Source organism: Diadema antillarum, unplaced genomic scaffold (genome assembly GCF_040938485.1).
Source record: "Diadema antillarum isolate AM-2024a unplaced genomic scaffold, OU_Dant_1.0 seq00000126_RagTag, whole genome shotgun sequence".
Lineage (NCBI taxonomy): Eukaryota > Metazoa > Echinodermata > Echinoidea > Diadematoida > Diadematidae > Diadema > Diadema antillarum.
The window spans coordinates 573,353-645,441 of NW_027271205.1; the positions used below are offsets into that span (position 1 = coordinate 573,353).

Here is a 72,089-nt window from a genome sequence, read left to right on the forward strand (position 1 = left end):
CCAGGATAACTGATGATTAAAAAAAGAATGGTAAAAAGAGAGTAATACTGTGTAGTGCTTGAGTTACAAAAGGTATTTACATGTGGAACTACCATGTTTACACTGAAGAACCAGAATTACTTTGGAGGTGGGAGAGTGTTTGATTTCTTTTTAAACAATAAGAATATCATCTTGTTTGATCAAATCTCAAGATGTTTTACAGCATTTCTGATGCTGAACAACAAAATCATGATTTTGAAAGATTTTTAAAGGGGGGGGGGATATGTCAAGTGTATTGCAAATTGGCACTAAATCACTTATACTAGTATTGCTGTTGAGGAAAATTTGAGGAACTCCAAGTAAGTTCCTTTGTACATGTGTGTGCTTTTGATGGCATTACCTCCACTTGTTTGAAGAATTTTTGTGTTCTGTTACTATGATTTTCCTGATGCTGTCTTTGTGTTCAATAGCCCACTAAAGACCGACTCATGCGCAGATGAAATCGAAAAAACACAAAGCAAAGTTGATCCAGCGCTCCTCCATGTAGAAAATGTGATTGGCACACCAAGTGCGGTGTTTGAAAAGGACATCACTAGTATTCGGGCTACACTGTACTTAACTGTTACTGGAGCAACCAACACTTCTGAACTGGTTTGCATGGGCGATCACATTCAACACTTGTTTTCCGTGATTGATTTGCGCATGTGTCGGTCGGACATTGTGCTGGCTTTACATGGTGAAGGTTAACTCTTATCAGTATTGTATGCTGTTGACATCTATCTCGAAGTTTCCAGTGGAAGAGAGCTTTTAAACACAGCTTTATTTGAAGAACACATTTATTTGAGAGATCCAATAAAATTCTGAAAACGTGAATCTGTTGTCCACATGTATTCATTTTGCTGTTGCACAACTTTATGGAGAATGCATGGTTAGTACACAATGCTGATGTGAAAGCAATTAAGTTAACTACATAGGTGTGCTACACAGACTGATTGATTTTGACACACCTGAAATAAAGTAAGGTAAAGTAGGAACAAAAGGTTTTTACATTTTTTCTGAGCCAGATTCATATGAAAACACAGAATTTGCATGTTCAATCTACACACACAAATACGAAAAGCATGTTGAAGTGCATTTCTTTGTACACTGTATCTCCATGATTCAAAGTTGAAATCACATAAAATATCAGTCTTTTGACGCATTACTTGTATACATGAGGTTAAGTGGACGTATCAATCCTAAAACAATAAACCAGCAACAAGACACTATGTTTTCCTTAATGCCAAAGAAACTTTAACAGGTCTAGGGGTCACTGTATCTTCAATTTGCTCTATTTTTGGTTTTAAATGTTCACGCACTCACTCCCATAACATGTATGAAAGCAATTTGAATCGTCAATTCTTTTAGGTTATCATTTCCTTTATACATGTACCTCTAGAGGTATGAGGAAGGATCTGTGCATGATCTAAAATACACAGCACATAATATACAGGGCACTCCTGTTACAACGAACACTGTCAAAATGAAATTCTCTTTACACACTATACTGTTTGGTTAACACAAAGTTTTGATACATGTATAATGAAACAAAAATGCCGGTCCCGAGGGCTTCGTTGTAAGGGGAGTACACTGTATAACACATTACAATTTCAAGTAAACCCTTTTGAAACATGACTGGGACCACAAAATGTTTTTTGTTCCAACAAATCCTCATTAAAATAAACAGCCAACTGTCACATAACTACAATGCACTTCCGTTATAACCAAAGCATTTAAAATTAAAATCTTGTTACAACAAAGTGATAATACAGATCCAAAAATTATCATCTGGATCTATATAAAAGTGACTCCCGTCACAGCAAAGTCCTTGAGACCATTAGTTTTTAATTATTGCACCAAAATATTGTCATATCCGAACAAGTAAAATATAAGAGGTATCTGGATAATGATTTTTGGTCCCTGAATTTCACTTTGTTGTATCCACAATTTTGTTATAACTGTGTTATTTATAATGGGAGTGCACTGAATCTTTAGATAAGGTTTGCCAGAAATTAACGAAAGAAAACTGCCGGTCCCAAGGACTTCGTCATAATGGGAGTTGCCAGTATACACAGCTAGGATTACAGACTGTTGGAACATTATGATGCTGCACTTAAAGGTGAGGAAAATGTTTAGTTAGCATACGTTTGTTTCCAACAAAGGGTATACTGAATTTTAACTTCGTAAATGTGCATTTGTAAACTTAGCATTTTTAACCAGTCATTCCCTTCACTATGAATACACATGCATTCCATTCATTTGTGGGTTGTCAACACATGTTTGGGTGGGCATTGCGTACAAGGTGTACCACTGGCTGTGAATTCCTGCAGTGTGTATTTGGAAAGTCTATCAATCCCCCATCCATCAGCCAATCTTGCGTAATGAAAACAAACAAGGGAAAGAAAATAAAGACTGTTTTTGTTTTTATCATTAAAATCTTCTCACACTAACATAATCTTGTTTAAAATGAACTCGCTATATGGATTGAGTTGTAAGAGTTGTGCCACGGTGTACAAGGGAAGGAAAATGAAGACTGTTTTGTTTTAATACTAAAATCTTCTCACACTAAGTAACATAATCTTCTTTAAATCAACTTGCTCTGGAGTGAGTTGTATGACAAGCGCTAAAAAATATGTGCCAGGAAAATCTCATTCTACATGTAATGGGCTTTGCATGTATAAATGGGCATGCAGGGCTGCCAAATTCTTCGGGTTAAAAACACAACAAAATAATACATAGAACCAACAATAACCCCACAACCTGACATTCTGAGGTCAAAAAACATAAAACTGAAGCCAAGGCATTTCTGTTTAATATGGGAAAATCCACACAATTCTCTTCCATATGCTTTACAAATTTTAGGAGAAAACAGCGAACACAAAGAAAATAGGGAAAACATACTGGCTGGTAGCTCTGGTAAATATGACAGAATATGCATAGGCCTTTTCCGAGTTTAATCAATTACCTGTACTGCAGTACTAACAGTTTGAATAAAAATATGTTGATACCACACATAGTTTTCAACTTGCCCTTTTACAGCTGTAGTGTGCATTTTCACACAAATTTAAAGCCAAACTCATTTATATTTTCCTTAAAATTTCAATGACATCTTTCATGATATTCATGATATTCCTTCAGGCACTGACATAAATAAGGAAGAGGAAGGGGAAAAAATTACCTGTTCTACAACACATGTGAGTAGGATAAGAATACGGTACAAGAAATGTTCTTTATGCAACGTCCCATAGGTCGCTTGCTCATCACATGACATGCATTTAAAGGAACCATTGCATATTGCCACTGTCAGCTGTGCAATTTTGTTTGAGCAAAAATGGATATCACATGGCTGGTGTCACAGTTTTCCATCTATTCCTGTGCTAATCTCTTGGATCGACCCATGGTTTTTGTTCCATTGCACGGCTCTGATTGTCACAATAAACAAACCTTTGCTGCACGCATACAGCAGTTACAAGCGCGCATTCTGTCACGCATTTTACTGTTGACAACTTTAATTGATGGTTTCACATATGCAACTAACTGTGACTGTGCTACTCATTTGCCTTTCATGAAAAAGCAGAAATGTTTGCCATTTCTGGGCTAAATTCAAGAATCTGTGTGGACCACATCTGTTGACGTTGGAGTTGTTGTTTAAAGCAAATTGTACATGGTCTTTATTCATGCAATGGAACAAGATTTCGTACTCGATGAATGATGAGGCGCACTTTTCAACTTGGCAACTCGGTGTCACCTCATTAAAGAGAACACTTCTATCCTCCACCTCGTGTGAAATCTTGTACCATCGCACTCGTAACCATTCACTATTTGTATAATATTTGAGCCACTAAATGGGAAGTAAACTGAAGGCCACCCATAGAGGGCGGTACTCATGATTGCTCATGTGTGTATGATGCTGCAATCCCCTTGCGCCCCTCTGTAGCCTTCGTCACAGGCGTTTCTCCAACCTTCTGCTCCAGTCCTTGCCATGACCTGCCAGCCAGAAACTCACCTGTTGGACAAGAAAAGGAAAAACAGCAACCATAAACCAAAAGCAAGTCAAATCTACAGTGGACTCTCATTATAATAATCTCCTAGAGATTGCTGACACTTCATATTGAAATTTTGCTGAACCAGGGCATTAAAAACAATTAAATACAAAGAATATTGTGAACTCCAGGGTAAGAAAAACTGGTTGTTATATTAGCATTCTTTATAACAAATGACCAGTGTATCTGAAGGAATATCATGCTAGGGGATAAAGCTAAATCTTGTTGCTAGGAGTAGCGTGTTTCAGCTACAGGAATGAAATTAACCTCAAGAATGACTACCAACAGGTTTCCAGTGAACGCACATGGCATTCTCACTAAGTCCAAGCACTGGACAGCGAGTGAGGTTCACTTTGTTGTACCTGAAGCATCCAATTCATCCTTACATATATATTTGAGCTGAATGAAAAGTCAATAAGACAAGCACAATACTGTATGGAACACTTTTCTCATACATCGCAGTCCCATCACAGCCAGCTAGTTTGCTCACTAGTTTTACTATGAGAGTGTCCACATTTATTGACACTATTGAGCCAGGCATCAGCAAAATACCTTTCAGTTTCACTGGTAAATTTGTGCAGGGCTATGAGTCAGTAAATTTCCACTTTTTTTTTTTTTTTTTTTTTTTTTTTTACATTTCCATGAATAGTAAAATAGGTTTCAATTTTAGGTTCAAATTTAGGTCTATACGAGAAAGATATACAATCTCAAGGCTTCACTTGCTTTCACAAAAAAGAAGAAGAAATTAATAGTAAATGCATCAACAAATCATATGAGATCATGACCTCACACCTACAAACAAACCTTTTCCTTGGAAAAAAAATGAAATCAGAGAGATAACTAGATTCCTTTTCATGAAAATTTTTCATGAAACCTGTGCCATTCCGTTGGTGTGATTTCAATCAATAAACCTTTTTGTGCCAGGGACTTTGGACAATGTGCACAATGCTATGGGATCTCTGTGCCAGTTGGCGCACTAACAGCACTGTAATGGTTAGTGACATTCAACTTGAACATGTGGAATTTCACTCTCATTGCCAATATGAAAGCATTTATACAAGTCTACCTGTACATTGTATCTTTGAACTTGGCGATAACGTCACATAATAGTGTCCAGATAATAAAGATTGGATCATCGTAATTAAATTTGCACACGAAAGTAGCTGACTGAATGAATGCATAATTGCTAGTTGTTACTCAAACACAGGATATCACAATTAAAAAGACAGCAGACTTAAACCTACTTGCATTCCTGTGTACATTGGACACGGTAAGAGTCTCATTTCTCTTCACGAGGGCGCCAGACTCTATGCTTCCATCGTCTTCATTTATTCTTGTGGAGCGGAGGTTGCCTGTGATGAGGGAGACGTCGGTCCTCTCAGACTGAGCTGGGGATGAGGTTGGTACCTCAACATATTTACGGGCACCTAGGGGAGAAAACATCACTCATGCTTGAAAAGTTTGATAAATTTCATATGCTGCCATCATTTTTCGACTTGACCTGACTACATTTGGAATTTTACAACAGCTGCCATGCCAAAACAACAAAACAAAAATAAAGAAAATACAAAGGACTCCATAAATCTCAACTTAAAAAAAAGAAAAGAAATGTAAACATTCCCTGGCCCTAGTACAGGAAAAATCACACTTGTATCTTACAACGGGTATTGTTTTCCATGTCTTCTGGAGAGGCTTTGTTGAGTGTTCTTTTGATGTCCTAGAAAAACAAACTTTTGCAAAATTCTCTGTATTGTTCTGCAAAACAATACTAGACACTTGGGTTCACAAAATGGAAAAGAAGTAAGCTTCAAAATCACTTTAAAACCAGGGAAATAAAATGGCCATGAAACACTCGGATGAGTCATATATGTGTGTTATGCTTCAGTGCCATCTACCAAACTTAAAGAGGGGTTACTCTACTTCATTGACAAAGGGTCTCTTACTTGACTTATAAATTCTTGTTTGCATTGATAGACTACTTCCTTTGTGCCTCTGTTTGTTAACAGATACAGATTTTTTTTTCTGCTGAGAACAAAAAGGACATCCAACAAAAACTCTTTTACAGTGTTTCACTTATGACTTCACAGGGAGAAGGTTTAACTTCCTCACTACTGTAAAAGTGGAAATTTTTACGGTGTGGAAATATTCATGCATTTTGCGCAACTGGGAACTAGTGTGAAAATAAATCCAAGCAAATATTTTTGCTCATCATAAGTACCAAATATCAATGTCACGATTTCACTGAATTGAAAACATGTGAAATTCATCTAACCAGACTGAGTGTAAAAAAATTCCTAACTCGAAAATATTCATTTTTACAGGCAACCTTGCTCAAGTCGACCTCACATAAGTCGAATAATCGCCAAAGTCAAAGTCTTTATATTCTACTAATCCCTATTTATCTCTCACAAGTCAATTTTTCTATAAGTTGAAGCTATTTCTTCAGTCCAAATATATTCAACTTAAGCAAGGTTGACTGTATTTTCCAACCACGAACCTGGAAGGATCTTTTGGAAGTCTGTGATGTATTCCCCTGTCCACTCCCTGGCCTCATTGCACGCGATCTCCATCTCATAGGGCGTGACAACGGGGCGGTAGAACTCCTTGGAGTCGACGAGCGTGTTCTCCGGGCAGGCCACCATGACGTAGATGTCGACCTCCGGGAAGTTCGCCAGCTTAGCCACGTTCAGCTTCCCCACTGCAAACACATAGCTTTTCTTCCCTGCGTGTCGCAGCACGCCCTTGAGATGCGACACCACGTCCAGGTGCCGCGCCACACCCAGCGTCCCTGCCACGATGCCCACCACATTCGCGTCCTTGGCTCTCTCGATGAGGTAGTAGCGCCGCATGAGGGCGCGGCTCACGTTCAGCTCCTCCCGCCTCGCGACGGAGGTCGAGGGGTCATACGTGTAGAAGGGGCACTTGTTCAGCGTCATCATGAGATTTGTCAGCGTCCGGCCCTCTCCGCCGATATACAGCACAGAGTAATCCTCTACAGTGGTTCCTGCTTCAAGACTAAACGTCCTCCCAAATAGAGACTCTGATGCAATTTCTTGATTGTTCCTGCTCTCTTCAGCTGCTTCTTCACTTGTCTGTGCATTATCACCAGAGCCGACATCACCACTACTTTTGTTTGGGAGATTTGATAGAGCTGCTTCATGGGAATCACCGCTTACTTGCTCTTTCTTCTCCTCACTCCTGCCCTTACTACAACAGCTGCCTGATTTACAATCGCAGTCTAATTCTGGTATTCTGTCACTTGACAAGCTATCAAGCTTCCTTGATGGCACATTTTCTGTTGCGTTGATCCTAGAAAACACTATGTGTGAATAATCCTCTCGAAGTTGGCTCTGTAATGTGGCTGGCAAAAAAACAACAAACAAGCATAAGAAAGCAGTTTACCATCGGCAAAAATAACAGAGGTAACATCACTGATTCCTCTTTTTAGAGGAATACTTTAAAGGGATGGTACAGTATTGGTGGAGATGAGAATTGGGCTTTTAACTTTTTGCGAGATACCAAGAAAACACTTATGATATAGTACAGAGCATACCATTTTAAGAGGAATTCAAAGTTTACTTGATGAAAATCTGGTTTAGACTGACTGAAACATCCAAAAACAAAGTAAAACAAAATCATCGTAATAAAGTGTGGGTCCCACACTTTATTAGAATCGCTCTTTTTTGGATATCTCAGCCATTTCAAAACCAATTTTCATCAAATAAACATTGAATTCCTCATAGAATCACATGCTCTATCATATTTCATAAGAAGTTTCTCATTATCTCACCAAATAACGTTAGAAACCTGAAATTAGGTCTCAACCAAAACTGTACGATCCCTTTCGTTGTGAAGATTTGGAGTTTTCTACAGTTACATGCCTACTAATTTACTCACCTTTTTTACATTCTCATTGCAACAACTTTCCATAATAACAGGGATTTATGTGCTCCTGTGCATGAACGCTTTAAATACAACAAGGCACTGTCTGACTTAAAATGTTTAGCATTTAAACATTATCACATATGATCAGGGGAATAATATTCATCTGTCTGCAGTGGACTTGTGAACTTCTCGTTAACATTTTTCCATGAAAGACTTGTCAAACACCTCTCAATAAGGGAACACCTAAACAGTTTCCACATGTTAAGATTTGTTTATAAATAGGTATGATAATAAGAGTTATGTTTAGTCATATGGCTTTGAGTACTTGACACCATATCAGTTGCCTGGTCACTGAAAACAAACATGTGATTACAGATCACTCCCTCCAGTCCCACGGCAGCAGGATTCCCCTGAAAGATATCATTTTCTGGTGCACACATACAAAATCCAACCACAAAATCTCATACCTTTCCTCAGTAGAAACACATTAGGTAATGGCTGATGCCAGGTAAAGCAAGAAGATTCTTCGTCAACCTTTTTAGGTGGTCGATGCGAGGTAATGTGATGGACGATTTTCAGGAGAAAGAGAGCAGGTATCGAAATTCATAGTGTCCTGGAATTCTTGAATTTTCACTGAGAGACTGGGAGCATTATTCAATTGATCATCACAAACATCTGATCAGTGACCTCATAATACGTGACTACCCCACTCATCGCATTCTGCAAGCTCCCTTGCTTTACTCCATTATCACTGCATATTTTATTGCTCAGAAGAAACATTTCAAATAGTAGGGAAATACGAGATGATGTGGAGGGTGATGAAATCTTTGAAGGCTTCCGTGGCGGTAGAACGTTGGGTAGTAGAAGGCTTAACGGTGCACCACGGTAGAAGGCTTGATGGTGCACCACACATACCCTAGAAAGAATACGTGGTGCAATTTGGAGGGTGACAAAAATTTGCTGCGATGCGAGGTAATACGATGTGTTGTGTAGAAACTCACTAATTTAAATCACATCCATCAAATCAAATCACCCCAAACTTCCTGTTCTGTCTTACTTTGCTCAATTTAAAAAGAGAAGCTCACCAAGTTCATGGGCGTATATCACATCACAAAAGACCAGGATCCGTTGGCTTCCACTCGGCAAGATGGTGCCGAGTTTTTTTCGGCAGTCTACAGCATAGAGTCGGCCACGTCCAAAGATGTACAGGACGGGCAAGCGTTCGGTGACGCTGAGGCAAGCTCGACCAAAGTGGATGATTGCATTGGCACCAACATGCTCTGCTGCAACTTCATCCACACAGCAACTGAGGAGTAAAGGTGAGAATCAAGAAAGGCCCAGACCATTTTCAGCTGCAGTGAATTGCCAAACAAGCTATTGTAACATTTTGGAACAATCAAATAAAATGTTGCCATTGTTAGCATAGCAGAAGAAAACAATAAGTCTAAGAAATCACACATTCATAACTTCAAAGGGAGCTCACATTTTGGAATTTGGACTGATTCTTTTCAACTAAGCTTTATCTTGTTGCATATTCATTATCCCATTAAAGCACAGAGCACAAAGAAAATTAATCTGCATACACTTAATCAAAAATGGACAGTTGCAATGATATTACACAGCAGATACAGGCAAGGCTGTGTGATCATTACCATGAGAACAAAAATTGTCAAAAAAAGAGAAGAACTAACACAGTGAATTCATATCACAATGGCATGGCCTGTTTGGAAACACTGAAAAGTTTCTTCAATATATTTGGTATCTCATTTAATATCAGTAGGAAAAAGACAAAACAAAAAAGGAATGGGACCTGCAAAATTACCTCTTTATATTAGGCACTATCTCCCATATCTGAAATCATTATAACAAGTTTTCACTGTATTAAGATCCTCCTCCTATTCCTCTTTTATCATCATCATCATTGTCATCATCATTATCACTGTCATCCATCTCACCTTCATCATCATCATCATCTTTATCATCATCATTTTCATCCTCCTCCTCCTCATTATCATCATCATCATCATGGTCATCATCAATATCATTGTCATCTATCTCACCTTCCATAGGAAGTGTCTCCAAGGATGAAGACGAGGGATGATGTCAATGCCTGGAGGCGCTCTGCAACAGCTGCTGCATCCCCCAGAAGACTGTCTGGGAACTGTAGGGCAACCTGGATAGTGTCATCAAGAAAAAAAAAGAAACAAAAAAGAAACAAAAAAAGAAACAAAGAAAAAAAAGAAAAAAGAGAGAAACATGTCAAAACCTTTTGGAAGTATGCCTAGGTTCAGACTGACCACCCTGCCACAATTGTGGGTTCCTACCACAGTAAACTTTCACTTGCAAAAATTATACTGATAAATGACAATTATGATGAGAGATACCATTTCACATACTGGATAATCACATCACAGTTGAAATGTATCTGTATATTGTGAAGTTCAATTGGACATATGTATTCTGCTGCTTTTAGTCACATCTGGGGATATACCAATACATCGTTTTCCTATATCAATAAATGTTATTCTACTGTTTATATTTGGGCTAAACATATTGTAATATTAATTTAGAAATTAAATGGAATTGAAACCAAGTGCATATAAACTCTAAGTTAGTAATATGATTGTGCCATGGTCTATATGATGACATAATATGGTATACAAAACATCCCCATTAATCAATCCTAACAGCATGACTCACACAGTAACAACTGCCTGAGCAAATATAACACAAGTAACTAGTGCGACTTATTACTCCAGTTAAAGGGGATGGCTAGTAACTGATCAGTGGGAATCAGTGGGAATGCTGGAGGGTGATTGTTCCAATCCTTGTGGGATTAATTTAAGAGTACATTTTATATCTATTGTTGTGTGAAAATTATTTGCTTCAGAATGGTCTCATATTAAAGTAATGTGCAGTTTTTATGTTTCCAGGTTAGCGTGTCTGGTCAGTGACGGGGCATTAATCTGCACATTACTTGAATATGAGACCGTTCTGAAGCAAATAATTTTCACACAACAGTAGATATATAATGTACTCTTAAATGAATCCCACAAGGATTGGAACAATCATCCCTCAGCATTCCCACTAATTCCCACTGATCAGTTACTAGCCATCCCCTTCAACACTGCACTGACATCATATGAGCTGATTTGCCAAGTACTTACCCTACAGGCTTTGTGAGTATAATGACATAAGGAACATCCATACTGTCACAATAAAAACCACATAAGCTGTGAATTAATTTGAACTTACTTTATTAAATCCATGCTTCTTGATGAAGTCAGCACAGCGTTGTATCTCGTAATAGTCATCTACATCAGCACAGGTACTTGCCTGGTCTCTAGCTACCACAGTGCGTTGAATGACTGATAGAGAATCACTGTAAAAGCTGGACACTGACATAGTTGCTGGGATGTGTCTGCACAAAGCAGAATAAATACGGTCAACAAGTTACGGGGTGTGTACAGTTCTGGTTGAGGTGAGGATTTAGCACTTCACGTTACTTGTGAGATATTCAGAAACCCCTCTATGAGATGTCAAAGAGCACGCAATTCTAAGGGGTATCAAAAGATTTTTGATGAAAATCGGTTTTGAAATGGCCGAGATATCCAAAAACAAGGTGAAACAAAGCTAGATCCTCATAAAAGGAGTGGCCTGTCGCCTATTATCACTTTTTTGGATATCTCGGCCATTTGAAAACCAATTTTCATTAAATAAACCTTGAATTCTTCTTATACTTACATTCTCTTTCATATTTCATAAGAGGTTTCTCATTATCTCACTGAGGAATGTTCAAAACATAAATCCCCACCTCAACCAGTAGCTGTACAGTCCCTTAAAGTTCAAATGCATTTCTCATTTACCTAGAGAAATGTTGATTTTCGCTCTAAAATTTACAAAAATGTGTGTGAAATAACACTGTAATATCATGATTAGTAAGGCAACGATAAAAATTCAATGTTAGCCAAAAAACTCACCCGAAGTACATGTACTACAATCTCAGAGCTTACCTGCTGGTGATTGCTATGTGATGTTTTTCATTCGATGTACAACAAGTACAATATAAAGGGCCATCAGTGTAGCCGAATACCTCGCACACAGCAGTAAATTGTGATTCAATACATGTGTGGACAAAATATGATCATCATGTAAAGAACCGCTTGACACACCCACTTCTGCACAGGGAGGACACTTTAGGAATTAAAGTCAGGTACAAGGCCTACATCAACTTTTACCATTTCATACTTTTGATCTCAAAATACTATGAAACAACTCAATTTCCTGGCAAATCTCATCAGTCAGACAAGTTTCTTTGCAGAGCTTTCCAATATATTGCAAGCAAAATCAAAACAATTTGTTCTCGCACCAGAATCATTAACGTTTGCTAAATATTGAATTCATGCATATATACTCCACACTTCATTTCCATCAATTTATTACTGGCTGTTTTTTCAACTGCAGAATTGCGAATGGTCTAGTAGGACTAGACAACTTGAAATGTAATGCAGGCACATCAAACGTTGCTGCTGTAAATGTCTTAGTGACAAGTACTGCAAAAGTGAAAATTTTTTGCATGAGATGTTTTTTGCGCTTGGTTGGGCAAGCTGAAATTTGCACGTTTTCAATTCTGCAGAATCAATGAATTCACTATACTCATACTACGGTCAACCTTGTCCAAGTTGAATCTATTGGGCTGAAGAAATCTAGGATTGGGTTTAAAAATGCCTCCTTGATCGCAGACAGTATGTAACAGCATAGGAGCTGTTTCACATGGAAGGGAAGTAACAAGTGGAATTCCTCAGGGAAGTGTCAATGACCCAATTGAATTCTCTTTGTCATCTTTATCAGTGAACTGTGCCACAGATGATATCTCAAAATTCCACAGATGAATTATATCTGCTGAAGGTACTATAAATGAAGAAACTGATTTAATTGAAAGCTTCAAGATGACTTGTTCAAACTACATCTTGAGCCAGATATTGGCAATTATCCTTCAACCATTAAAATGCACAGTAATGTAGATGTAACTTGGAAAGAAAAACCTTGGGCGGAGTTATCATCTGAATCCTAATGACATAATCAACTCTTTTTGAGGTAATTACAGGTAAATAACTTTAAAGAAACTTCCAACAGTAATTTGCAATTCTCTAACCAGGTCAATGGAGAACGTGTGCTGAGGCAAATCAACTTCTAGGATTAGTCAAGAGATCATCTAATCTGGATGACAGAGGCTTAATACAGTTGAGTTATATAAGTTGATCATTTGTTCTTCTCTGGAATAATGAAGTAGTGTTTGGCTCCCATAACTAAAAAATTACATCATCAAACTAGAAAAAGTACAAGCAAAAATGCTGATACTTTGTCTGCACTTCCCAATGTTGTCTTATTGGAGACACAAAGCAGACATGGTACCTGTAGACATTTAAGATCATTAAAGGACAAGTCCACCTTCATAAACATAAGGATTGAGAGAATGCAGCAATATTAGTAGAACACATCAGTGAAAGTTTGAGGAAAATCGGACAATCCGTTCAAAAGTTATGAATTTTTTAAGTATCTGCGCAGTCACTGCTGGATGGGAAGACTACTACAGTGTATGATGCCACATGCGTACAACGATATAAGGAAAATAAAAAGAGAATTTCACAAAACTTTACTTTTTGAATAAAGTGCACATTTCTTCAACTTGTTACTGACGTATGTTAAGGGTAATATTATTCCCCCTGGCTTCTGAAAGTTAGAAATCGAGTGTTCTTTTGTTATGCGAGAAAAATGGAAATATGTTGAATTTTCTTTATTCTTTCTTTATATCGTTGTACACATGTGACATCACAAGCCATAGTAGTCTTTCCATCCAGCTGCAACTGAGCAAAAACTTCAAAAATCCATAACTTTTGAACGGATTGTCCAATTTTCCTCAAGCTCTCACCGATGTGTTCTACTAATATTGCTGCATTCACTCAACCCACATGTCTATAAAGGTGAACTTGTCCTTTAATGGTTGAGATGACTAACATGGCCAATTTCTTCCAGCAATATACCGGCACCCATTTCAGGACAAGAGGTCACATAATTTACTAGAACTACATTGTACCGTATGTCCAAAAAAAAAATTACAACGGGGCCCTACGCAATGATATCTTTAAAAATATTGCATCAATCTAAATACAAATTCAGGGTATGAAACTATAACTCATTGTCCACATCTTACAGAAAACCCCATTCGATTTGCTTCAGTGGTCAAAGAGAAATGAGGAATTTTGTAGAGGATGTCGGGAATCTCTTTTGTCCAAGTTCTGTCTATTGTTCACACACAAAATCATCGAAGTGCTACACTTGGAAGAATCAGACTCATGACATGCTTTACTACAATCCCCATTTCTCTGTGACCGCTTAACCAAATCGAATGGGGATTTCTGCAAAATAGAGCTAAGATGTTATATTTTAAAACCTGAAGTAGCACTGAAAAAAAAATAATCATATTGGATGTTATCAATGTGAAAATCTGATTGTAATTTTTGTGGGACATACTGCAGTATGTCCCTCAAAAATTACAATCAAATTTTCGAATTGATAACATCCAAAATGATCGACCTGTCTAAGTGCTACTTCGGGGCCTTAAAATATATCATCTTAGTTCTATTTTGCAGAAAACCTCATTCAATTTGGTTAAGATGAATAATAGACAGAACTTGGACAAAAGAGATTCCCGACATCCTCTACAAAATTCCTAATTTCTCTTTGACCACTGAAGCAAATCGAATGGGGTTTTCTGTAAGATGTGGGCAATTAGTTATAGTTTCATACCTGAATTTGTATTTTAGATTGATTCACTATTTTTAAAGATATCATTGCGGGGGGTCCCATTGTAATTTTTTTTTTGGACATACTGTATATACAATATCTCAGAAAACTTCACACATACTCAAATTCAAATCTACACTAAAGATTTCTGCTAATCTATCTCATCAAGCAGACCAATCAAACTTAGTAGATAGTAGTTCTACTTAGTAAACTGCTGGAAGCCACCATCATCATACTTGTAGCAACAGCGTTTACTCCTTCAACTCAAACCTAGAGAAGTTTAAGCATGACTCAGACAGCTGACAGTATGTTTCCATGGCATAATCATGATATAGTCCCCAGCGCTGCGAGTCCGTACTAAATAAAACCCTACCCAACGGCACGCTATATCCTAACCCTAAACCTAGTAAACGGGTGTGCACGCGTACTGTGGTGGCGCAGCGGTGGGGACTATATCACGATCATATTACTGTAAAACGAGAAATGTTCGCGTGCATTTTAATTTCGCGAATTTCGCGAGCGCCAAGATTTGCGAATTTCGCGAGCGCGAAGATTCGCGAAATTAAAATGCACGCGAAAGTTCTTGCCTACACTATATGCATTGAATACCAGTTTCAGTTCGTAAAAATTTCATGCCGCAAAAAAGGCCGTCGGCTCCAATTCACGAAAAATTCATGCCGCGAATATATCATGTTTTACAGTATACCGTTTCCATAGTGCACTCACCTACGCGGCTTGACAGGCAAGTATGTCTGATTCCGCAAAAAACTTCTCATTTATAATAATGACATTTGCTGGGTCGGTTTTTCAAAAACTGACCCAGCAAATGTCATTAAAATTTGCTATAGCATAGGCCTAAATGAGAATTTTTTTTCACGGAATTAGACATACGGTCATAAATTTTACTTGTCGGTCAACTATGCGGCATGCAAATACAAGTAGTATAGACGATCTAGTAAATTACAATTAGACAATAGAGTCTAGCTCTAACGTTAGATCTAGTAGTAGTACGAGTAGTTCTATTGAGTTACTACTGACTGTACTTGGTACTTGGTACTTGTAAATTTATTTAAAATAGTAAACTTAACGTTCGTCGTTAGGCCTTTTTAACTTATTTTACAAATTAAATATTTTCAGCAATACAAAAAAAAAAAAAAAAACGAAGACTAGCAAGAAGAGGATGCACAGGGGCAGATACGTTTTTGTATACTTCACTCCCAACTTCAAGGTACATCAGTGTAAATAAAGAATCAAGTTAGGCATACGCCAAATTTCTCTCACAGAGAACCAGTCTTCTAAATACGTTACGTAGCGCCAGCGTAGCTAATTCACTGCATTCGCGCATGTGCGAATGACAATGTACAGTACACAATAACAAGTATTTAGGACTATTGGCTTCCTCACCGTCGAAGAAACCAGACGTTTACCTACTTGTAAATCACTGTTTTCCCTTTGATGACAGACAATGCAATCTTATTTCGTGGCAGTGCTATGGGGCCGTGCTATGATATCAGTAGCGAGTATGTCTCAGTAGCAATTCCATTGGTTTTCATCAGAGTTCATGGGAACTATGGTCCCTCTTCGATCTTCTGGATATGCACGACGTGACGTTATTTCTGCATCCGCAGCAGCGAGATCTCTGACTAGGTACATGTACGTAAAAACGACTGGATGCTAGCGACTATGTTCCCAACGATATCGATAGGGGATTCCCTCCCTGGCACTTTTCAACCCACACGGCCTACGGAGGAGATACTGTACTCTACTTGGATACGGTATAGAGGTGTATCCTATTACCGAACGATTTTTGTTTTATTGCTCCAAACGGGCAACATTATGCAATAATTCAGCCAAAAATATCCTTATAGATAATTGAAATGCTGATGACTTAAGCTGTAACGAAAATACTTGAAAAATAAACCAACTTCTAGAAAAAATCCGTATTTCAAATAACCCTTCCATTAAAGTTGTCTCTTTTTACCGACGCAAATCGTATTGTATTACCGAACGTGCGCCCTCTGTATGGGGAAAATTGTACATTGTATTTTCGGTCAATGTTTATCAACGCAGGACAACGAACATCGAAATTTTAGCAATTATTACGTAAATTTGAGGTAAATTGCATTTTGTTTTGTTTTTTGCTGCAGTTTAGCAATTTTCGGCACTGGCTTCCCCTGTGAGATAACAGTGCGTAATGCAATGAATGCGTATTCGAGTTGTTGTACGCGCTCCATTGACAAAGTACGCGTTCGGTAATAGGATACCGTTCGGTAATAGGATACCTGACTACTACAGCTATAGTATATTATTAGTACATGTAGTACAATGTACATTGTACGTTCTGGTATATGCATGCCTTTGACGCCGTGTCATTTCACGACTCGAATAACCCGAATAACGACTGTGTCTTCATGAGATATACATATTGCCTTTCTGTGTTCTCGAGGTTACACTGTGAAGTCATAGGAACTATCAGCAGTCTTGAAAGCAAGTATAATCAGAGTAATTAGTAGTAAATACTAAATAGGCCTTGATTGCATGTATTGAATGTGTGTACAGGCGTATTTAGACTTCGTTTAGTGTGTATGGTATTTAATATAAATGTACTCCTTTTTATTGTTGCAGCCTTTTCACTGCAAGATAGGCTGTAGGAATTGTAGCTTTGTGACTGAGAGCTCGTGTAATTTACCTGCGATTGTAATTTAACCGATGTGAGGCAACCAGTGTACGATAATCGAGTCTGATCGACTTATCCTCTTTGTTATAATCACAACACTACAGTAATCAATTGTCGAGGATCAAAAGGATCAGTCCTTGGTAAACATTTAGCTAATACAGGACACTGTTTAACATTGTGGTGTATCAATTCCAAGAAATTTTAAACGTAGCTGAGTTCCCTACTGAGCTGTATTTTAATGTTCAAATGAATAAAAAAAATCACTCCGTATATGCACAGGTTGTGAGAAGGTTTTCCTATATACTAGAGATCTATATATAATGAGGATATATCACCATTTATGTAATAATAATAATTATAAATAACGATGATGATAATGATAGTAATAATAAACCATTCAATCATCTAATGCATTGTTTTGATAAAATTACTGGATTATAAAAATGTGAAATATTGAGTGTGCATGGTAAATGTGCATGGTCACTTACAGATCTAGGGGTTCCAATTAAAGCATTTTATATCATTTGTTTTGATCCCTAATCTTATGACAGGTTCAAAGGTCATTTGCCAAGTTTACAGAGAGAATCAAGGATATATGTTAGACCATTATTATTACTTTTTAAAACTAGAAACATTCTTAAACATTGCCTTAATAAGTCAAGTATCATACTATTGATTTCTGCAAAATAAATATGTGATTCGCAAAAGGACAGACAAAATTTGCATAAACAGGTATACACAAGTCTACAGCGAAGTTTATTTATTGGCTCTGTGTGTGTGTGAGAGAGAGAAAGAGTATATGTGTGTGTGTGTGTTTATGTGCATATATCAATAAAACTCATGTATTTCATCCTGACAGTTTGATATGTTACTGAAGCACCGGACATGGGATAAGGCAGGGAGGCCCCTGGCTTATGAAGTTCACGCAATTTACCCATCTTCTTTAAAGGGGCCCTGAAATCCAAATGCATGTTGATTTGTGTTGATATTATGATACCCTCAATATCACTTTTGCAGTGAAACGAATATCTATAAACATTCCATGTATTTGTAACATTTTTTCTTCCATTTTTCTTTAGATTTCTTGGGAACGCCCACAAAAATCCTTCCAAACCAATATTCTTGAGATGACCTCATCTGTCAATCATTGCTAAAGTGTTACTGAGATGTTTAACAAAAGACCTTGGAATGCACCTTCCTCTCGACTCAGCATCACTTGCATCTTTCTGTGACATTAATGTGACTAACAAAAGACATGGCAAGGGAACATGCAAGTTATACTTGCGACTACTTGTAAATACTTGCCAGAGAATTACTGTTCATCGAATGTTGTCGTATTTTCATTTTCAAGTTATTCATCTTTTCAGACGAGGTAAAGATGTTTTGAATATTGAACATTACTTACGGTTATTTTTAACACGTAACAATATTAATGATGATGTCTGCCAATAATCTTAGGCTGTAATCACAACCCTCTTTATCGCTGGTCATTACAACTATAGGATACTGTATTTTTGTGATGACTTTATTCGTGAAAACCATACAAAAAGACGTATAGAAACTCAATAAAATGATTACACTGTCAAGGTCAATTGAAAGGTATATGGGTTATGATACTATCACGTGTCTAAATGATTGCGGCCAATGTAATATCTCTTATTGAAACACAATATCTCTACAATACCACAACTTTCTTAGCTATATTTCTTTTGCGATTTTATCGAGACTTTCATCGTCCTGGTTGATTTTATTGTGTTTTCTTGAGTCGACTTTATCCTTGTAAGCTTGATTAAGTGCCCTCGTGAAGCAATATGCGTCTGCAGGTATAAACCTCCGAATAAACAATTTTATTGCTGCTCTTTACAGAATGGGTGACAGGGATTTTGACGACATCCTGAAGGCAGTGGCCTCGGACGTACACGATGACTCGGCGATCGAAGACTTGGGAAAGGCCTTGGGATTCAGGCTCGGAGAAATCTCGACATTCCTTAAGACGAACATGCGATACGGAGAAGTCACGAACAGGGGCACGCTGCAGATGCTTCGAAAATGGCAGCAGAATGTGAGTAAAGCAGAAGAGAGGTCCCTATTGCAACAGAAACTGATCGCAGCCGGTCTCAGGAGAGTGGCAGACGATCATCTCCCTGGCGCAGGTAATTCCGAGATTTAAACAGAAAGGTTTACTTAAATAATTATCTTGTTATGTGTATGAGGACCTTGTAACGAATAATTCATTCCACTTATAAATACGTGTATATTGAATGCGTATCAATAGTCCTTGAATACAGATTGCAAACGTTGTTTAGCACTATAAAATATCGGGCAAGTCTCGGGGAAGCGTGATGGTGACCAGAAAAACCTTTCATCAAAAATGTCGGCATCTATAATGTAATTTTTATTTAAAACTGGTCCGTATTCAGTGGCGCACGAAAAACGTGCATGCATTGAGCAGGAGCTTATTTCTAATGTTAGCAATATACGTGTAATCACTTTTTCTTCTTTAAACAGTCTAAAAGCAGTCTAAAATTGGCTGGTAATTTTATGCATCTCAGGACTTTGATATCGATGCTCAGGTTTACAACCACGCATTATTTCAGGCCATCAATTAGTGCTGATGGTATGCTTTTTACTTGACACTTTTTCTTTTTCGACTTGAAAATACCTGTACAAGGATTGATATAACATACCATCCTCTCTTATTCCTATCTCAAATTGTTACACATTTCCGAGAAAGGCGTTTTGTCCCCCCCCCCCCAAAAAAAAAGACAAAATGACCGCGGATGAGAGGAAATGCATATATACTTTACCGATAATTGAAAATCATGTTTTCGCGAGAGTTTGATTACGTAGACATGAAGCAAGTATAAGAGAAAGTGCCTGACACGCCTCCTGATATCATAAATTGATGAGATTAAAGTGTTATCATAATTATACTTTAGGATTTGAAGAGGAAACTGTCGTTTATTCCTACTGCACCTGATAAGAACTATCGGATCGGAAATGCTTGCCATAAAGAAGACATCTTACGTATTTTTGACTGGGAATTGTATATAATTAAAATAATTATCTTGCTCGTGGTAATTTCATTGAATATTCTCCTTCTATCCACATGGAGCTAAGGAGTATCTGGCTTTATCAAAGTCTGTGATCACGAGAAGGAGCAATATCACTATTATGTTGTGACATATACCCCGATTGAACACAAAGTATATACTTACTGAAAAACAAAAATGTAAGTGAAAAATATTTAGTCGTGGAAACGTTCCAAAATTCTTGGCGAAACAAGGGAAAAGGTGTATTGCTCAACTGTGATTGTTGATTTAAAGGGAAGAATTTACTTTCTGGTATTTAATATCTTCTTTTTGTTCCATGAAATAGTGCACTCTGCAGCGGGCCAAACACAGTCACAGGCATCCCGGGCACCAGCCCAGGCGGCGACATCGCCTATGTGAGTCTTTTAATATTAAAGAAATGGAGGTTATTATGTCAATTTTGTTCGTAGAATTATATAGAGAGATACAGTTCGTGGAGGCGCCACGAGTATTTGAATAAACCCTTTCAATTTAAATTGATGCGAAGAATGCAATGCAATATTTCTGTATTTCATTTGAAAATGAAAGTTCAGCAAATATTTTTCATATGGTATGACAGTCTTTCCCTCTTGATATTATGAGGATAGACTTTTATAAAACAGTCAAGTTTGTTCATAAAATTATATAGAGAGATAGTTCGTGGAGGCGCTACGAGTATTTGAATAAGCCCTTTCAATTTAAATTGATGCGAAGAATGCTATGCAATATTTCTGTATTTAAATTGAAAATGAAAGTTCAGCATATATTTTTCATATGATATGACAGTCTTGTCCTTTTGATATTATGAGGATAGACTTTTATAAAATACTCTGGATGTCTTGAAGACCCATTGTATAATCATAGAAGAAAATCATTTATGATATGTATCTGCTCGAAGGTGTCGATCAGACGCCTTGACATGATGGTATTTGACCCCACACCCTGCATCTTCGTGAGTCGTCCATAACGGTGGTTATATCTGTGAAACACACATCGCACAATACAAAACTAGCCGCCCATCAGTTAAAGACGAATATGCTGTTAAAAACCTCCATCAACTCCATGTTATTGATTTGAAAAGAATAAACAAACCTTGTGTTGTCCCGCTCACTATGGAAGGTTCATCATGATAATAGTCATTGCCATTGTTACTAATAGTATAACCATACATTGTTATCACGTTTAACCATGTCATTACTTTAACTCACTGTTATTATTGCTGTCATTACTGTTGTCATTATTATTATTATTATTTTATTATTATTATTATCGTTATTATTATTATTATTATTATTATTATTATTATTATTATTATTGTCATTGTTACTGTTATCATAGCGTTACAGATAATCAGATCATCAAACTGTCGAATATCCTTCCCGGGGGAAATTACACCAGCTTAGCAGTAGCCCTTGACGTCAGTCTAGCCGAGTCTAGCAATATCAAGAGGCAACATTTACTGGACAATAGAGCAGCGACTATAGAAGTCTTGAGCGCTTGGAAAACCCGAACCGGAGGTCGCATCGACGAACTAGATCAGGCTTTGAGAGAAGCCCAGTGTGCCGGATTGATAGACCAGTACAAAAATTGAGTCCATTTTTAGAGTACGACAAGACAGCCATTAATCCTATCTCGCTGTTGGCAGACCCGGCACTATCTTCACTATTTGATTATAATCATACCCCTCTCAGGAACAGATTATGATCGTGTATCGTAAACTGAAACATGATAATACAAGTACAGGTATGCTTGTGACTTCAATTCAGCAGAAATAAAATGACTGTCGAATTTGATAACAGTTCTAAGCGGCAAAGATTGCATCAGCCCCTATATTAGTAAGAGTCTGTGTAGTTGGAGTGAGTCCTACAGATAAGAGATTAGGTCCTCAGCATGTGCGAAATTAGGACTCGTCTGTTATTCTACGTGTATCATGATTTTTCAGTCATTACCATAATGTACTTAAAGATATGAACAAAGTCCATATGAAATGAATATAAGAATTAAAATACATGTATGTCTTCAATGCAATAGCGGCTATCAGAGGTATCGAAAGTACAGAGCCTCATAAACGGTGTTCAAAATACTACCGCTGTTCATGTGTAAGGAGTGATAGCAGTTTTAGACATACAATCATGACAAATATGTACAGAAATTACATTTTACCTGCCAATTGATGATGAAGAACGACGCCACCCTTGTACGGCGTCTTTGAATGTATAATTCTTCTGCGCCTCACATACTCGTACATGTATGTAGTTTCATAATCATTTCAAATGAGGCACGAAAACTAGCACATTTTATACTCATCATTGTGTGTAGATTAAATGTTCTTTCCTATCTCATCATGTACGACATTATTTTGTGTATACAGGGTGCGTATATGCCGCGTATAATTTTGCACCCTGGGTATATCGTTGTCCATTGCGTCTCCTATAATGTATAGTAGCAGAGGTTAGACACCCAACATATCAGCCCATTTTTCGATGAAACTCTTCAGTTCCTTTGCTGTCAAGGAAAGCAATGTGTGTACTGTTGTTTTTTATAGAATTTGTTTTGCCGTATTAATATTGCATACTCTATGTTATACTAGAAGTATTTTATAGATGTATACGTTTAATCTTTCGTCATTTTCTATGTTCCTCAGAAAAGTGTTTTTCACTGAAATGAAATAGACGTAATGTGCGGTACATTCGGTCACTGTAAGCATCGAGTTGTTTGGAGAGAAATACAGTTGGAGCCTGAAAGAAGTAGAGAAGTCTCCAGAGGATAATACATGTTTACTTCATTAACTTTTCCTTTGGAAAAAAAAAATGTTATTTCAAAAATATTTTGTGCCAAATGATTTCCTTTTTATGCTACGGGGTGATAAGTTCCTACTTTGAATGGAGTCGATCAATGTCTGTCGGTGCAGTGCCGCAGTATTTCTTGAGATGAATGAAGTCACGGCAAACACCAAGATATCAATTGAATCGCTGATACAGAAAAAGGACAGTTATTCGAAAATACATGTCTTGCACAAACGACCTCATGGACAGATATTGAAGCATTTCATACAGTTATGCTAACACTTTCTTTCACTGTATTGACAATGGAAAGTTGAAATAAAACTGAACTGAATTTAACTGATTCGTTCAGTTTGTATTATATTCGTGGTTTGTTTGTATGGTGTACTCGCGATTGATGATTTCTAAAAATGAATATTGTACGTGTACTAGAAATGTACCGGAGTAGTCAATCAACGTTAAAATTTCATATTCAAAGTATTTTGTACAGCCAACACATTGTTGGGATAAAGAGGCACACCTCTTTTATGTAAAATTATTCCGTGTTTGTAACAACTTGGGGATGGAGGAATCACAAAGGGTTTAAAGGGGATGGCTAGTAACCGATCAATGGGAATCAGTGGGAATGCTGAGGGATGATTGTTCCAATCCTTGTGGGATTCATTTGAGAGAACATTATTATATCTACTGTTGTGTGAAAATTATTTGCTTCAGAACGGTCTCATATTCAAGTAATGTGCAGATTAATGCCCCGTCACTGACCAGGCACGCTAACCTGGAAACATTAAACTGCACATTACTTGAATATGAGACCATTCTGAAGCAAATAATTTTCACACAACAATAGATGTATAATGTACTCTTGAATGAATCCCACAAGGATTGGAACAATCATCCTCCAGCATTCCCACTGATCAGTTACTAGCCATCCCCTTTAAGTCGATCTTCAAGTTAACGTCAAGTTCAAACAGGCATGCTATGTGTGTCTTCGATGATGCATTTGTATTTTATTTGTGTACAATACATGTAATTTTGGAGACTTTTTCATGCAGCTATTTAACAAAACAATGTAAGTGACAATATTTCTCTAAATTAATATTACAGTTTCAAATGGATCCTGAAAACAGCACAAAACTGACCAGGAAACAATGACATACCGTAATTATAAGTTTCATGATCATCTTAATTAACCCCCTCTGAAACACCCCTGTAGTCATCACATAAAAGTCTTTACAGAAATCTCAGAATGACCAATGTCGCTCATTTATGTAGCTGGAGAGACTTTCAAAGAAAAGTAAAAACCATTTCATGAAGTACAGTATCTCACAAGTGTGTCTTATGAGCAAAAAGTATGTCACAAGGCCTTCATGACACGGACCCGTGTAATACAAGTATCATCTTCAACCCCGGCCATCTCCCGAAGTTGTCAAAATTCCTCCTTTTTCCTATAAGACTCGAATACAGTGTATCATTGATTTTGAAATGAAATATATCACCATAGATGAAAAGTCATGCAACAACTTAAGACCAATTTGTATATATATATATATATATATATATATATATATATAGATACAGTTAACAACAACATTATTCATTCCCTTCAGAAATTGATAGTTTGAGCAGATTTCTTACAAGTGAAGGATGGAGTGATGGTGATTGGGTGTTAACTTTTAACACTTATTTGTCCTCTATAGATTGACATCAATTCCAGTTTCACCTTAGGATTTGAAGAGGAAACTGTCGTTTATTCCTACTGCACCTGATAAGAACTATCGGATCGGAAATGCTTGCCATAAAGAAGACATCTTACGTATTTTTGACTGGGAATTGTATATAATTAAAATAATTATCTTGCTCGTGCTAATTTCATTGAATATTCTCCTTCTATCCACATGGAGCTAAGGAGTATCTGGCTTTATCAAAGTCTGTGATCACGAGAAGGAGCAATATCACTATTATGTTGTGACATATACCTCGATTGAACACAAAGTACTTACTGAAAAACAAAAATGTAAGTGAAAAATATTTAGTCGTGGAAACGTTCCAAAATTCTTGGCGAAACAAGGGAAAAGGCGTATTGCTCAACTGTGATTGTTGATTTAAAGGGAAGAATTTACTTTCTGGTATTTAATATCTTCTTTTTGTTCCATGAAATAGTGCACTCTGCAGCGGGCCAAACACAGTCACAGGCATCCCGGGCACCAGCCCAGGCGGCGACATCGCCTATGTGAGTCTTTTAATATTAAAGAAATGGAGGTTATTATGTCAATTTTGTTCATAGAATTATATAGAGAGATACAGTTCGTGGAGGCGCCACGAGTATTTGAATAAACCCTTTCAATTTAAATTGATGCGAAGAATGCAATGCAATATTTCTGTATTTCATTTGAAAATGAAAGTTCAGCAAATATTTTTCATATGGTATGACAGTCTTTCCCTCTTGATATTATGAGGATAGACTTTTATAAAATAGTCAAGTTTGTTCATAAAATCATATAGAGAGATAGTTCGTGGAGGCGCTACGAGTATTTGAATAAGCCCTTTCAATTTAAATTGATGCGAAGAATGCTATGCAATATTTCTATATTTAAATTGAAAATGAAAGTTCAGCATATATTTTTCATATGATATGACAGTCTTGTCCTTTTGATATTATGAGGATAGACTTTTATAAAATACTCTGGATGTCTTGAAGACCCATTGTATAATCATAGAAGAAAATCACTTATGATATGTATCTGCTCGAAGGTGTCGGTCAGACGCCTTGACATGATGGTATTTGACCCCACACCCTGCATCTTCGTGAGTCATCCTTGACGGTGGTTATATCTGTGAAACACACATCGCACAATACAAAACAAGACGCCCATCAGTTAAAGACGAATATGCTGTTAAAAACCTCCATCAACTCCATGTTATTGATTTGAAAAGAATAAACAAACCTTGTGTTGTCCCGCTCACTATGGAAGGTTCATCATGATAATAGTCATTGCCATTGTTACTAATAGTATAACCATACATTGTTATCACGTTTAACCATGTCATTACTTTAACTCATTGTTATTATTGCTGTCATTACTGTTGTCATTATTATTATTATTATTATTATTTTATTATTATTATTATTATCGTTATCATTATTATTATAATTATCATTATTATTATTATTGTCATTGTTACTGTTATCATAGCGTTACAGATAATCAGATCATCAAACTGTCGAACATCCTTCCCGGGGGAAATTGCACCAGCTTAGCAGTAGCCCTTGACGTCAGTCTAGCCGAGTCTAGCAATATCAAGAGGCAACATTTACTGGACAATAGAGCAGCGACTATAGAAGTCTTGAGCGCTTGGAAAACCAGAACCGGAGGTCGCATCGACGAACTAGATCAGGCTTTGAGAGAGGCCCAGTGTGCCGGATTGATAGACCAGTACAAAAATTGAGTCCATTTTTAGAGTACGACAAGACAGCCATTAATCCTATCTCGCTGTTGGCAGACCCGGCACTATCTTCACTATTTGATTATAATCATACCCCTCTCAGGAACAGATTATGATCGTGTATCGTAAACTGAAACATGATAATACAAGTACAGGTATGCTTGTGACTTCAATTCAGCAGAAATAAAATGACTGTCGAATTTGATAACAGTTCTAAGCGGCAAAGATTGCATCAGCCCCTATATTAGTAAGAGTCTGTGTAGTTGGAGTGAGTCCTACAGATAAGAGATTAGGTCCTCAGCATGTGCGAAATTAGGACTCGTCTGTTATTCTACGTGTATCATGATTTTTCAGTCATTACCATAATGTACTTAAAGATATGAACAAAGTCCATATGAAATGAATATAAGAATTAAAATACATGTATGTCTTCAATGCAATAGCGGCTATCAGAGGTATCGAAAGTACAGAGTTAAAACGGTGTTCAAAATACTACCGCTGTTCATGTGTAAGGAGTGATAGCAGTTTTAGACATACAATCATGACAAATATGTACAGAAATTACATTTTACCTGCCAATTGATGATGAAGAATGACGCCACCCTTGTACGGCGTCTTTGAATGTATAATTCTTCTGCGCCTCACATACTCGTACATGTATGTAGTTTCATAATCATTTCAAATGAGGCACGAAAACTAGCACATTTTATACTCATCATTGTGTGTAGATTAAATGTTCTTTCCTATCTCATCATGTACGACATTATTTTGTGTATACAGGGTGCGTATATGCCGCGTATAATTTTGCACCCTGGGTATATCGTTGTCCATTGCGTCTCCTATAATGTATAGTAGCAGAGGTTAGACACCCAACATATCAGCCCATTTTTCGATGAAACTCTTCAGTTCCTTTGCTGTCAAGGAAAGCAATGTGTGTACTGTTGTTTTTATATAGAATTTGTTTTGCCGTATTAATATTGCATACTCTATGTTATACTAGAAGTATTTTATAGATGTATACGTTTAATCTTTCGTCATTTTCTATGTTCCTCAGAAAAGTGTTTTTCACTGAAATGAAATAGACGTAATGTGCGGTACATTCGGTCACTGTAAGCATCGAGTTGTTTGGAGAGAAATACAGTTGGAGCCTGAAAGAAGTAGAGAAGTCTCCAGAGGATAATACATGTTTACTTCATTAACTTTTCCTTTGGAAAAAAAAATGTTATTTCAAAAATATTTTGTGCCAAATGATTTCCTTTTTATGCTACGGGGTGATAAGTTCCTACTTTGAATGGAGTCGATCAATGTCTGTCGGTGCAGTGCCGCAGTATTTCTTGAGATGAATGAAGTCACGGCAAACACCAAGATATCAATTGAATCGCTGATACAGAAAAAGGACAGTTATTCGAAAATACATGTCTTGCACAAACGACCTCATGGACAGATATTGAAGCATTTCATACAGTTATGCTAACACTTTCTTTCACTGTATTGACAATGGAAAGTTGAAATAAAACTGAACTGAATTTAACTGATTCGTTCAGTTTGTATTATATTCGTGGTTTGTTTGTATGGTGTACTCGCGATTGATGATTTCTAAAAATGAATATTGTACGTGTACTAGAAATGTACCGGAGTAGTCAATCAACGTTAAAATTTCATATTCAAAGTATTTTGTACAGCCAACACATTGTTGGGATAAAGAGGCACACCTCTTTTATGTAAAATTATTCCGTGTTTGTAACAACTTGGGGATGGAGGAATCACAAAGGGTTTAAAGGGGATGGCTAGTAACCGATCAATGGGAATCAGTGGGAATGCTGAGGGATGATTGTTCCAATCCTTGTGGGATTCATTTGAGAGAACATTATTATATCTACTGTTGTGTGAAAATTATTTGCTTCAGAACGGTCTCATATTCAAGTAATGTGCAGATTAATGCCCCGTCACTGACCAGGCACGCTAACCTGGAAACATTAAACTGCACATTACTTGAATATGAGACCATTCTGAAGCAAATAATTTTCACACAACAATAGATGTATAATGTACTCTTGAATGAATCCCACAAGGATTGGAACAATCATCCTCCAGCATTCCCACTGATCAGTTACTAGCCATCCCCTTTAAGTCGATCTTCAAGTTAACGTCAAGTTCAAACAGGCATGCTATGTGTGTCTTCGATGATGCATTTGTATTTTATTTGTGTACAATACATGTAATTTTGGAGACTTTTTCATGCAGCTATTTAACAAAACAATGTAAGTGACAATATTTCTCTAAATTAATATTACAGTTTCAAATGGATCCTGAAAACAGCACAAAACTGACCAGGAAACAATGACATACCGTAATTATAAGTTTCATGATCATCTTAATTAACCCCCTCTGAAACACCCCTGTAGTCATCACATAAAAGTCTTTACAGAAATCTCAGAATGACCAATGTCGCTCATTTATGTAGCTGGAGAGACTTTCAAAGAAAAGTAAAAACCATTTCATGAAGTACAGTATCTCACAAGTGTGTCTTATGAGCAAAAAGTATGTCACAAGGCCTTCATGACACGGACCCGTGTAATACAAGTATCATCTTCAACCCCGGCCATCTCCCGAAGTTGTCAAAATTCCTCCTTTTTCCTATAAGACTCGAATACAGTGTATCATTGATTTTGAAATGAAATATATCACCATAGATGAAAAGTCATGCAACAACTTAAGACCAATTTGTATATATATATATATATATATATATATATATATATATATATACATATATATATATATAGATACAGTTAACAACAACATTATTCATTCCCTTCAGGAATTGATAGTTTGAGCAGATTTCTTACAAGTGAAGGATGGAGTGATGGTGATTGGGTGTTAACTTTTAACACTTATTTGTCCTCTATAGATTGACATCAATTCCAGTTTCACCTCATTTACACAACAATAGAAATGTTGAGATATAACACCCAATCACCATCACTCCATCCTAAAGAAAAAACTAAAAATTTCCCAGGGGTATGAATAATTTTGTCGTAAACTGTTTGTATATATGCCTGTTATACTGTATAGATAGGCCTATGCCATGACTTGGCCATGTCCATTTTCTTTGCATAATCTACTTATATAATTTTGTCGTAAACTGTTTGTATATATGCCTGTTATACTGTATAGATAGGCCTATGCCATGACTTGGCCATGTCCATTTTCTTTGCATAATCTACTTAAAGGACAAGTTCACCTTCATAAACATAAGGATTGAGAGAATGCAACAATATTATTAGAACACATCAGTGAAAGTTTGAGGAAAATTGGACAATCGATGCAAAAGTTATGAATTTTTAAAGTTTTTGTGTTGGAACCGCTGGATGAGGAGACTACTACAGCTTGTGATTCATATGCGTACAACAGTATAAAGAAAATGTAAAAGAAAATTCAACATATTTTCACTTTTTTCGCATAATAAAAGAGCACTTGAGTTGCCTCTTTCTAAAGGCAGGGGGAATAATATTACCCATAACATTTGTCGGTAACGAGTCAGGGGAATGTGTACTTTTTTCAAAAGATGGAATTTTGTGAATTTCTCTTTATATTTTCCTTATATTGTTGTACGCATGTGACATCTAAGTTATTCATACACTGTAGTAGTCTTCTCATCCAGCGGTTACTGCACAAAAACTTCAAAAATTCATAACTTTTGAACGGATTGTCTGATTTTCCTCAAACTTTCAATGATGTGTTCTACTAATATTGCTACATTCTCTCAATCCTTATGTTTATGAAGGTGAACTTGTCCTTTAATTACTTGATAATATGAAGAAAGAAAAAAAACACGAAAAATGTACACCAGAACGTTAAATTTCAATTCTGAGAGTGCTACAACTACTTCCGGTCGCTCCCTTGCAAATATCCTCTAAGTTTTGCCCCCCTCCCCCATCCTGAAATATCCACAACCTTAACTCAACCCCATTTTATAAAGCGTTTAATAAAACGTTTAACGTTCATCAGTTATTTTGTAATTACAGTGTATTCATAATTCATATACGTGTTTTAACGTTAAATTCGTTTTAAATGAAGTGGGGGACATGTTATGGTTTTTGCATGTATACTTTCTACTCACATTGCCTTGAACTTGAATAAAATAAATGATTTAACTAAGCACACATACACACACACACGCACACACTGTTTTGTTGTGGTCGTGGAGATAGCATTTTGGGAAGGGGGTTCGCGATTGTACTTCAATGGCGTGTCCAAACGGCTGGATGACAGCGACTACATTATCGTCTTCCCAGTGAGTGGGGAGCAGCGACCAGTGCAGGACTAATTATGGGATTCCCCATTCGTAGTGACACCAACTCACTGGTGACATCGAGATGCAGTGACCCCATTGCAGTGACTTACAGATCAGCGATCGTGTCTTTCTGAGTTCAAAATCAAGACAGGCGTCTAGGTTACAATTTGAAGTCATATTAATGGACTATCAGCAGTCTCGAAAGTAAGTACATGTAGACATGTATAAGAGTAATAGAGCTACGTACATTGCTTGCCTGGCATGTGTGTACTACAGGACTCCGTTTACTTTATTTCCTTTTCTCTCCTTCCGCAAATTTGCAGATAAGTACCGTACGGTATATACTAGTAGGCCGTATCAACAATTATCCTTTCGTTCTGGCTTTTTGATGTGAGAGCTCATGTAATATACTTGCAATTGTAATGTTTGCCAAAAGTAATCTAGTCTGATCATTTTTTTTTCCGGTTTCAATCATCACACTATTCAATGGGCGAAGATTATGACCAAAACACAACAACAACATTCCTTGGTAGTGCAGATGATATAGGCATAGGCAAGCTAGGCTTCACTAGGAATCATGAAGAATTAAAAGCATTAGACAAAGAAACCTGTTCAAAAGATACCGTCTAACGTTGTGGTGATACAATTCCAGGAAATATCGAACATATAGTTCACTGCATATATGAGCTGTATATTTCAACGTTCAAATGAATGAAAAATCACTCATTATACACAGGATTTGAAAATTGTCGCTATCAAGAGATCGAGGACTTATACTGCGTCCTATAATTGACCATGTGTTAATGAGCTATTCCAATACTCCTGTCCTGTCTGTATATACGAGAAATGATGAGTATGCTATAAGTCTGGTCACTTGTCTTGGGCAACACGTTTGCTCCTTTTTGAAGCATGCATATGTATAGGCGTTCATATTTAGCCATAGCTTTATATCTATACAGGAGATGCTGATATAGCATGTTGGACTTTGTAGCTCATATATTTTTCAAGCTATAGAAACATTCTTAAACAGCGTCTTTTTAAAGTAACTCGATTATCATGATTATGTGCAACATAATTATTCGCAAAAGGGCACTGTATATTCACGGCGAAGGCCTCCATGAATGTGTGTGTGTGTGTGTGCGCGCGCAAGTGTACTTTAAATTATGCTGCTGTCTGATCATGTCTGTCATCATATTACTTTACCCCTTAGACCCCACCCGATACCCTTCTCTTGTTTACTGTACCGCAGAACGAGAAATGTAAGACGGACTAAATAAAGAATTTCAATTTGCCAAACACACACACACACACACACACACACACTCAAACACAGTCACAGCAATTAGTAGTTTTAAAGTGGTTCTGGCATTCACTTTCACTTGGATAAAACCTATAGCTTATAAAACAGGAGGCAGGAATATTGTCTTTATGGTGTGTTTTTGTATGATTATGTTTGTATGTTTAAGGAGTGAGTAGTTTAATCTGGGTATCCATGAAGTGGTGGAGTGATGGTGGGGAGGAGTTAGTCGGAGAAGAACAGATTATACTTTGATTCCTACTTTCATTCTTTAAAATTGATCCTTGTATAAGGCCTGGCTATGAGGTGAGTAGAATTACTGTTCGGATCATTGTTGATTGTAATTTTTTTAAACATTCATGTGAATGCTTATGATTTTATCGTGTTTTGAATTAAATCAAATATAGATTTTTAAAACATAGATAATGAATGGGGAAGGGGGTAGTCGTGAAGATGGGTTTTAAAGTGGAATGACAGAATTTTGTTTAATAATTTCATTCTTTAGAAATTAACCATTTTATCGCTGGTCATTACAGATTGTTTCTCTCTTTTTTTTAATATCAGAGGTTTTCCAAGCGTCCCTTTCCCCTCTGCCCCCTTGTTTCTAGTTTAATCTGTCTCCTCTCACCGACGTCCGAACCTTTTGCCCGATTCTCACTCTGTATACTTTCCTACAACACTGTCCCTGTCGTTTATTCTCCCATCTCAATATCATAGGGCAACCTCAACTTAAAGCTCACCGCTCTTCTTCGGCTGACGCACTGGCGTAGCCAGGGGGGGGGGGGGGGCGATGGGGGCGGTCGCCCCCCTAAGATTTGGACCGGGGATTTGGGAGGCGGAAAAAAAAATGCGTGTATACTGTATGCATGCACATGAAGCGGGTCTCCTTTGCAACCTTTCATCAAATAAGATATTTTTTTTTTGAATATTTCACTCAAAGTGTGCACCAGATCGTTGAATTTCAATTCAAAATATGCAAAATCTCTCGTGCTTGGGATGGGGTATCCCCCTCCCAAACCCTCCCCCTCTGTGCCTCTTTCCCTAGCTAAGTACACTTTTTAGATTTACAAAAAAATTGTGAATAATTCTGAGTGCACAAGACTTGTCACTTATATTTCGAAAACTCAAGGTTCCCTCATGTATAAGGGGAATTTCCCCTTTTAATCGACCCTTTCCTCCCTCAGCCCCCCCCCCCCATCAGTTTTTTTTTTTTTTTTTTTGGTGATTTCCCAAATGTTGATTCCATCAAATATGCGTATACGAGATATCTCAATTTCAACCTTAAAAAGGCAAAAGCTCCATCGGAAGGGAAGGGTGGAGATAACACTCGCCCACGCCTTCTCCCTGCTCGCCCCCCCCCCCCCCCCCGCCATGCATAGAAGTAGACTGTGGCTATACCCAGATCGCTTTATTTCAATTCTAAAAACGCAAAAGCTCCACGAGCGGGAGGGGGAATCCCCCTTCCCCTACGCTCTACCTCACTAGACTTTATACATACACACAGATGGTGCACATTCGGAATAAGAGCTAAATTCCGTGATTTTAACACTTCGATGAAAAAGTATTGCACCAAAAATTTGCACCAGATCGCTGAATTTCAGGTCTGAAAACGCAAAATCACCTTCGTGTGGCAGGGGATATGCCCCTATCTACACCCTCGTGTGCATGCTTTTTCTGTTTGATTGCTGAACAGACAGCGTTCATGATATTCAGTGTAAGAATTAATACAAGAAGACTAGTGTATTTAAATTATACCATTTTATATGCAAATTGTTCAATAATAATCTACACTAAAATATACTGCAACCTTAAACAAGTGGGACTGTTTCAACCCGTTAAAACACGCAAAAACATGCATCAAATTGCACCATTTGCAACATCAAAATCCAAAAAGTTCTCACCGTGGGAGGGGGGACACCCCCCTCCCACACCCTCCCCTCCCCTCGCTCGCTCCACTCGCTCGGGTTCAGTCGCGTTCATGATATTCAGTGAAAAGAATTAATACAAGAAGTGTATTTAAATTATATCATTTTACAGGCAAATTGTTCAATAAATTAATAATCTACACTAAAATATACTGCAACCTTAAACAAGTGGCACTGTTTCAACTCGTTAAAATATGCAAAAACATGCATCAAATTACACCATTTGCAACATCAAAATCCAAAAAGTTCTCACCGTGGGAGGGGCGACACCCCCTTCCCACACCCTCCCCTCCCCCCCCTCGCTCGCTCCACTCGCTCGGGTTCAGTCGCGTTCATGATATTCAGTGAAAAGAATTAATACAAGAAGTGTATTTAAATTATATCATTTTATAGACAAATTTTTCAATAATAATCTACACTAAAATATACTGCTATATACCTTAAACAGGTGGGACTGTTTCACGTCGATAAAACGCGCAAAAACAAGCATCAAATTGCACCATTTGCAACATCAAAATGCAAAAAGTTCTTACCGTGGGAGGGGGGACACCCTCCTCTCACACCCTCCCCTACCCCCTCGCTCGCTCCGCTCGCTCGGGTTCAGTCGCGTTCATGATATTCAGTGAAAAGAATTGATACAAGAAGTGTATCTAAATAAGCCAGTTCGGAGATAGCTCATGTGCACATGGGTACAAAATAAAATGACCCTTCATTTTTCTCAGTTGGTTAAGCACTTCACTCTATTCAAAGTGACATAATGCAGCAGCTTGCCCAACATAGCAATTTATGGAACTCCTATTCTAACAAAGAATGAACCTGTGTAGATGAAGTGACCAGAATGGTTCGTCAATCAACACTTTGGGAAGTATTGTGCTGTTTTCTGTTAACATTGCCAAATACCAGGCTTGCTGTCAGGTGGATGTACTGACAGGCACCATTTATAAGGATACCATGAATAATCATAGCGTTACAGATGCTTATCTCAGTGAAATTAAAAACCAACCTGTCTCTCGGTACAAACGACCTTTTTCTGCTCATGCCCAAACTGGAACCCCGAACTGGCTTATTATACCCTTTTATAGGCAAATTGTTCAATAATAATCTACATCAAAATAAACTGCTACCATAAACAAGTGGGACTGTTTCACGTCGATAAAACGCGCAAAAACATGCATCAAATTGCACCATTTACAACATCAAAATGCAAAAAGTTCTTACCGTGGGAGGGGGGACACCCCCCTCCCACACCCTCCCCCCCCCCCCCCTCGCTCGCTCCGCTCGCTCGGGCTCGGTCGCTTCGCTCCCTCGCAGACTAACCGCCCCCCCCCTAAGATGAAATCCTGGCTACGCCGTTGGGCTGACGGTATTTGTCTCCTCTACTATCCTCTTCATACATACGGTCCTCTATCCAAAAGGCAGTTCCCTCAAGGGCTACATACACATGGTGTTACCGGGAACCTCTCTTCCTTTAAAACAGTATTTTGAGGATGATTTTGTTGTTGTTACTTTTGTTGTTATTTTTGTGTGTTTTTTTTAAATCTATTCCTACGATAAAACTTAACAAAACAAAACAGGGAAACAAAATCAAAATAACAATGTGACAGCCATGCCACTGAAACGCTTCTACTGTATAGGGTAATATGCCACCATCACTCTGGCTAATTTGCATAATGTATTTGTGACTAATGTATTCATTTCTATATCGTGAAGACATGTACAACATTCTTAACAGCTGTATTTCTCTTCTCATGTATTGCATTTTTATTGCTGCTCTTTACAGAATGGGTGACAAGGATTTTGACGACATCCTGAAGGCAGTGGCCTCGGACGTACACGATGACTCGGCCATCGAAGAATTGGGAAAGGCCTTGGGATTCAGGCTCGGAGAAATCTCAACATTCCTTAAGACGAACATGCGATACGGAGAAGTCACGGGCAGGGGTACGCTGCAGATGCTTCGAAAATGGCAGCAGAATGTGAGAAAAGCAGAAGAGCGGTCCCTATTGCGGCAGAAACTGATCGAAGCCGGTCTCAGGAGTGTGGCGGACGAGCTTCTCCCCGAAACAGGTAAATTATCCTCCGAGAGGTGAATCTAATTGGAAAAAGAAATATTTAATGTCTCAAATCACTCTCAAATTTTGTGAAAGGTTCATTGTCCCCCTAAAGAAACAGCAACATAGGCCTACCTACACAGTGCATGTTTGATAGAGACAAATATGAATTACATTTTCACGAAAATATGATTACAGTCATGCATATCCATGCGTGCATGTTTACGATTATGCAGACACACGGCAGGCAAGAGATAGTGATATCATGAATTGATGAGATTAAAATGCTATCATGATTACTGCAGAATTTGAAGAGGGGATTGTGCTTCTTGCAGTCTTGATGAGGAAGTATACTTCAATAATGCTTGTCATTTAAAAAAAAGAAACGATCCTACACTTTTTGATCTGGCATATTGGTTTAAACATGAATTATTTTTTTTTTCTCTTTCTGCTGGTCAAATGTTTCCAATTGAATATCCACCTGTCGCCTAGAACGCAGGGAGCGAACAAACTATCATAATAACTGGAAAGAATGATATCATTATTTGATGACATGTTATGATTGGTTAAAGAACGAAAAGTATTCACTGAAAAATATATGCGACTGAAATGGAAGATGAAAATGTTACAGAATATTTGTAAGCGAAGTAAGGGATAACATTTATTGTTCACCTGTGCTTATGGGTTCAAAGGGAAGAAATGATTACTCGGTATTTTGGTTTTTAACATCTAATTAATGTTTCCATTTTGTTCCATGATGCACTTTGCAACCCCGACAATCCCAGCCCAGGCCACATCCCACGCCGCGACACCATCTATGTAAGTGACATTAAAGAACATACAAGTGATGTTCTTTTGTTCTTGAAATCATAATCATGGACGATTAGGTCATGTTGGCCCCATGAGGCATATAAGCTTTATACACATCAATACACATCCCAACGAATTTTATATCTAATTATCTCGCAACTATTAAATCATCAACGTAATCAACTAAACGCAATGTCAACTCTATATAGAATAATTGTTTTGACGCAAAGAATACAATCATACAGTATTTCTCCATTTTCATTTGAAGAAAGGAAGATCAGCGTGTATTTGTCATATTATGTCAGCCATTTCCTTTTGCTTATACACAATAATATATATGAGATAGAATTTTAGAAAATCTTGAAGGCACATTGTATAATTATCACTGAAGAGAATTATCCATATGATAATCAAAATGTATCTCCTCAAAGATGTCAGACACCATGACTTGTTTGACCCCACATCTGAGAATCACTTTGTTCAGGGTTGAAAGTTCAGTTAACATCGGTTTAAACTGAATAAAAAGGTTCTTGTGCTGTCGAATGTGCAAGGTCTCCGGATTCAACTTGCAGTATAACTGTGGTATCACTTTTACTCCTCTTTGGAAACGAACTTGATTTGTTCGGGTTTTCATTGTATAACTATACATATGATGGGAAAAATATAACGACTGACATTGCACCTTGGCTGAAGTCTCGCCGAGTCCTATGATAGCAAGGCACTACTCAACGAGGCAGCGACGCACTCTTATACACTTGGAAAACCAGAACCGGCTGTCGATCTTGATCAGGCTTTGAAAACGGCCCTGGGCGAATTGATAGAATTGTACAAACAATAATACAATCAATGGATGACCAGATCTAGATAGCTATTATTCCTTCTTTATGTATATATATAATTACAGAACCATTTTCATGTTCGACTCTTTTACCCTAAATAACGGATATTTTTTTTTTTGTATCTTAAGCCAAACAAAAGTGAATCTGACTTCAGTTCAACTTATAGATTGAACCAATTCTGTGTTTGATAACGGTAAGCAAAGATAGCATCACCCCTTCATTATGGCATCTTAAAGCATTTTTGGTAAAGAGTGAATAGCATTTTAGCTACGTATCTGTCAATGCTATAGTGACTTATAAAGTTGTCAGTGCTACTAAAATAGGGTCCTCAACATGATATGATAATCATTGTTGACAGTGGTTGATGGTAGTTTAAGACATTTTACATTCCAATATAATCATCATGATTATTGATAAGGACTTTTCGACCTCTATGGCGTCTTTGAATGTAGATCCATCATTTCCTCACATAAATTCCATGATTATTGCATATGAGAGCTACCGCTCATTACTCGTTATTGTGTACAGATTATTTTTCTTCCCTTCGTCATCTTGTGCGCCATTTTGTATGTGGGTGTCGTGCACATTATCGGGGGTCATCCCACAAGACCGACACCCAAGAGTCATACAGTCCACTCACGAGTCCTACAGCCCACGAGTTCGACATTAGCTATAGGCAAATAAAGGTACAAACAGCCCACGAGTTCGACAGATACAACACGGGGTTTAATGTGTCGGTCTCGTGGACCTTGTTTGCTTAGTATCGAACCCATGGGCTGTATGACTCGTGGGTGTCGGTCTCGTGACGTGCACCCCATTATCGTCCTCCTGTTCGTATTTATCTCCTGTAGTTACACAGGTTACAGACACCGTTTTTTTTAATTCCATGTATCATAGTATGGAACATGGTATTAGCTATCTCTGGTATAACTTACAGCAAATACAAGTACTACAAAATAAGTGTCGTGTCTGAAATGTAGCTATTCTATGTTTTCACACTCCATATATTTTTTATTTTTATTTTTTGCTGAAAAGGGAGTGCATACAGCGTATATATATGTTTGTCATGAAAAGAAGAAGAATATTTTGCTGCAGTAACTAGCTTGTCAGACAATTTGCGTTGCATTTTTACATATTTAAACGCTTTTACCACCTCTCGTTCTTTTCTATGTTTTGTTGAAAAGTTTTTAAAAAGTACATTACTCGAACGTAATACGCTGTACCTCTGATTACTGTAAGCATTCTCAAGTTGCTTGGGAGAAATAGAAGTCGGAGAGAATAGTGTATAAGTGTCCTGACGATGATAAACTTGATTTACTTCCGCTTTGATGTTATTCAAAGAAATGTTGTTCCAAACAAACCAAATGGTTTTCTTCGTAATCTTGTAACTGGATGTGATGTATAGAAGTGATCATTGTCTGTCTCTTATAAGCGACAGTATACTTCTTGGGATGAGTGAATGAATTATAGCAAAACACCAACATATTACTTGAATATTCGTGACTGGAACAACTTTAGGTGGCGGATTCACAAAGGGTTTAAGTCAATATCAAAGTTAACATCACCGTAAACAATATTGTGCGGCATGTAAATGTATCTTGAAGATACATTTACATGCCGCACAATATTGTTTATTGCTATAATTCATTCACTCATCCCAAGAAGTATACTGTCGCTTATAAGAGACAGACAATGATCACTTCTATACATCACATCCAGTTACAAGATTACGAAGAAAACCATTTGGTTTGTTTGGAACAACATTTCTTTGAATAACATCAAAGCGGAAGTAAATCAAGTTTATCATCGTCAGGACACTTATACACTATTCTCTCCGACTTCTATTTCTCCCAAGCAACTTGAGAATGCTTACAGTAATCAGAGGTACAGCGTATTACGTTCGAGTAATGTACTTTTTAAAAACTTTTCAACAAAACATAGAAAAGAACGAGAGGTGGTAAAAGCGTTTAAATATGTAAAAATGCAACGCAAATTGTCTGACAAGCTAGTTACTGCAGCAAAATATTCTTCTTCTTTTCATGACAAACATATATATACGCTGTATGCACTCCCTTTTCAGCAAAAAATAAAAATAAAAAATATATGGAGTGTGAAAACATAGAATAGCTACATTTCAGACACGACACTTATTTTGTAGTACTTGTATTTGCTGTAAGTTATACCAGAGATAGCTAATACCATGTTCCATACTATGATACATGGAATTAAAAAAAACGGTGTCTGTAACCTGTGTAACTACAGGAGATAAATACGAACAGGAGGACGATAATGGGGTGCACGTCACGAGACCGACACCCACGAGTCATACAGCCCATGGGTTCGATACTAAGCAAACAAGGTCCACGAGACCGACACATTAAACCCCGTGTTGTATCTGTCGAACTCGTGGGCTGTTTGTACCTTTATTTGCCTATAGCTAATGTCGAACTCGTGGGCTGTAGGACTCGTGAGTGGACTGTATGACTCTTGGGTGTCGGTCTTGTGGGATGACCCCCGATAATGTGCACGACACCCACATACAAAATGGCGCACAAGATGACGAAGGGAAGAAAAATAATCTGTACACAATAACGAGTAATGAGCGGTAGCTCTCATATGCAATAATCATGGAATTTATGTGAGGAAATGATGGATCTACATTCAAAGACGCCATAGAGGTCGAAAAGTCCTTATCAATAATCATGATGATTATATTGGAATGTAAAATGTCTTAAACTACCATCAACCACTGTCAACAATGATTATCATATCATGTTGAGGACCCTATTTTAGTAGCACTGACAACTTTATAAGTCACTATAGCATTGACAGATACGTAGCTAAAATGCTATTCACTCTTTACCAAAAATGCTTTAAGATGCCATAATGAAGGGGTGATGCTATCTTTGCTTACCGTTATCAAACACAGAATTGGTTCAATCTATAAGTTGAACTGAAGTCAGATTCACTTTTGTTTGGCTTAAGATACAAAAAAAAAAAATATCCGTTATTTAGGGTAAAAGAGTCGAACATGAAAATGGTTCTGTAATTATATATATACATAAAGAAGGAATAATAGCTATCTAGATCTGGTCATCCATTGATTGTATTATTGTTTGTACAATTCTATCAATTCGCCCAGGGCCGTTTTCAAAGCCTGATCAAGATCGACAGCCGGTTCTGGTTTTCCAAGTGTATAAGAGTGCGTCGCTGCCTCGTCGAGTAGTGCCTTGCTATCATAGGACTCGGCGAGACTTCAGCCAAGGTGCAATGTCAGTCGTTATATTTTTCCCATGCAGGCCCGTAGCCAGGGGGGTGCGTCGGGTGCGTACGCACCCCCCAAATTCTGAAAGGTCCACTTTTTCATAATAACGGTTTTTAGCAATTCTCAAGATAACAATCCAAATAAATATAAAGACACATTATATGCTACGTAAATGTGGAAGAGTACGTTTAACAATGTTAAAAATAATTGTACGAAACCCTTTTGTTGTATGAACCATCGGATCGTCCCCATGCACACAAACACAACTGTTATGTATCAATTTGTGCGAGCTATTACATATTGAAAACTTTCGGTCATCTGCGAAGCCGCGCTTCCGCGCGAACGCTACAACACGTAAAACGGGTCAAAAATCGACGCATTTTTCCACAAAATCTGCCATAACTTTTAAACTGTTTAAGAAGCAAACTTGGGGCGCCCGGATTCTGAAAGTGGACACTTTAGGGATTATTTATGTGTATATATCTTTATTGTAACATTTGTAGCAGTGACGCAAATTAGATCAGAAGAGTACCTTATGAGTAGAATTGTCTATGGCGAACAGTCCAAATTTGACGAATTTGAGCATATTTTGCCGTCTTGCAATTCTTCCAGACGGGATATCTCGAGAACGGAAGATCGCACAAACTTAGGGCGCACGGTTTCAGAAAGTAGAGGTTCTGCCCATTTTTGTGACATAAGAATCTTGTCCATTGGTTGAGCAGTCCTGACGCAAATTTGCAGTAAAGCTAGACTACTCATTCACAATTGCTGTCATAGGGAACGTGTACAATCCATACAGAACTATCACGTGACGAGACTACCAACGAAAATTTGAGCCGTTGACCTTCACTGTCTGCCGTTGTCAGCAGTGTGAATTCCTGTGATTTCAAGCTTTTGTTTCTCGCCAAATATCATTTTTAACGTAATATCCAGATACAGTTGTATGTGAGACATCATCTAGATACGTAGCAGCCTTATTGACAACATAACTGTTAAGTTTGGGAGCAAAAACGACCAAATACATTCCACATTCCATCTCATTTTTCGATGATGGCTGTAGTCGGACTGGTGCATTTCCTTCGGAGGTGGTAATAATGTAAGTAGTTGCAACGGTCACCTTGCCACCTGCTGTCTGCAATCGGGCGCTTATATACACGTGTTGTACACAGGTAATCAACTGAAATAATGTTGTAAAGGAATGATAAGGTCATAGACTATATCATTTTAACTGTAGATTTAACCCGATTTCTGTCGCCTACACACACATTATCATCAGCGGAAGTGTTTCCGCAGGAGTTGTTCCGATGGAAGCACAAGTACCAAACAAAACCCCCCAATGAACGTCCGTCTACTGCAGCGGAAACAATAAAACAGTGTGATGCAGACATGTTTCCAAATGTTTTTACATTGCTAAAAATATGCTGCCCCATCCCCACAACCAGCTGCGAATGCGAGAGAAGCGCCAGTGCCTTACGCAGACTGCACACCTATCTGAGGGCCAGCATGACACAAGACAGGCTGTCTGCTTTGGCACTCATGCATATCCATTACAACTTTGACGTTGATAACGAGAGGGTGGTGAAATTGTTCGCCAGAAAGCATCCCAGAAGACTGGAACTTCAAACAATGCTTAAAGACTAGAAAAAGTCTAAGCGAAGATCACACTGCACAAGTGCACATTCAAAGGACCGGCAAATGCTCCCCTCTAACTCCTGTTATGTAATCATCATTTTCTATTTTGGATGATTACTTGCCTGTCTCAATATATTGTTGATTATTAGTTATACATTTTCTCATGTTGTGACAGTTCGATTGGTTCTCATTTTGAAGTGAGCCAAAACCTAAAAACATTCTCACTTATAATTTCCAAAGAGTATTATGCAGGCACGCAAACTCAATTTAGTTGTATTTCATTTAAATGTAATGGGTAAGAGGGTATGAGAGAGAATGCTGAGCTATGAAGTAAAATGGTAAAGTAAAAAGTTTGTCAGATAGTATTACAAAAGCCTGAATATTGCAAGAGCTCCGGAGTAAAAACAGTCAGGGGAAAACCCTATGTATGATAACATTGTGAGAGCGTTAGACTGCATTGTGACGCGTCGTTATTTAATTTACATTCTTTATTCATATTTTTCATAAAAAACACAGGTAATGAGCCGGATTGGGTTAAAATTCTCACTTACAGCTTTGTAGAAGTCTGAGTCAACAGTATCACACAGTACTTCAAGACGTATTAGTACAAACGATTTCTTGAGCCTGCACCGTTTCAGGCTCTGTTCTGGATACGGCGGTAGAAACTCATTCTTTTTTGTTGTTTATTTTATCATTATTTACTAATCTCTTTTCTAACTTACAGGTAGCGGATTTCTTTGCAGGCCAAATTCGGAAATGTACTGTTGATTATTACTTATACATTTTCTCATGTTGTGACAGTTCTATTGGTTCTCATTTTAAAGTGAGCCAAAACCTAAGAACATTTTCACTTATAATTTCCAAAGAGTATTATGCAGGCACGCAAACTCATTTTAGTTGTATTTCATTTAAATGTAATGGGTAAGAGGGTGTGAGAGAGAATGGAAAGTGCTGAGCTATGAAGTAAAATGGTAAAGTAAAACGTTTGTCAGATAGTATTGCAAAAGAAACTCATTCTTTTTTGTTTGTTTATTTTATCATTATTTACTTATCTCTCTTCTAACTTAAAGGTAGTGGATCTCTTTGCAGCCCAAATTCGAAAATGCCTAGAGACAGCTAGTAACCAAATATGCTACTATAATTTAATAAATAAGAAATAACCATTCCAGTATGTATCTTAGTGTGCACAGTAAGACAGATCAAATCAAATAGGAAAACATCTGAGCACTAAGCCTGAGGTCTGAATTTGCACTCAATTTCTTCCAATGGCTAACGGATGTTTAATTTTTGAATTTCACTGACCTCCAAATTTCACAAAGAAAACCTTCTTAGCATGATGGTTAATATGACATTTGACTGATATTGGAGATGTTTGCGAATCGGATCTACAACCTTTAATATTATTAAATCTAAAATGATTATTTGAAAGTTCGGAAATGCTGGAAATATCCTACCACAAGGAGGCAAAATATAAATGGTTCACATTTACAATTCATTTTGTTTTAAAAATTTTCTTATTTATTTTCGTTTTTGACAAACTCGCATACCAACGGCTGATATACTGTATAGTAAAGTGAATGTTTCATCTTCCAAACAGCATCCAATGGGATGGAAAACTCCAACTGAAAGGTGGACACCGTGACCATACTCGCTAAAGAAAACGCGTAATAGGGGTCGTTTTTTTCTCACGGATTAGATGGAAAGTGTGATGTACGAGCGTATATAATCAAAGGGTATCAAAAAGGCCGAAATTTGGGAAAATGGTATATTGTTCAATCATGATGAAGTACTTCTTTAGGGTGCAGGAAACAATACTTGTTTTTAAGGCCCGAAAAAATCATATGATCATTACTCGTTTAGGGGCCATTTTGAAAGTCCATGTATGAGCATGGTGTCAACCTTTTAATTGTCGCTACCCCTCCCGGGACAGTATCAAAGGACCGTTTTGTTAATTAACGCAATCCCCCCTTCCTTTAAAAACCCTGGCTTCAGGCCTGCTAACGCGGGTATACAATAGAAAAAATAGAAGTTAAAACAACACCAGGAAAATCACTATTCTCAATTTTGCGGCGCGCTACGCGCGCAGAGTCTCGAACACAATTAAACTTTGCAACTTCCTGGCAAAATGAGTTTTTACTATTTCCTAGATGAAATACCGTAACGCGATTGCATGCAACAGACAAAAATACAAATTTCCTCGAGACTTTAAAACGTCATTAAAACAGTCAAAATTCACAATTTGCGGTGCGCTTCGCGCGCAAATTCTTATACAACGTTTGTAGTTCGGTCGTCCAAAGAATGTATATATATTATATATATATATATATATATAATTGTGTGTGTGTGTGTGTGTGTCTGTCTGTCTGTCATCATTGGTATTGGTACCGAAGGTCCGTTTTTTTAGTGACCGCACCCCCCCTTGAAAAATCCTGGCTACGGGCCTGTATAGTACACTCAATTATCATGATTATGTGCAACATATATAATTCATTCGCAAAAAGGGCACTACATGTGCGGCCATGTGATGGCCTCGATGAATATTAATGTGTAAGGGTGTGTGTGTATGTGGGTGGGTGTGGGTGTGTGTTTGCGCGTGCGTTTACTTTACGTCTATCATGTCTGATATCATAATTACCTTACCCCCTTTAAAGGGGAAATCCAGTCCAAATATAAGTTAGTCTGATAAGAGAGTAAAATTTTACGAGCTCAACGGTATAAATTTGATCAATTTCGGGTGAAAAATAAGGAAGTTATGACATTTGAAGTTTCATTTTTTTTTTGAAAGAGTGCTTGAGCAGTCAATATGAATATGCAAATTGCAAAGTCAGCATGTCATTCCCTCATAACTTAACATTTAATTAGTACATAAAATTTTGAAATTTCCAGTTTTTTATTCAAACGCAATTATGCCTGAGGCTCAAATCCTCGTACATGTCAGTATGTAGCTGATCACTATTATGATCCTTATTATGTAGCTGATCACTATTATGTAGCTGATCACTATTATGATCCCTCTCCTTTTCCTTCTCTATTCTTCCCTGCTCCTTTTTCCTCGTTCTTCGTTGTCCAGTATCTGTCTGAGTGCATTTCCTCAAATTCTGTTATTTCTGTGTATTGTGTTATTGTTGTTGTTGTCGTCGTTATGTTTTTTTTTTTGTGTGTGTGGCCGATTGCATATCTTCCTTTCCGTTCAATTTTCTTGGCACACGTGGCCCCATAGTGTCTGTGCCACAAATGTGATATGTTATAATAGTTAATACGTTTGCATCCTAAAATCCTAGTAAGTATTGTTCATAGTATCAACATCATTATATCAATGAGTAAAATGTACAATAGTATATAGAAGAATTGAAAATGAATATGTCTTATTGGTATAACAAATTGGTGCTGTTGTTGTTTTGTTCCAGTGTTCCACGTTTTACAAGCGTGGCTTTTTTAGTGGAACACTGTTTTCCATCGTGATTATTTACTATTTTTGTTGCCATGACAAAGTGCATTGTTTCTTTTTTACATCATTCGTGTATAATATACTTTATATTGTATTGAAAAAATCCTTTATCAGACGAGTGTAAGAGAAATGAAAAAAAATGGTATCACTTTGGATTATGTCAACTTTTTCTTTTCTTTTCTTTGTGATGATGGAAATAAATAAACTATTGAATTGAATTGAATTGAAGTTATTTAACCGGGAAAATCGTACTGTTTCAGACTTTAATGACAGAAGCGCTGAATTTTTGTCAGTTATATGTACACGGGCAATGGGAAATTGTGAGGGTATGACATGGTTAACTCACTCATTTGCATATTTATATTCATTGTACAAAAACTGTTATGCAGAAATTAGCAAAACTTCAAAATATCATAACTTCCTTATTTTTCATCCGATTTCAGTCAAATTTTTACCGTTGAACTCGTCAGATTTTACCGTTTTTTATCAAACTAATTTATGTTTGTACTGGATTTCCTCTTCAATACCCTCCCTCTCCTGTTTACTGTAGATTATATCGCAGTAGCATGAGAGAAATTTTAATAAGACTCAATTTAGAAATTTGATTTGTTGGAAAAAAACGTAGCAATTGGTATTTTTAAAGTGGTTGTGGCATTACCTTACTTTGATTAGATAGCCTGTATAGAACATGGGACGGATATATTTTGACAGTGTGTGTGTGTGTGTGTGTATGAGGAATGGGTAGCTTAGTCTGGGTATCCATGAATGGGTGGAGTGATGGTGGGGAGGAGCATAAGTGGGAAAGAAGAGATTATAATTTGCTTACTGATTTCACTCTTTAACAGAATTGATCCTTGTATGAGGCCTATGAGGCATTAGTTTTAAAATTATTGATGGCAGTGATGAAACATTCATTTATCTGTTTTACACGGTCAAGTGAATGCTTATAACTTATTTAATCATTGTGAATCGGATGAAATCAAATACAGATTTAAAAAACAAAACTATGAATGGGGAAGGAGAGAGTGGGAAGATAGGTTTAAAGGGGAAGGACAGATTTTATTTTGATGGATGATTTCATTCTGTAGAAAAGAACACTTTTTCATCGATGGCCAATGGAATACCAATTCTAGAACAGAGTTGTTTCTCTTATCTCCGTGATCTTCTGATCGCTTCTATTCCCCTCTCCCTGGTTTCCCTGGTTTTCCGGTTTATCCTTAAAAGGACCAACACCTACTAGCACCTGTGCTACCTCTTGGTTCTTTTAGAAACCTCATTGTGTACAACATTGCCATATTGTAGCTCTTTTTTAGATTAATAGTTTTAGTTTTAGATTACATAATCATTTATCAATTATATATTATAGATTATAATCAATATGTTTTGTTTAGATCGTTTAGACAGTTACATGTGCTATGTATTAATATTGATGTATAAACATGTATTCAAACTTTCCTGTACATATGTTGTTCTTATAAATAAACTCAAACTTCTACTGACATCCGAACTCTTCACCACATTCTCATTCCATTCAACATTGTTCCTGTATTATTCTCCCGTCTCCATTAGGGTAACCTCAACTTCCAGCTCATCCATATCCTTCGATCGTCACCATTAACTTTTGTTTTCCTTACACTCTTCCTAAAATGTCGCTTTTCTCCTCCACTCTCTTTTTTTAAGGTCTTCTTAATTCGCGAAACAGCAGTTATCTCATGGACTACATACACATGGTGTTGCCGCCAAGCTCTCTTCCTCTAGAACAGTATCTTGAATCACTTCTATGATGATTCATTGCCGAAATCAAAATAATGAAACGCTGAATCATAATCAAAATAGTGTTGTGAAGGTCAGCTTAAGCCTTGTGGAGTTACGACACCATCACTTTTAAATACCGTCTATTGTAGAAATAATTTATAAAACACACAATAGCTATGATAATTTCATTTCCAATTTATTAGATTCTCGTCAATAGATCTGCCTGACTTGACTATGTTGATTTCCGTCGACTTATAATCCTGATTAACTTGATGTGATCATGTGAAATGAAAGGCATTTGCATTTTTTCGCTGACTAAACCATTTTGGTACTTCTCTACAGAATGGGCGACGAATTTGACGACATTCTGGCGAAAGTGGCCAAGGCTGTACACGAAGAAGAAGACATTGAAAAATTGGGACTGGCGTTAGGATTCAGACTGGAAAAGATAAAGAACTTCGTCGAGACGAACATGCGATACGGAGACAACACGAGCTCGTGTACCCAGAAGATGCTTCGAATATGGCGCCAAAAAGTGCGTAAGGCAGAAGAGCGGTCCCAACTGCGACAAAAACTGATCGAGGCTGACCTCGGGAACGTTGCCGATGATCTTCTCCCCGAAACAGGTAATAGTTTTCCGAGAGATGAATAAAAAACTATAAATTCAATGTCTCTAATTACCCCGTAAATTTAACAAAGATGCCTATAATTGTTCTATACACTACTTGTAGAGAAAATATACATTCTACCCTCGTGAGAATGTTATTATTACTTAGTAAGAAAATATACATTCTACTCTCGTGAGAATGTTATTATTAGTTAGTAAGAAAATATACATTCTACTCTTATGGAAATTTTATTATTAGTTAGTTATGCATGTTAATGCATGCATATTTGTTATTATGCAGACATGTAGCAGTCGAGAGAAAACGTCGTATACATCATGCCTACTCATATCATGCTATGACGAGATTAAAATGTTATCATAATTACTTCAACATTTGAAGAAGGGGGTACTTGTACTTCTTGCGGTCTTGATGAGGAACTATGTGTCGACAATATTTGCTATTTATGAAGAAAAAAATCCTGCACTTTTTCGATCTTGCATATTAGTTTGAACATAATGATCATTTTCTCTTCCTGTTGACGAGATGAATTTTATTGAATATTGTCTTTGCAACTATGTATGGAGAAAACAAACTATCTGGCTTTATCAAAATTCATAGAAGGAACAATTACTGCGTGACATATTAATAATTGGTTAAAGAACTTAGAGTACTTTCTGGGGGAAAATGACGTGGAAAGTGTATCAAAATTCTGGCCAAAGCAAAGGTATTTTTTTCATCAGTGATTATGCAATCTTGGAATTTAACTTAAAGCGCCACACCTCCATCTTCAAGAAGATAGATTACAAATGTGGCAGGGTTTAGGGAGCCATGTAGCCCATTAATAACCCAATTTAGGCAATTTCATTTTGAAGGTGAGGAGTGTCTGTGATTGGATGACATCTTCTGAGAGTTTGTTCCAGCTATCAAACAATTAAAAAAAAATCTTCATTTTGTTCCATATCCACTTTGCAACCCCAACAAAATCAGGGGCATCGCAGACATCAGCTCAGGCACCAGCCCAGGGACCAGCTGAGGCCGCAGCTCAGGCACCAGCCCAGGCACCAGCCCAGGCCACAGCTCAGGCCGCGACACCATCTATGTAAGTCTTCGAACATTAAACATATACAGGTGCTGTTCTTGTGTTCTTGAAATCATATATGTACAGTTAGTGCATACTTCGTCGAGAGTCATACTCGAGAATGTTCAAATCTCTGAAACACTCGTCGTGCATAAGTAATGTGACAAGCGCTCATCAATAAAATACGGAAATACGTTCTTGAAAAAAAAAGAAAAAAAAAAGAAGAATAAAAGTGTTGTCAGCCCACTATGAAAGGGTTATCATCATTATAATCATTATGCCATTATTACCAGCATAATCATTGTTGTCGTGTTTAACCAATTACCTTTGTTGTGTCTCTATTATTGCCACTAGTGTTACAGATCTTCAGATCATCGCACTGTCAAATACCTTTCCCCTGGATAAGTTTGACAACTTAGCAGTACACCTTGGCTTTAGTCTCGAAGAGGCTCAAAGTATTGATGAAAAGAACAAAGACAAGAAAGCGACTAAGGTACTCCTGATGACTTGGAAACGCCAAAAAGGAGGTCGCATCGAAGAACTGATTCAGGCTTTGATAAATGTCCCCGCCCCATCGAGGTATCATTTTTCCACTTTATAAACAACTTGATTTACTTTCGTCAGGGTTTTCATCTACATGTATAAGATTAATCCATAGCAATGTCAGTATGTCTGGATCACACATCATAATAAATGCACCTACTAAGCAAGGCGCCCATAAAGACGGAAATGTTTCGTTTGTTCGTGTGTTGGAAAAAAAAGTACACCCAACTTGAACCGAGTAAGCTAAACTAGTTTCGTCAGCTCACTATCAAAGGATGATTGTATAATCATTGTCATTATTACAAGAATTACTATTTCAAAAACACGCGTGAACAAGTATCAAGTAACATCCTCTTAGATAACTATCATAGAACCTATGAAATAAACGCGTAAGTTGTTATGCGAGGAGATCTATCTTTACTCCTTCAAACTTCGCTGAAGCCGAACCTCAAAACAAACATGACAAAGCAGAGACGAATTACATCGAAGGAATAAGGGAGTTCATGGTTGTGATTTGCGCATGTGCAGAACAAAGGTCAAATGAGAATGTCTGAGTATTTGCCACTGACTTTAAAACGTAAATAAGTCTCGAGCAACTATGAGAATCTGAATTATGTCAGTACAATGAATGTGTTTCAGACTACAGGTGTAAGTCATTCATCAACACTGTTTAGCAAAATCTCTCCATAGTCCAGGCTAGGCTCCATAGAAAGTGCACCTAACCTTGTTTTTTGATATATACAATATTTTGGTGGTTTCTTGTCAATTCGAGGGTGCTGATTCCAAATCCGATTGATGCCACTCGCGTAACCTTGAGCATTTTCAGCAAAACGCAAAAATCCAAAATGGCCGCCAGATATTATAATTTGGCCATGAAAATCTCAGTTATGTCAATTTTATGACAAATTATTCCATCAAAGATTTTACAATTTTTGTTCCTTGAGTAATTCTACTTGCACATGCAAGAAATTTTTCATTTGAAGAGGTACATTTAGTATTTTAAGCTAATTTTCAGTTCAAAATGGCCGCCAATCCTATACTCATGTACTATATGAATGGCAAAAATATGCATAGAAATAGAAGACGAATTTTCAGTCACATACCTACGCTTTTATCAAGTTTTGCATGTGCAATGCAAATCTGATGAGTGCCACGATAGCAAAACAAGCAAACAAACAAGCAAACAAACAGAAAGTTTATTGTCTTTAGGCTTATTATATTCTTCTTAATACAAAACTTCAAAATGGATGCCACTCATATACCCATGCACAATATGAACGGCAGAGCGTGTGAAATAAACAAATTTTCTTTTTTTTTCTGTCACTCAGGTACACTGTTTACCAATTTGTGTGCTGATTATACATCAGAAGGTTGTTACTAACAAAGGATGTTTTATTTTTTTTATGCAAACATCCAAATTTGTTACCTCCATATGAATTTTTCCCTGGGCATTTGGAAAAATCCACCAAAACTTGAATTGACGCCAACATCAAGATCGTTTATCAGGAATTATTAGATATGAACATTTGATACTTACTTGCCTTGAGACGTTCAACATCAAAATATTCATTCTTATTTACTGAATTGAAAGGCTGAATCCTAGATGATGACACAAATGAAATTTCCAATTAACTGTCCTGTTCTACATTATCTAAAAGCGATATTATACAAACTTTTCAGTCCCCTCATCTGAGAAAGAACATGAGGCAGGCGAAAGTGGAAAAAAGGGACCACCTCACTTCCTATTGTCAAATCTCTGAAATGAAAACAATGCCCCAAAGTTTTTAATGTTAACCCAGATGAATTATACATGGTAGATGAATTTTACCACCGTTTTTTTCGGAGTGAATGTGTTTGAGTATAGACCTATGATGTCGAGGGAGACTCTGAGATCTGTACAGTGCTGCCTCATTCTGAAAGCAGTGTTATAACAACTTCACACTGCTTGTCTTTAATCTTCAGCATTTGCAGATTCAGGATTGCTCTCGGTAACCAGACCAGCTGTGTTAGGACTCTGAATGATGGCCTCCTTAATGGTGGCTGTAAACTAACTCCACTAGAGGTCTTTTTAACATATATGTGGTGACATTACATTCACTTCACGTAGGAAGTTTGCAGGTGATCTTGCCTTTACGTCTCATAGAAAGTCCTTGGATGACATGAGCCGAGTACTGACCCATCTCAAGACAATAGTGGAGTACTTCATCTTCTGGAGACTTTGCCCCAACCTTTATTAGATTATCATCAGACCCATGCCTTCCATCTTAGTAACCATCTTGCCAACGCTATGTTCAAGGTAGCCCTCAGCTGTGGCAAGTCTTCCAAGCATAGGCTAAGGAAGTCCACCCTCCTTCACTGGCACTCGATCACTCTCCCTCACACTGGAAGGAAAGGATGGCAAGTGTCACCAGTGCCGTCAACGCATACCCTGACCTTCCAAACACGATAGCAGGGGGGGGGGGGGGGGGGCATGTCATGAAGCGTTTTGTCTGACAAATTTGTCTGACAGATTTGCTTTCAGCCAATCAGATGCAAGGAATTATTTAATAGCTTATAACAGTTTGTCAAAAAGAAAAGATCTGACAAAACACTTCATGAAATGCCCCCTTGAACAACCTGCCATCAATGCGCCTGAAATCCCACAAGCCTAGATTTCCCTACTGTAACTTGAAAGCTTTGACTCCAAAACAGGTTGGTGCAGATGCTGGTCTGATTTCATCTCTGATACCACCCAAGTTACCTACAACACTGTCTCTGGCCTGGCAACAAAGCCATAGGGCTTCAACGGGTGGTGATTAAGCAAGTCTTCATGTCTTCATCCTGTTTCTATGGCAAATAATCGCCCTCTGACCCCTGAGGAAGCGCTGAACATCACCAGATGTGGTTGCAATTAAAACAATTGCAAGACTAATATGCATCTTTAGCCTGAGAATTCTGCAAATTTTGGGCAGCCGCTGATGTCGCCTGCTGCTAAACATACAATTAAAGGGTTCTTTAAAGACAATAAAAATTACAGTTTTAGTTTTAAGACAAGACTGAATGAGATCATGATGTCAAAGTGTATAATTATTATCAACACCTGGGAACTGTGAGAGAACTGAAAGAGGTATCTCACATTGCTCCTTGCTTGATGTTTAATGAACAGTTTGTACGGTATTGCATTAAGACAGTTTCGTTTATGCCTTCAACAGTTTTTGTTGTTGTTTTAATTCAAGAAGGAAATCAGGTTTGCTCGATAAGGCGGCACTTCTAAATTAAATTATATCAAAGTGATGGAGGTTATGATCCATTTCGAACTCGCCTCAGGACTGCTCCCCCCCCCCAAATCCTTGATGGAAAAAAAAAACTACAATGTAAAGGGATTTTAGTTGTGTCATTAATGTCCGATTTGTTTTTGTCTGCAACCATGTATCTCTGCACTTACTGTATAAGATTTTCTGTACTTTGTTAATACGGTTTTAGGGGAATGCATATTACAAGCTTTGCTTTCTAGCTTCCCCTCCATTTTCAACATTATTTGATAGATACAATGTATCTAGGCTCCTTGATATATTGTGTTAGTATTACATTTTTATATTCAACCGGCATGTAGAATATGATGGTATATTGATTCCTTTCGAGACGTTTAGTTAACTTATGTTGTTGAGACTTTTGTTGAGACAAAATGAAATATATAAGAAATTGTGTTCAACATCGGAAGGTTTACGAATATTAAATGCTCATAGGCCCCCTATATATTCTAAGTGACACCCAACATATTGCACATGCAACACTTTTTAGCGTAGGTACGGGACTGGAAATACAGTAAATTTGTTCTATATTTCCATGCATATGTTTTGCCATTCATATAGTAAATAAGCATAGGAATGGCGGCCATTTTGAATTAAAAAAATGAGCTTTAAATGCTAAATGAACCTATATGACATGAAAATTCGCTTGCAAGTGCAGATGGAGTAACTCTAGGAACAGAAATGTACAAAGTTTGGTGGAATAATGGTCATATAATGCACATTATTTTGTTTATCACGGCCGAATTAGCATATCTGGCGGCCATTTTGGATTTTTGCATTTTGCCGAAAATGCTCAAGGTTACGCGAGTGGCATCGATCGGATTTGGAATCAGCACCCTCGAATTGACAAGAAACCATCAAAAAAACATTGTATATATAAAAAAAAAACAAGTGTAACACCTTTATTTTGTAGTTGATGTTCGATGGCGTATTGGCGGTGTTACATTGGTAACGTTTCTCGACTTACAGCTCCACAGAAGAGACCAAGAGACCAGTTCATATAAAGTATACAATTGCGGGCTCTTTATTGAATCACAGGAGGATATAACGCTTAACAGAGATATGATATATTAATAGGTACTCCCCATCAAACGGCCATATATCGCCCCTTAAGAGGGATGGCAAGGGAGACCAACGCTTGTGTCTTTACCCGAAGAGGGTGAAAGAGAGAACTCCTTTCCTAAGCCCATGGTCACTTTTATAATACATGTATATATACTAGAAGGAGGGGCTTAATCGACAATATTCAAATATTCAAAATAGAGGGATTCAAATTATAATAAAACAAAGGTGTAGGTAAATAATGACCACTGTCAATCCATGGGTCACTGACACCAATGACTCACATATTACATGATGGGGATGATGGGGGAGAAACTTAGCACTGGTAGACAATGGGGAGACAGGTTATCCAGAAATGTTTATGGGAGAGGTTAGGCTACTAGGGAGGTAGTGTGTGTAGACTGACCACGGGATGTGATGACCAGTCGGGTAGGACAAAATTCTGAGAATAGCACTGAAGGAGTTTTCCCTCATGTCTGTAGTGGTTGAAGCTTGGGTTTGTAGCAACAACACTCCTACATTTGATATATTACACAAGGTTGGGTGCCTTCTAGCCTGGACGGTCTCAACATTGCTTTAACACAAGATGACATGCTTCAAGGAATTCTTGATCACAACACATGTCCATGTTATTTCAGAGTCTGTGGTGTAGGGGTCAAATGAGACATGCCCTAACCATGAACTCCCTTATGCTATAACGTGTTGACTGTCAGACATTATATTCATTCTCAGTGCAGTTAGGGTTACATTTATTTTGTTGCTGTTGCTAACCAAAATGGCTGTGTGCGATAAGAAAATTTTCATCATTGGCACTGCAATTTACAAGATATTCACTAAAATCTCCAGAGATAAAGTGTACCATCCAGTTATCATCATTAATCCAATTAGACGCCATAATGAATTTGCTTTAGCTTGATTCTGCAATGTTTGATGTTAATGTTTTCCTGTGTTACATGAATCATGCAGTGTTTTACAGTCCCTTCTGGGCCCGACCACGCAACCGCAAACACCCCTAGTACCGCCATCCCAGGACACCTCGTAAGTCTATGAACATTATAAAGGACCCAAAGTTTATCAGTTGCCTTGTTATTTTTCTTACGGTGGCCAATGTCAAGTCTTCCGGTGTCTGCTCTTGTTCGTGTCTAAGAATAACATAACAATTCTTTTCGAGTTTCCAACGAGTCCATTCTTTCAGTTATACACATTCATAACAAGTATAGTCCCGAGTATAGTCTCATCTGCCTAGGAATAGTGATCTCACAAAATTTTGAAGTACATAACGTGAAAGTGAAACACATAACTATTAGTAGAACACATCAGTGAATCATCACATCAGAATTTAAAAAAAAATATTGTTTTTACTATTTTATGTAAAATTCATATTTCTTCAACTTGTTACTGACATATGTTCCGAGAAATATCATTTTCACTGGTATCCGAAAGAGGCGAGTCAAATGCTCTTACATTACACACTAAGAAATTTAATACGGGTTCAAATTTGAACCCCAAAATTGTCCCTAGGGGATATGCAATCACCCCAATGGGTGCCACTTTGCACCGCAATAAGCAATTTGCACCCTTAGAGGTGCAATATGCTGAATTTTGAACCTGCAGGGGTGCGCATTTGCACCCTCAGTTTTGTGCTAATCAAGGGTGCAAACATGCACCATAAACATTTATACGTTGTCAATTAAACATTTGGACCACGAGTACCAAGGTTTTACTCGTAAGATCAAACTTACACTCTAATGGATATGTCCGCATCTTTGTAGGTACGAATATAAATATTAAGAGATTTCATTTTCTACTTGCATAATAAAAGGTACAAATGTGCACCCCAGTGTGCTGGTATAGGGACAAATAGGGTGCAAATTTGAACCTTTATTTTTTAGTGTGTATGCTAGGAAGTGAAAATATATAGAATTCATTTATACGTTTCTTTATATCGCTGGCCATGTTTGACGTCACAAATCGTAGTAGTCTTTTCATTGAAGCACCAAAACTTTAAACATTCATAACGTTTGAACGGCTTGTCCGATTTTCCCCAAACTTCACTGATGTTCTACTAATATTGCTGCATTCACTCAATCCATGTGCATCTATATTTAAGTTTCATCGCCCTTGAACTTAAACACGATCAATATCATCACAAGTATATTAAAGCTGCTGTCAGTAGCATCAATGATAACTATGTTTATTGTTCCTTTGAATCAATAGTCATTACTATCGTTTGTCTTATTGTCATAATCACAATCATACTGTAACACCCCTAAAAGGGTATAGGGGCTAGAATGATGAAAGAATGAGGAGAAACAAGTCGTTGGTTGTGGTAGCAGCATCTATGCATGGAATGGCACATTTATTGCTCTCATAAAAAGTCACAATCAGACAATTAAGTATTGACAAACACTGCAGAGCAATCAATGTGTAACAAAACAATAATAATCAGTTCTCAGTTTAACACATAAATACACACGAGCTCGATGTAACTGTATCCAAATCTGTCATAAACAGTGTTTCCACTTAATATATGAGCTGCATACTGACACTCGTAACCAATAATCAGTATAATATCTGAACGTCAATGACTGTAATTCTAACAAACTATTGTCTGATTTCATTCTCCTTCTCTTTTCATCAATGATATGTTCATAATATATTCTAATATCTTCTTTATACAAGTAACTAGTGATTCCCGCCTGTGCTGAATTCTCATTACAATACAAGTCTCACATCTGTTCAAATCTTTCTTCCGAATAATATCAATTCTTATCAGTTTGAAGTGTATGAACACATCTGGCCTTTTCCTTACATGAGTGAGATAATTCTAAATATTAATTGTAGAGTTTTCCGAATCAAACAGTCTTCTCATATAATAATTCCCAATAATATTACCCCTTTAGTATGAGTCTTCATACTAAAGTCTGAAGCTAAACTACGATTCAAACAATTATATTCATTCCACAACCATAAACCAATATTTCTCCTAACTAGTTCATCTAACGTTTTTCCCATAAAGGGAACATTGGGAATAACTAACTTTTCTGCTTGATACTCTTTCTTCAGATAAATTTCTACAACAACTCACTCACTAGTACAGAGCCAGCAAGCATAAACTGAGGGAGGAAGTCTATAAACTCTTTTCTTAACAAAGAGCACCACGGCCCTTGCCTTCATGTATACATTAAACTTCCCTTATCCTCCTACCTGTAAGTTTGCTCTTCTCTGTGAGCTGGAGGGACAACATCTCGCTGGAGACTGTACTAACATAAAGCACTTCCTGTCCCCTTGATAGTCTATAATGCAGACCACACAGCTATATATACACTCTAGTCTTTCTTTCTATCAATGTATCCCTACTAACAAAACTTACTCCTATATGCTTCTGTGAATTAACATCGATAACTTATCTACATAACGTGCCTGAAGATCCTTGCAGATAAAGACACAAATGACATACAAATATATACACACATAGTAGTTTAAATATTTCCCCACTTGTAACGTGTCTGAATAATACAGACTAGCTACACAGTTCGGCAGTCCCATCCACTGACCATAAAACTCTTAATCTCTGCCTAGTCAGTGACTGCATCTATTCAGTCTCTCACACAGAACAAAAGCCTAGACCCCATCCATGGGCAGAGTGATAAATGTACTGGTACTCTAAAGGCTGCATCTAGGCATGAAACAAAGGACCAGTTCTCAAGCCAGTGCCCTATGGTATAAACCATGTGTGTACACCTGTATTGCAGGGTGCAATGTACATTCACATCCAAAACTTGCTTCTAGGTCTCTATACATTAACTACAAACTAGACATCCTCAAAAACATGTACAAATTATATACAAATTACACATTCAGAATGTATATCTCATCATGTGCAACAAACCACCACCAGATACATATTCACTCATCACTGGTAAATCAGAATTAGCATAGTAGCAACACTCAAACTCAATAATATACATACCCACATAGTTACTATGCCATACAATGCTTTCTGACTGAAGTGTTCTCTCAAAATAAATCTTATCCTTGAAATGAACATATGTCAGTGTATTCCCAAGAATACACATTTCAATGTTAAATAAATAACATTCCTTATTGCAATAACATTACAAATATATGAAATCAGAATGAGAAGAGACTTACCTAGAATGATGAAAGAATGAGGAGAAACAAGTCGTTGGTTGTGGTAGCAGCATCTATGCATGGAATGGCACAAAGGCTGCTGTCACTTCCTGCCACTGCCTCTCCTCACCCAAACTCCTTAGACTCTTCCATTCTCTAATAGGGAGGGGTTATGTAATCTGGGAGGGGGTGCCTCTTATCAAAGTGTAAGCAAGCATGTCTTGTAACCTTTTAAGGTAAGTAATTGAAAAAATGGGGGGGGGGGGGGCAATTTCCATCTCATTCCCAGGATCACACTCTTCCCCACCAGAAAAAAATGTCGTCCTCGACATTCAATCACTTAAGCAATCTATTTACAAAACAACAGTGCAGAGAACAAAGTTCCATCTTGGAATACACCCACCTCCCACGTTTATATTTCATGTGATCAGCTTTATCCATTATTGCTCTCACAATTTTAACGAAAACGAACATCAACGGTGTGCACTTTCCATTAATGTTGTCATCTGCAGTCAACTGACTTTAAATCGTGACAGTGAGCATCCCTTGATGTTAAGGATAATATACTGGCATTTCTTATGAGTGATGTCCGTCAAATGAATGTTAGCGAAACATAAAATGCAATTACTCAATTGCGAGTATCTTTGCATTCTTCTAGAGTATCTGCACTCTCTTCTTTCACCAACTTTCCTGTTACACAGCGCTGTGATTTCTTTTTCGGCTATTACTCCAACATCAAAACCTATGCCAGTATGTTTATTATTGACCTTAAATGAAATTAAACTCGGTGAGGTACCAATATTGTCACTGTAGACTTTCAAACAAACTTAGGTTTTACAGTTCATAAAACCTTTGCATCAGTTCTGCTGAGGGACTTTCTGCTGCACTGTGCTCGTCGGCGGCCACGCCCGGCGTCCATCGTTGATCGGCGGCCACAGGGGTTGTCCTACTGGATACGGTGGTCCCATCATGAACGGCCAAGGATGCACTGGTTGAGTCTGTCCATCAGCATTATCACCTGGTGGCTGAAACGCTTGGTAGTGAGAGTGAAACGGGATGTGAGATGGAGTGGTTAAAGGAGCGGGCCCTGGGATAGGGTGGAAAGGCATGGGGAAAGGCATTGGAGGTACGGATTGAAAAGGTGAGAAATTAAATGGGGCAGGATTGTTGATATCAGGGGTGTGGTGGACTGACATCACATTTCCATGCTGGGGCACAAGGGATGGATGCCCAAGTTGGTCGTATGTGAGGCGAGATGGAGGACGTCTTGTTCGTGGGCAAGGCATTTCATTTGTCACCTCGGTCCTGTCGGTCCTTGGATATGCTGTGCCTTCGGGTGATGGGTTCACTGGCCTCTCATCTTCTTCTCGGGGAACGGTCATGGGCATGTCGTTGGGAAGATCTGTTGGTTCAGGAGCGATAGTGGTATCTGGAGCTATGTCATTTTCCTGAGCAGCGTCTTCAGCATCATTTGTCTGGGAACTTACGTTGCTTTCAGGGATTTCAAAAATAGCGTCCATCTCTTCGTCGCTCTCATCACTGTTCTGAACCTGTTCAGCAAAATTTTCAACTTGTTCACCCATCGTTCTGTTATTTCGTTCTACATGCTTCTTTTTACGTGGGGTCTGCATCTGTCTGGGGTTGTTACTACTACCCACCGTTTCAGTCGGAAATGGCTGTCTTGGGAGGAGGTCGCACGGCAGCAGGAGATTTCGATGCAGCACTCTAGTCTTTCCACCACCATTTTCTGCTTTGAGTTCATACACCGGCAAGTCACCTCTTTGTTTCACTACCACATAGACCTGGTCTTCCCAGTAGGCTCGCAGTTTGGATGGGCCCTCAGAGCGTTGCATGTTTCTGACAAGAACACGGTCCCCAGCTGACAAAACAATGGAGTTTGCCTTTTTGTCATACTGCTGTTTCCTCTGTTGTGCGGTCTTGCCTGCATTCCTGGCAGCAATGTCATAAGCTTGCTCCATCTGCTCTTTCCATCGAGACACATACTCCTTTCTGCTAGAAGTCTCTGTGTGATGGCCATGGTCTAGCCCGAGAGCAAGGTCAATAGGAAGGCGAGGGTGTCTGCCAAATAGTAGGTAGAAAGGTGAGAATCCTGTCGTCTCGTTTCTCGTACAATTGTAGGCATGCACAACCTTACCAACATAGTCACTCCAGCTGCTCTTCTGTTCCTCTCCTAGAGTACGCAGCATTGCTAGCAGTGTACGGTTAAATCTCTCGACTTGACCGTTACCTTGTGGGTGGTATGGTGTAGTGCGGGAGTGAGAGATTCCAGAAAGTTCTTGCAGACGGTCGAACAGGTGATTTTCGAACTCCCTGCCCTGGTCATGATGAAGTCTTTTCGGAAATCCGTACTTGAGGCAGTAGTTATTGAAGATGATGTCGGCTGCCGTCTTTCCACTTTTGTTTCTTGTCGGGTAGGCTTGGGCAAAACGGGTGAAGTGATCAACCACCACCAATATGTACTCGTATCCCCCTTTACTACGTTCTAGATGGACAAAGTCGATTGAAACCAGTTCAAAAGGCTGTGTAGTTTCAATGGGAACAAGAGTTGCTCTTATTTGTCTCTGAGGTTTCTTCTGTTTCAGACATGAGCATTGCTGTGTGATGTACTTGGTCAAGTCACCCTCCATGTTTGGCCAGTAGAATCTCTCTCGCGCAAGATGAAGGACTTTCTCTGGGCCGAGATGTCCCATGTTATCATGCAGTTCCTTATACACCAGCTGTCTATACTTTGCAGGAAGCACAACTTGATAGTAGGAGCTGGTCTTGCGTCGGAGGATTCCTTCCCCATCTACCTCTAACTTCTTCCATTCACGTAGTAGTTGCGATGTTTTCCTCGACAGCTGTCGTCTCTCCGGCCGGTTAGGGAGTTTTCCATCGCGGACAACCTTCAGTACATATGAGATGGACAGTTCCTCCTCCTGTGCTCTCTTAATGTCTTCCTTTCTCAACTGGCAAGATGAGGACACCTCAGTATCTATGCCATCATCACTGTCAGATGCCGTCACAGCATTTATCCAACTGGTAACCTGGAACTGGTCTGCCTCTACAGCTTGGCACACAGCACTGATGGTGGATGGGGAGATTTCTTCAGTAAACTCATCAATGTCACCAGCTTCTAGCGGCATCCTGGACAGCGTATCTGCATCTGCATTGGCTCGGCCTGGTCTGTACTTGATGTTGAATGAGAAATCTGCCAGCTCTCCAACCCAGCGATGACCTGTGGTATTCAACTTTGCTGAAGTGAGGACATAGGTTAGGGGGTTGTTGTCAGTGAAGACTGTGAATGGAGGGGAGTAGTACAGGTAATCCCTAAAACGGTCACAGATGGCCCATTTCAGAGCTAAAAACTCTAGCTTACCAGAGTGGAGATGGTATCGTTTCTCGGCAGGGGTGAGGGTTCTTGAAGCATAAGCAATCACTCTCAACTTTCCCTCTTGCTTCTGGTAGAGTACCGCACCCAGTCCATCATTTGAAGCATCGGTGTGTAGTACAAATGGCTTCTTGAAATCAGGAAACGCCATGACAGGAGCCTCAAGTAGACTATCTATCAGATGGTTCAAGATGTCCTGGTGGTTCTGTTTCCATTCAATGGGATGTTTTGAAGGCAGGATGTGTTCATTTTTCTTTGTGGTTCGCTTTGGAGATGTCTTGCAGTCTGAAGTTGGTGATAGTAGGCTGTAGAGGGGCCCAGCTTTCTTTGAGAAATTTGGGATGTACTTTCGATAGTAACCTATTAGCCCAAGCACCCGTCTCAACTCACCAACTGTCTTGGGTGTTTTCTCTCGGAGTGCCTCAACTGCTTCCACATCGGCCGGGTCTGATCGGTGTCCGTCTGCTGAAACTATCCGTCCAAGATACTTGACCTCTCTCTCGAAGAATCTGCATTTCGAGGGTTTCAGTTTGATCCCCTTTTCCTGGACACGTTTCAGTACTTGTTTTAGGTGGTGGACATGGTCTTCGAATGTCTCACTGTACACCAGCACATCATCGAGATAGACATGGCAAATGTCTCCACTCAGACCCTCCAAGCAATCCTCCATGCAGCGTTGGAACACAGCTGGGGCATTCGTGAGCCCAAATGGAATCCTGTTCCACTCATACAGGCCCCATGGTGTCACAAATGCTGTCATGTGCTTACAGTCTTCACTGACGAAACCCTGGTGGTAAGCCTTCCCTTGATCTAGTGTCGAGAACCACTGGTTTCCACCAAGGCTGTCTAGCACATCTTGGATTCTTGGAATCGGCTGTCTGTCAGGAATCGTTTTGGCATTAAGTGCCCGATAATCGATGCACAAACGTAGTGACCCATCACGCTTCCTGACACAGACGACTGGAGAGGAGTAGGGAGAGGTAGACTTTCGGATCCAGTCCTTTCTCAGCAAATCGTTGATGTACTCTTTCACTTCTTGCAGGAGGGGACGTGGAATTGCCATGTAATTCTTCTGCACTGGTACATCATCAGACAAATTTATCTTCATATGGAGGTCTCCTATCTGGCCAATATCTTCATCTCCCATGGAAAATGCCGCCTTTTCTTCTCGGAGCATACCTAATACCATTGACCTTTGGGATGGACGGAGATGATCGAGCTTGAAGCTGGAGAGCCAGTCATTGGTGGAGACAGTTGCCTTGACTTCACTAGTGGTCACATGATCATCTTGAGGGATCCGCTGGATATCTCCAATGGGTTCTAGTGAAGCAACCACTGTTTGTTTGGGAAGAAAAATCTTTGATGAGGTTTCATTCGTCACCACAACCTCCATTTTGCAGTGCTTGCCTTTTCCAATTTCCACGATGGCCGGTTGGATTTCCAAGGCATCCAGTAGCGATGGAGGAAGGGCTGGTTCAAGCAGGGCGGTGGTACCTTGCAAACCCCCAGCATGAATTCTGCAAGTGATGACTGATGTGCCTGGAGGTATGCATTGCACTTTCCTTCCTGATTTGACTGGTCTGGCAGGAGTGACATCTGGCGTGGTTATCAAGTCAATGACAGCTGTAATTGTAGGCTTGGGATAATTAGGGAGGATTTCAGCCATGAAGATGCCAACATCTTGAGTCGAGTCTGCGACTACTTCAGCAATCACATTGTACCCTAGAATGATATGGTCTTCCCTCGAATTCGTGACTAAAAATGGTACCAGAATTTCAGTCTTCTCTGCTCTATCCAGGCAGACGGGGAGTTCCACATACCCCAGGTAGGGTATTGCTGTGTTGTTGGCTGCCGTCAGGTGTAGCGATCCGTCAGGAAATAAGTCAGAGATCGGTCGTATCCCTTCCTGTGGATGATGCCGCTGAAGCCATCTCTTCGGAAGGACAGAAACTTGCGCTCCCGTGTCCCACAACACCTCTGTCTTAACTCCTTTGATATGACACGATAAGGTACACTTCTCCCCTACCAAACTGGCTACTTTCTGTCGGTTTCCTGAAATTGGTGGCGGCTTCACTGACGTTCGGGACGAGACTGATTTGGGCGCTCCATGTCCCTTTGGAGCGCCCTGCTGCCGTTTCCCTGGTTGCGGCAGCCCCTCGCAAAATGGTCACTGCTGCCACATTTGAAACAGTGGGAGCAGCTATCTCCACGGCCAGCTTCATGGCATATATTGCAACCCCGTCTAGTTTTGCGCCTATTAGAAGGAGGCTGGTGGGTTGCAAAGGTCTGGATCTCGTTCTGAACAATGGAACGGATGGCTGCCTGCATCTGGTCCCAGTCAGGCAGGTTTGGTTTTTCAGGCTTTCCCTTGGGCGGATGACTCTCTTTTTTGTCAAGTTTCTCTTGCGATGCTGAAACCTCGTGGATGGAGCTGGTCCGATGGGGCTTCCCTGTCATCAGTTTCTGCCGCCTCTCTGTCTCGTGTCCCACTGCCACAGTCAAGGCTTCCAGAAGTTCCTCATCAGTGCCATTGTTAATCAGGAACGGCTTCAACTCCTGACGGATAACATCACTCTGTAGACCAGTGGAGACGGCATGGAGAAACATCTGCTGGACCTGCTCTTCCCCATACATTACTCCCGATCCTGCTTCCTTACAAGCAAACAAAATCTTTTGTTTCAAGTCCATGGCTCTGAGAATAAAATCATGTTCCGCTTCCTTTGGGCTCTGAGCAGCAGTAGACAACTCTTGGAACAGAGCCGTCGCGTCTTTCTCACGGTAGTGGGCACGAAGGATTTTCCTCAAGGTTGGCAGATCTAGTCCCGACCGTCCTTCCAGGTAGCTCCGAATCCTGAGCCCTGGACATATTGCTCTGATCACCTGCTCCGTCACCTCTTCCTCTGAAAATCCTTTTCTAAGCCCACTGTCAATTTGCCGAGCAAGGCTCGAAAATGACAGACGATCCTTCTGCTGGGGCTCACCAATCTGTCCCATGATGCGAAAATCCCGGCGTAGGGACAGGCTGCTAACTTGAAGGGGGCATTGAGAGTCCTCCACTTTGGGCTGCTGAGGTGCCATGGTCTCCCCTGATTGGCTAGCTGGGGGTGATTCCAATTTGTGGCTGGTATCCTCCCTATCTACCTTCCTAACCAATACCTCCTTTGCCCTATCCCACAATGCCTTACCTTCGTCATCCTGCTCCTCCACCTCCTCGCTGCTCAGGTAGCGCTGGAGTAGCCGGAGAAGCCCCGCACGTCCCTTGGCCTTCGCCCTGGTCACATCCGCCTCTGGTCTCTGCAGAACCCGGGCCACTTCCATGAGCTCCTCCTCCGTGCTCGCCTTAAGCCTTCCGAGCACATCGGCCATTAGCTCCCCCATCTGCTCAGCCATCCTTCTCGATGCTCTGTAGACTGGGTAGTAGCAAGGATCCCCGCCTCCTCGTGGTGGATACAACCAGGTCGTCGTCCGGTTCGTTAGGTTGGATGACACATTGGCTAGCAAAGCTGCTCAGCGGCAGACATTACCTGTAGATGCATCATCCGGGCAGTGCCTCCAGAAAATGTAACACCCCTAAAAGGGTATAGGGGCTAGAATGATGAAAGAATGAGGAGAAACAAGTCGTTGGTTGTGGTAGCAGCATCTATGCATGGAATGGCACATTTATTGCTCTCATAAAAAGTCACAATCAGACAATTAAGTATTGACAAACACTGCAGAGCAATCAATGTGTAACAAAACAATAATAATCAGTTCTCAGTTTAACACATAAATACACACGAGCTCGATGTAACTGTATCCAAATCTGTCATAAACAGTGTTTCCACTTAATATATGAGCTGCATACTGACACTCGTAACCAATAATCAGTATAATATCTGAACGTCAATGACTGTAATTCTAACAAACTATTGTCTGATTTCATTCTCCTTCTCTTTTCATCAATGATATGTTCATAATATATTCTAATATCTTCTTTATACAAGTAACTAGTGATTCCCGCCTGTGCTGAATTCTCATTACAATACAAGTCTCACATCTGTTCAAATCTTTCTTCCGAATAATATCAATTCTTATCAGTTTGAAGTGTATGAACACATCTGGCCTTTTCCTTACATGAGTGAGATAATTCTAAATATTAATTGTAGAGTTTTCCGAATCAAACAGTCTTCTCATATAATAATTCCCAATAATATTACCCCTTTAGTATGAGTCTTCATACTAAAGTCTGAAGCTAAACTACGATTCAAACAATTATATTCATTCCACAACCATAAACCAATATTTCTCCTAACTAGTTCATCTAACGTTTTTCCCATAAAGGGAACATTGGGAATAACTAACTTTTCTGCTTGATACTCTTTCTTCAGATAAATTTCTACAACAACTCACTCACTAGTACAGAGCCAGCAAGCATAAACTGAGGGAGGAAGTCTATAAACTCTTTTCTTAACAAAGAGCACCACGGCCCTTGCCTTCATGTATACATTAAACTTCCCTTATCCTCCTACCTGTAAGTTTGCTCTTCTCTGTGAGCTGGAGGGACAACATCTCGCTGGAGACTGTACTAACATAAAGCACTTCCTGTCCCCTTGATAGTCTATAATGCAGACCACACAGCTATATATACACTCTAGTCTTTCTTTCTATCAATGTATCCCTACTAACAAAACTTACTCCTATATGCTTCTGTGAATTAACATCGATAACTTATCTACATAACGTGCCTGAAGATCCTTGCAGATAAAGACACAAATGACATACAAATATATACACACATAGTAGTTTAAATATTTCCCCACTTGTAACGTGTCTGAATAATACAGACTAGCTACACAGTTCGGCAGTCCCATCCACTGACCATAAAACTCTTAATCTCTGCCTAGTCAGTGACTGCATCTATTCAGTCTCTCACACAGAACAAAAGCCTAGACCCCATCCATGGGCAGAGTGATAAATGTACTGGTACTCTAAAGGCTGCATCTAGGCATGAAACAAAGGACCAGTTCTCAAGCCAGTGCCCTATGGTATAAACCATGTGTGTACACCTGTATTGCAGGGTGCAATGTACATTCACATCCAAAACTTGCTTCTAGGTCTCTATACATTAACTACAAACTAGACATCCTCAAAAACATGTACAAATTATATACAAATTACACATTCAGAATGTATATCTCATCATGTGCAACAAACCACCACCAGATACATATTCACTCATCACTGGTAAATCAGAATTAGCATAGTAGCAACACTCAAACTCAATAATATACATACCCACATAGTTACTATGCCATACAATGCTTTCTGACTGAAGTGTTCTCTCAAAATAAATCTTATCCTTGAAATGAACATATGTCAGTGTATTCCCAAGAATACACATTTCAATGTTAAATAAATAACATTCCTTATTGCAATAACATTACAAATATATGAAATCAGAATGAGAAGAGACTTACCTAGAATGATGAAAGAATGAGGAGAAACAAGTCGTTGGTTGTGGTAGCAGCATCTATGCATGGAATGGCACAAAGGCTGCTGTCACTTCCTGCCACTGCCTCTCCTCACCCAAACTCCTTAGACTCTTCCATTCTCTAATAGGGAGGGGTTATGTAATCTGGGAGGGGGTGCCTCTTATCAAAGTGTAAGCAAGCATGTCTTGTAACCTTTTAAGGTAAGTAATTGAAAAAATGGGGGGGGGGGCAATTTCCATCTCATTCCCAGGATCACAATACTATAAAACAGTATGATTAATGTCAACTTTTTGTCATTAAGTATCACCATCGGCAGTAAAGTATCACCATACTTCCAAATTGTTTCACAGGCAGATAATGCAGAGTAGCGACGTTACACAAAGCCAGATCCTCAAACTGTCAACGCTCATTGCCCCGTCAGCTTACATCGACCTAGCAGTAGCCCTCGGTTTCGATTTTGCCGAGTACGATGGTATAAGGACTAAGCGCATGTTGGACACGAAGGGTGCGATGGTGAAGCTCTTGAGTACATGGAAAACTCGACCTGGAAGTCGCATCGACACACTCGATAAGGCACTGATGGAGGCCAAGTGTGGCGGATTGATAGAGCAGTACAAATAATAATTAAACCCACGAATAGTACAAGACTATTATGCATGTACCCTGTTTTCAAAAAAAAATCCAAACGTGTTTGAAAAATCATATTTCTTGAGGCAGGGCCGCCGGTGGGTGCGGGAGCTGCGAGCCGGGTTGAGTTCAAGGTTGATGGTACCATATCATTCCTCCTCCTCCTCCGCAGTTTCCCGGTCCCTGTGAGGATATGTTGGACTCTGTGTGTATCCGTGTATACAATTGTGAGGGATGCAAACTTTGACAGTGAATCAGTAGGCGTATATAGACGGCATCAGTCTCTGCACATTTGTGGCGCTATTCCGAAGGTTCGTTAATCCGAAGATTCGCTAATCCGAAAATGAAATTCGGAACAATGAACCTTCGGAATAACGAATCTTCGGACTAAAGAGCTTTCGGAATAACGAACCTTCGGAATAACGAGCTGTAACCGTATCATATTGTGTGTGTGGAGGATTTCTCAATATCTATATCAGGTAGGACTCCCTGTATCACGGCACTAGAGTAATTATTGTAATGTATCATGTTGCATTTAAGGAATTCTAGATGCTTTCTGTAAAATGAATATAATTCAAAATCATTCTTAGATCACAATCAGCGAATATTCTCCATTAAGATGTTTGTATGGTTGCCTTAAGTTTTTCGTCTATGTTAACAGTCCATAGTTAAAGAGTTTTATTACAAAACGAGCCATTCTTGTATATTTGCGATCATTAAGCTGCTAAACACAAGCAATAATAAAAAAATACGAGATATCTTCATCATAACTTCAAGAACAATTCTTGTTATGTTACAAGTGAAAAATCACCATAAAGGTTTATTTCGCATTTTTTTTTTTTTTTTTTTTGATGATGGGCTTAGTTTAAAATGTTTGAAAATGGCGCTTGGCCCATTTAGAGATAAAACTCTTCATTTGCTTTTCTGTAAAAGGGAGTATTGTGTGTAATTCACTTTACATTTTTTTTTTCATACAATTTGTTACCTTTTTATATACGCTTGTTTTTTATGCCTCCGCCACGAAGTGGTGCCGGAGGCATTATGTTTTCGGGTTGTCCGTCCTTCCGTTCGTCCGTCCGTAATCAATTTTGTGGACAGCATAACTAAAAAAACGTGTGAGGTATCCTAATGAAACTTGGCAGGTATATGTATGAGGGGGTGAAGTTGTGCCTATCAACTTTTGGGTCCACATGCTGAAGGTCAAAGGTCAAAAGGTTAAGGTCACATGCTCAAAATTTCACTATTTCCCCCATATCCATGCAATGCCTGAAGGTATTTTCATGAAACTTAGTGTATACATGTAATACCAGATAAAAATTCTCCAGAGAGAGTTTAGGGTCATGAGGTTAAAGGTCAAGGGTCAAAGGTCAAGTCAAAATGTTGGAATTGTACGCTTTTCTCCATATCTTGCAAATGGTTCAAGGTATATCTTTGTGGAACTTTAGAGTATATATGCATGTACTGACTGGCAGTGATTATCTAGGGAATTGGGGGTCGTGGGTCAAAGGTCAGGGGTCAAAGGTCAAGTTCAACTCCTCAAAATGTCACTTCTTCCCGTCATATTTATGCAATGCCTGCAGGATTTTTTCTTAAAACTTGATATTATACATGTATTACCCAATAGATATTCTGTGGAAAGTTTCTTGCCAAAAGGTCAAAGGTCAAGGGAAAGTGCTAAATTTCCCTTCTTCCTCCATATCTGGAAAATAACTCAATATATAGCATCATGAAACTTATTACATATTTATGCATGTTCTACCCAACAGTATTCTCTTTGGAACTTTAAGGTCAGAGGTCTAGGGTCACAGGCCACTTTTAAATACAAATATTTAACCATACCTAAATTACACTTTTTCTCCATACCTTGAAATTACTCAGTGCATAAACTTATAAAGGGGTCAGAAGTCAAGTAAAAATCCTCAAATCCCCAAATACCAGCATTCTGACAATTTAGTCATTCTTCCTGCAAGTAAACCTAGTTCAAGGAAAGTGAACATTCAGCACATTTGTGTCAAACCTGTCATTTTGATATTTTGCCAATTATGTGAAAATGTCATCACACATTGTCAAGACATTGTACTATAGACCTATTAAGAGAACCATGCATTATGGCGGAGGTATACCAGTCGCCGTAGCGACATTTCTAGTTTATGTAATCTTTTGGCTTTTTCTATGTTCCGTTGAAAAACTGAAATAACACGGACGTAATACGTGGTACGTCTCTTTATCCAGGTAAGTATCAGCTACTACGAGAGAAATGCAAGTCGTAGAGAAGTATGAAGACTTCCCGAACGATGATACACAATCGTCACTTCCGATTTTGATAATAAAGGTTAATCCAAAAAATATTTTGGTTTGATTGAGTTTCTTTTTAGACTTCTGACAGATAAGTTCCTTTCTTTAGACAGGAAGAAGTGGTCAATATCTCTGTACCACTTGCATCGCTGATAACAAAATGAAGCAATTCTTCCAGAATGTCACTGTGATGAGCTCACTGACATAAGTTATTCTGATTCATACCATATTCTTCTTTTATTCTTTGTACCAGCGAAAGAAATATTATATGGTAAATCAATCGACGGGTAACATCAGACACCAAAAAAATATATTGACATTAATGAAACAATGACGGCAGAATTTTTATAGTCCTTCTCTGGTGTACCATTACGACTTAAAGTGGTCTCTGGAAAGAGGCTGTCTTCGGATGCTATAAAACAGGGCATTTCTGTGTTTTTTTCTCCCTTCCCCTCTCTTTCTTTAACTATTCATCATTAGGCATAGCATACACACACACAGTATCCACTACTTTAGAGGTGGACTTACAGTATGGTTGCAATAACAGTGAATGGTATACAGCGATTGTGAGTGCGTATCCGCAGCATCAACTAAAAAAAAAAGAAAAAAAAGAAGAAGTTGCTCTGGTCGTTGCATTCTGTTCCAAATACAAAAATGTGCTTCACGACGCACAACATCAGATTGTTACATGCATGAAAACACTTTTTCTGGATAAACTTCGACGGGAAGAATCTATAGAAGATATCCTAGGAGAGTCATGGACTTATGATGATATATATATATATATATATATATATATATATATATATAGTATATATATCGCCATATATACTCTTAGTATAACATGCACGATTATAAAGAATTAACATATACATGATATGCAAATTTTAAACAATAACAAATAACGATAACTAAACGTAACATCATGAGAAAACACTTCCATGTAAAACCCAAACAGAAAGGCAATTATGAAAAAAAAAAGTTGTTTAAAAATGATGATCAACTAGTTATCGATATATAAACACACAAATAGACAAACACAAACACATACTAACGAGTATACAAACACGTACGGATATTATCCGCAAATTCAGCTTGTGTACACCCTCAAACACTTGTAAACACAGCAAACACCCATTTATGTCTATACACACACTACACTCCAAAGCACTCACAGCAAGTCAAGCGCAAAATATAATCAATCTCACGTATACACGCATTCAATTTATCACCTAAACACTGGAAACGATAATAACACCGTACACAACACTCATCATATGCACCTGAACATTAGCAAACACAATAAGTCGTTGACCTGCGCGTAAACTCAGTAATATAAAAAGTATCATACATTGCTTTCTTTAACCAATACTGACTCTATAGCACACAAAGAGCAAGCAACATTGTCCCCTTTATGTTCTACAAGTATTTTGATACGTACATTTTAATGTGCGATTTGATTTCGAGACATATTATGCAGGCCTTTTGCATATGACTCTCCTGTACGCTGGCTCTCTTAATAACTAAATGAGTGTATTGATTT

General features: G+C 38.5%; 3 protein-coding genes across 4 annotated transcripts; 2 read left to right on the forward strand and 1 right to left on the reverse strand.

Annotated features, from left to right (window-relative positions):
* Positions 1-3,902: 3,902 nt before the first annotated feature.
* LOC139727326 (2-(3-amino-3-carboxypropyl)histidine synthase subunit 2-like) lies at positions 3,903-16,348 on the reverse strand. The gene is made up of 7 exons (XM_071638281.1): positions 16,185-16,348; positions 11,202-11,367; positions 10,007-10,119; positions 9,032-9,252; positions 6,559-7,422; positions 5,306-5,488; positions 3,903-4,024 (listed from the first exon to the last, which is right to left on the reverse strand). The coding sequence occupies exons 2-7, from the start codon at positions 11,349-11,351 to the stop codon at positions 3,903-3,905; spliced, it is 1,653 nt and encodes a 550-aa protein (XP_071494382.1). The 5' UTR covers positions 11,352-11,367; positions 16,185-16,348.
* Positions 16,349-16,797: 449 nt separating this feature from the next.
* Positions 16,798-23,723, forward strand: LOC139727327 (uncharacterized). Of its 2 annotated transcripts, none has more exons than XM_071638283.1 (4): positions 16,798-16,867; positions 19,297-19,583; positions 20,809-20,878; positions 21,840-23,723. In XM_071638283.1, the coding sequence occupies exons 2-4, from the start codon at positions 19,298-19,300 to the stop codon at positions 22,090-22,092; spliced, it is 609 nt and encodes a 202-aa protein (XP_071494384.1). In that variant the 5' UTR covers positions 16,798-16,867; position 19,297; the 3' UTR covers positions 22,093-23,723. The 2 variants fall into 2 exon arrangements, with proteins under 2 accessions (XP_071494384.1, XP_071494383.1); XM_071638282.1 differs by lacking the exon at positions 16,798-16,867 and adding an exon at positions 17,106-17,240.
* A 7,373-nt stretch (positions 23,724-31,096) lies between these two features.
* Positions 31,097-55,670, forward strand: LOC139727332 (uncharacterized). The gene is made up of 7 exons (XM_071638288.1): positions 31,097-31,229; positions 36,028-36,314; positions 37,084-37,117; positions 48,390-48,673; positions 49,643-49,754; positions 50,088-50,312; positions 55,595-55,670. The coding sequence occupies exons 1-7, from the start codon at positions 31,207-31,209 to the stop codon at positions 55,668-55,670; spliced, it is 1,041 nt and encodes a 346-aa protein (XP_071494389.1). The 5' UTR covers positions 31,097-31,206.
* The last annotated feature ends 16,419 nt before the right edge of the window (positions 55,671-72,089 follow it).

Bases quoted from the DNA above. Each gene is read 5' to 3' on its own strand.
- LOC139727326 (XM_071638281.1), bottom strand. From the start codon at position 11,351: ATGTCAGTGTCCAGCTTTTACAGTGATTCTCTATCAGTCATTCAACGC. The intron at 10,120-11,201 runs GTAAGTTCAAAT...GACACTATCCAG, and splicing joins AGAAGCATGGATTTAATAAA to GTTGCCCTACAGTTCCCAGA. The intron at 7,423-9,031 runs GTGAGCTTCTCT...TTTTTTTGCCAG, and splicing joins GATATACGCCCATGAACTTG to CCACATTACAGAGCCAACTT.
- LOC139727327 (XM_071638283.1), top strand. From the start codon at position 19,298: ATGGGTGACAGGGATTTTGACGACATCCTGAAGGCAGTGGCCTCGGAC. The intron at 19,584-20,808 runs GTAATTCCGAGA...TCCATGAAATAG, and splicing joins CGATCATCTCCCTGGCGCAG to TGCACTCTGCAGCGGGCCAA. The intron at 20,879-21,839 runs GTGAGTCTTTTA...CTGTTATCATAG, and splicing joins CAGGCGGCGACATCGCCTAT to CGTTACAGATAATCAGATCA.
- LOC139727332 (XM_071638288.1), top strand. From the start codon at position 31,207: ATGGACTATCAGCAGTCTCGAAA. The intron at 36,315-37,083 runs GTAAATTATCCT...CGACAATCCCAG, and splicing joins CGAGCTTCTCCCCGAAACAG to CCCAGGCCACATCCCACGCC. The intron at 37,118-48,389 runs GTAAGTGACATT...ACTTCTCTACAG, and splicing joins CACGCCGCGACACCATCTAT to AATGGGCGACGAATTTGACG.